Below are 72,089 nucleotides of genomic sequence, written 5' to 3'. Positions count from 1 at the left end.
TCCTTGCTTTACGGAACTTCCTTGCTTCTCTATCCATCCTTTATGGATGTTTATCACACACTTTATTACCGTGATTTGAAATCTGATGTTGCTCAGTTTTATTGTAAGCTAACCAAGGTAGACAGTTTTATTACTGTTTTTCCCTCTATTTTATGCTTTCAAAGAGGCTTTTGTTTTTTCCTCTGTTTTATGCTTTCACAGAGGCTCTATATACTTTGTAATTTTTTCATCAATTAATCAATGAAACAGTTTTGTTCTCATTCTACTCTCAAATTATCTCTTCTCTCTATTTTGCAAGTTTTGTTCTTACTTTCCTAGCTAGATTCTTATTGTGCAAGTTTAGATAAAATTTTACATGGTATCAGAGCACACAGGTGCTGGAAAGAAGAAGCACAACAATCTTTTGCAGTTTTTGAAGATTAGAGTTGTTTTAGAATGAAAATTTTCATTGTCTTGAAGGTCATTTGTTAATTTCATTTATGTATCCATGAACTGAAATAAAGTTCCAAAAGGGGGTAATCTAAGTTTAGAATGGGAATTAAATATTATCCATCTATCATCACTTTGGAAGAAGAAAACTACAAATCCTAGCATGATGGAAATTTAAAGTATTGTCAATGGATTCATCTATTGCCACATTTGTATGGGCTTATTCCAGAACCAAGTATTTGTTGGCAGAAATGTGCATGGGAAAGTAGAAATGATCATGTCTTAGGATTAATTGGTTTAAGTGTTGGGGACCACACATCATGAGCTCTATCACACATTGAGTGCCCTCACACTCTTTGGACCACTTTATGGGAAATGTATGGAGATCCCACTGAACCTCCATTCCCACATGATCCAACTATAGACCTCTCCCTTGATAATGATGATGATCCTATGTATGACGATGACCCTGAAGAGGAAATTGCTTATTGGAAAAGTCTTGATTGTCTTGATTACACAAAGACATCTCCTCCTAATTCTTTTCTTTCTACACCTCTAGTATTGGCAGCTATTCAATCACCTCCACCTACCAGTTTGACAGAGATTTTGGCTTCTCCAAATGCTACCTCACATTCTTTTTAGCAGGTTCATTTTTGTCCTCTTAATGAGAGAGATATCATCCTATCAGACATTTATCATTTGTTTGTTGAATCTCTTCTTGACCATGATGACAACATTGATGACACATGCCATCTCTCCGATGTCAACTCACATCAAGATGCATATTCTTTTGGTTTGGATTCTCTTCTTTGTGGAGGCACAAATGGGTTCTATCTTTTCATTTTCACTTTCTCCAAGACCTTCTTGGGTGAAGGATACTGCAACATAAAAGCTGCTATGCAAAGTTAGTGTTTATTTTGAGGGGTGGTTTTGTTCCTATTGGATTTTCCCTCTTTCCTTCCCTTAGGCTTTAATCTCCTCAATTAGACTTAAGGGAGGGTGTTAGTGCAATCTACAAATGCCAATTCTTCCTTGCTTTACGGAACTTCTCTATCCATCCTTTATGGATGTTTATCACACGTTTTATTCTCGTGATTTGAAATCTGCTGTTGCTCAGTTTTATTATAAGCTAACCAAGGTAGACAGTTTTATTACTGTTTTTCACTTTGTTTTATGCTTTCACAAAGGCTTTTGTTTTTTCCTTTGTTCTATGCTTTCGCAGAGGTTCAATATATTTTGTAATTCTTTCATCAATTAATCAATGAAACAGTTTTGTTCTCATTCTGCTCTCAAATTTTCTCTTCTCTCTATTCTGCAGGTTGTGTTCTTACTTTCCTAGCTAGATTCTTACTGTACAGATTTGATAAAATTTTACACAAACTCTATGCTGTTAAACAAAAAACAATAAAAATCATTCAATTTAAATTTAAAATATAAATCGCAAACATGGAACTATCTTTATTACCATCTTGATTATCATTCACATTTTTGAAACAGATACGTTCACAAGACTGTATTTTACTTACTCTTACAGAACTTTACAAGCACCCAACGAGTCTCCTGGTTCCAAGTACGAGCGGGCCAAAATGAGACCTTCCGTCTCATTTAGCCAGACTCCGTGAGCCTGGCCCTCAATATTTTTTATTGTTTGTATAATAATAATATCTAATTATCATGCTTTTCTGGAATTGTCAATTGCCAAAATGTGCCGAGTTTTGTCGCCCAAGTCTAACTCCAAGTCCAAAAAACACATGCCCTAATGAGTCTAAATTTAATAAAAATGCTTTTTAATCACTCAGAATAGTGGTCATCTCAGAAACCCAATTATTTGTATTTTGATTATCTAATGCCCTCCCTTAGCCACTTCTAAAGTGATAATTAATTATAAGCTTGCCAAATGAAAATCAGGCTGAGCACTTTAAAAATTGGCTTTCCTAATTCCCTTCTCTCATATTTCCTGCTACCTGAACAGCTTTCCATTTCCTTCTAGCATTCACTTTCCTTTGAATTTCCCATTCTTTCACCACTTCCTTATTTTCACTTCAGCCACACAGGCTTCCCCAAGAACAGTTCATTGGCATTACTGCTCTGTGCTAATAAAGCAAGGCTTTCAACTCCATCATTATATCCAGGAAGACATGCATACCATACAATATGGTTTGATATATTTAACAGCACGTTCCATCTCTTCAAACATTTAAGAAAAAAAAAATTTAAAAACCGAAAATAGATCAGTTTCCTTCTTACCACTTCATGTCTCACACAGCACATCTTGGTATAATGCGAGCCTGATTTGTAGTCTGATTCACTCAGCATCACCAGTAATCTCCACAAGAACATAGTCCATCTTTGAAATGATGGAATCGGTTTGCATCTCTCACAATAATTTCTCTTGCAATAATCTTTGAGATAAATTTGGTTGCAGTGTGGCAGTTATGACATACTCGAAGGTTTTTAACAACTCTAATAGTTGTTCCAGGGGATGTGTATAACAAACCGAAGGCCATTGCCAGTCTTTCACTATGGTAGCAAAGCAATAATTCTTTCTCCTCCACCTCCACATCATTCAATACAAGTCTTGTATCAGGAACATACCCTACCGCTTTCATCTCCCAAGACAATTCCTCCAATTTTGAATAGATTTCATGTGTTTGTGGGTGCGATCTGTCCCCTGCACAAAAGACGTGTAGACTTTTGTGGACTTCTATCCAACTACATCCAGGATTCTTTCTAATTCCATTATCTTTCATTAATTTCCTCACCTTTTGAATGCTACCCCACCTGCCCACATCTGCATAAATGTTGGATAGAAGAACATATGGTGCAGCATTTTTATAGTCCATCTCAAAAAGAAGTGTTGCCACAAATTCTCCTAACCCTAAATTCCTATATGATCTACAAGCACCAAGAAAACAAATCCACACAGTCACAGCAGGTTTTACTTGCATTTTGATAATAAAGTTTAGGGTTTCTTGAAGAAAGCCAGCACGACCAAGGAGGTCAACCATACATACAAAATGATCCATTGCAGGCGTAATGCAATAGCAATCACTCATGCGGTTGAAGTATTTACAACCATCATCTACTAGACCTGCATGACTGCATGCAAATAAAACAGAAACCATGCTTACATGGTTAGGGTTGATTCCAGAGTGATTCATTTGTTCAAAAAGTTTTAGGGCATCCTTGCTGTAGCCATGCATTGCATATCCTGCAATCAACGTTGTCCATGAGACCACATTTGGATACTGCATTTTATCAAACACTTTGTGTGCCTTTTCTATACTTCCACATTTTGCATACATGTCTATTAGTGCATTTGTGACAACGCCATCTGACATAACTTTGCTTTCCATTATTTTTTTATGGACCTCCATACCCTGTTCCAAAACTCCTAATTTGGCACAAGCTGGGAGGATGCTGGTAAAGGTGGATATGTCTGCCTCTACACCTGCTACTTGCATTTCCTTGAACATCTCCAACGCTTTTTCAACAAGGCCATTTTGTGCATATCCAGCAATGATTACCGACCATGTGACAACATTTTGTTGAGGTAGCTTGTCAAACAATTGATGTGCCTTATCTATCTTTCCACATTTTGTATACATGTCTAGAAGGGTTGTCACAGCTATATCATCTGATAAAAATCCATGTTCGATTAGTTGATGATGAACTTCCATACCTTGATCAGGAGCTCCCATTTTAGAACATGCTACGAGAATGCTGGCAAAGGTTACAGAATCTGGCTCTACATCTTCCGAATGAATTTGCTTGAAAACCTCCAACGCCTTTCCAACAAATCCATTATGCGCATAACCAGCAATGATTACATTCCATGAAACGATATCTCGATGAGGCATTTTGTCAAACAAATTGTGAGCCTTTTGTACGCTTCCGCATTTAGCATACATATCTATGAGGGAAGTCACAACCATAACATCTAAAAAGAATCCACTCTCTATCACTTTTTGATGAATTTCAATGCCCGTTTCTAAAGTTCTCAATTTAGCACATACTGGGAGGATGTTGGAAAAGGTTACTGAACCTGGCTTTACACTAGTGAATTGCATTTGCCTAAAAATTTCCAAGGCTTCTTCAACAAGACCACTTTGTGCACAAACGGCAATGGTTGCAGTCCAAGAGACCACATTTTGTTGAGGCATATCTTTCAAAAGCCTTAAGGCCTCATCAAGAGCTGCATTTTGTGCATATCCTAAAATCATTGTATTCCATGATCCCATACTTTGCCGAGCACATCTGTCAAACAATTTTTGGGCTTTTTGTATGCTTCCACAATTTGCATACATGCCTATCAGAGCATTCACAACTATAACATTTGAATTATATCCACTTTCAATAATTTTTTGATGGATTTCTTTACCGAATCCCAAATCTTCCATTTTTGTACAGGCTGGAAGCGTACTGGCGAAGGTTGCTGAGTTTGGTTTTACACAAGCCGATTGCATTAACTTGAAAATTTCTACAGCTTTTTCCACAAACCCATTTTGTGCACATCCAGCAATCATTGCAGTCCATGAGACTACGCTTCTTTGAGGCATTTCTTTGAACAGCCTCAAAGCCTCATTCAGATCACCATTTTGTGCATATCCTGCAATCATCGCAGTCCATGAGAACACGTTTGCATGACACGTTTTGTCAAACACTTCACGCGCCTTTTGTATACTTCCACATTTTCCATACATATGTATCAGGGCAGTCACAAGTACATCACCTGACAAAAATCCACTTTCAATTATATTTCGATGGATCTCTAGCCCCTGTTTCAAAACTCCAAGCTTTGCGCAAGCCGAGAGAACGCTGGCAAATGTTGATGAGTCAGCAATCACACCTTCCAGTTGCATTTGCCTAAAAACTTCCAAAGCCTTCTCATCAAAACCATTTCGAGCATATCCAGCAATTACTGTAGTCCATGAGATCACATCCGCTTGACGCATTTTGTCAAACACCTGGTGTGCCTTCTCTACTTCTCCACATTTTGCATACATGTCTATCAGGCCAGTCATAACTACATCATCTGACAAAAAACCTCCTTCAATTATTCTTCCATGGATTTGCATACCCTGTTCCAAAGCTCTCATTTTGGCGCATGCTGGAAGCACACTGGCAAATGTGAATTGATCGGGCTTCACGCCTATTAACTGCATTTGGCGAAACAGTGTAAATGACTTTTGAGGAATCCCATGCCCTCTGTAAGCTGCAATCATTGTATTCCATGATAAAATATCTCGTTCCGTCATATTGTTGAAAACTTTCCGAGCATCCACCAAACATCCGCACCTATCATACATGTGAATAAGTTTACTTTCTAAAAGCCTGTCTGTTACAAATGTATGTCCCTTGTCATTAAAGTGAGAGTACAATTGTTTACCTTCACAAAACGAATTCTTCGCAATGCAGGACTGCAACAGCTGAATATATGTAGCAGAGTTCACAGGAGGGTTGTGTGTGGTAAGGAGAATGTGTAGCGCCTCTTTCAAGTGACCCTCTTTAGAGAGTGCTCTGATACTGAAATTGGGATGGGTTAATGATGGCATTATAAGTTCTATCGCAATTTAAAAAAACAAATATTTCTTAAACTTGTTATTTATCTTGCATCCAGATTACAAGAGTATTTCAGTTTGCAATGGTCAATGCCATCTGCACAGTCTGCTCTGTTACTTTGAGGTTTACAGGTTACTTCTTCCATTAAAACTCCCTTACTGATTGATGTCTTGGGATTTTTATTGGGTGAGAACCTAATTAAACCTATTTATTTTCCTTCAGGAATCCCAAATATGTTTGGGGTGAGCTCACTTTTCTCAGATGAGATAACCTGGTAACTTGTATTAATGATCACTCTACCTTATAAGGATAACAGAAAGCTCGGGATCTTTAGGAGAGGAAGGGAAGATAATGAACTTCAATCTGCTTCTTATTGCAGTGGCTTTCATTACTTTAAAACCTGTATTATTTTGATTTTATTATAATTTTAATACTTGAAACTATTTTGGTAGTTTTTTTTTTTTTTTGATATTATAAAATTAAAACATTTAATATTAATTATTGAAAGCAAATATGAAGAAGGTTGATGTTATTTAGTTTTAGATACAATATTGATACATGGATTTATTGTGCCATTGAAATCTATCAATTTGGGGATTGATGAATGATCTTCTCTATTTGTGTTTTGTCTCAAAATCAGAATATTCTAATAACTTTGTGGAGGGTCAAGTTTACAAGTCTAGGACATTTCCATAGGCGTGGATACGATTTTGGCCTCATTCTTGATCTAGTACAATGTGTAATTCTATTTCCTAATTTGACTAGTTCATTGTTATTTGCTCTACTTTTAGGATTATCAATAAGTAACAATACATTTAGAGGTTATTAGATCACTAGGGTATATTTTCTCCTTGATCAACCCCTAGAAAAGAACAACTTTATAGTTGTGTGAATAATTAAGGACATATATCTTCTAATATGTGGATGCTTCTAGGATGATTGTGTGGATCTAGATTTGTTTTAGGTTCTCAATGCAATTGTTCTTAGCACATTCCTTCTTAAATGTGAATGATGTTTCTTCATTATTCAATGGTGATAAAAAAATGCAATTAAATTCCTCTAAATTGAGGTATATAGTAATTAATTACACAAATGAGTATTTAGTCAGCTCATGGTGGGAAAACAATAGGTGGTAGTTAGTTAGGTAGCATTTGAATTTAAAATTTGAAAAATAAAAGGTTATATATGGGGGTGTGAATTGGTTACATGCTTGCAAAAATGACTTGAGACATGGGAATGGAAAAATCAAGGTGGATCATGAATGTATGTGGATGGGTGCATGATAGGCACACTAAATGTATAATCTAGATGAATGTAATATATTGTATGTGTATATAAAAGGTGGGACACGTGTGTAACTGATTGAGTAATGACATGGGGGAAGAAACCTTATTCCACACAAGAATATTTTATTTGTCAATATATAAATGTATCAAAACTATTCTCTCAAAATGTGTATAAAACTAAATGGGAATTGTCATTGTATGCAAATTTTATCATATCATTTTATCCCCACTTTGAGGTGCATGTTAATCCTCTAATGATCATGTATCTCAAATTGTGTAGAAATCATTAACATGCATACAAATAAATATTTAGTCATAAAAGAGTAACAATATTTTTATAAAGTAATCAACTTCCCTAGTTTCTCATCACGTAAATCTATTCTTTGGTCTACATGCTCTATGAGAACCTACAAAAAAATAAAATCATGCTATGCATAGCTTCTATCATGCAAGTAAAGATATATACAAATGCAACTTGAATACTATCATCAATCATGAAAAAGAGAAGAGAGAGTAGGGTTAGAAAGTTTTTGCTTGTATGGAAATTGGTATGCTTCACCTAGCTTGGTAATCATGGTATTATAAAATGCATTGAGTGGTGTCATATCATATGGCAATTATTTGTCTTCACAATAATAATGATGGGTTTCTATGTAGCCACTTGTATCTATATACAATCTCAACTTGGGAGTTTTTGTAATGCCCCAAGCCACACACCCAAAACATTAGCCAAGTGAATATTATTTGGAAAGAACCATACAAGAACAATATCATTCATGATATGACACTAACATGGCACACTAAACACTAATGCACAAAAAAGTGTCATATCAAGCACAATTACATAAGGAGATTAACAACATGAATGACCTCACCATTGCTCCAAGAAATGTGATACCAATAAACACTTACCAATCATGTGATTAAGTCACCACAACAATGATTGGAGTCGAACCCATGATCACATTCTATCACAAAAACAACACAAGGATAGGATGAGGGAACTACCTACCTCAAATCAATCCCCTACATACACTTGATGGCATTCACAATATTAAGGGAAGCCTAAGAAAGAGGTGGGTCAACTAGGAGTTACCATATCTTGAGTAGAAAGGATGACCACCATTTATTTAAACAACTGGCATGCCTACCAATAAAAATGTGGTAAATATCACTGTAAGGGAACCTAAAGATAAGGGGAAAACCTCCACAAGAGGTTGCACCACTAGGAAGTACAATGTTTCCAACATAAAAATGAAAAAATATCCATTTTGATGTGATGATATGCTTCCCAATACAAAATATGAAATAACTATTAGATTATGACACTTTGATGAAGCAACAACATATGAAGACTCGACGAGCCAAAGGGAGCAACTTTTATTTATGAATTTTCCTTAGAAAATGGTTGAAAGTACCTTTTACTCAAAGAAACATAGGACTACAACACACTAGAGGATCGTAGTGTGTTAGAAGGATATTAACATGTTGAGACACTAGCACACTAGTACTTGGGTGTCCTAAAAATGTTTTGGCATCTAAACTCTATGTGAAATTCCAAAAAATGTGATGTCTTGTTTTGTGCTATAGTCCAAAAAACATAGTTATCTTAGCTAGAGACTAAATGAATGACCATTTCTATACTTCATATTTTACAGGATTTTTATGCATAATTAATTAAAATATATGAATTAACCACTAGAATTCAATTCTAATTAAGAAAACCCAATAAATAACAATGAAATAGAATCAAAATCAATAGAATGAATAACAACCTAATGAAAAATCCCTCTATTGATTTGAATCATAGCTTCCATTGATATTCTTCATCATTCTTTTGGTATGGCTCTCAGTGCTGGGCTTGAGTACCTACAAAAGTAAGACACAATAATTCCGAAGATAGTGGTTCTATGATTCTCTGATTCTAGGAAAATTAATGTGAAACGAGGTTGAATTTATAGATTTTTGAAATAGATTGGGTGAGCAATTGAACTGGAGTGTTGATTGATAGTTCAATGATTTTGATTGATCACTTAAGTGAATTGATTGATTTGTTAACAAGATTGATTGGATAGTTGACTCAATTGATTAGGGAGATGTTTGAATAGATTAGTCAGTTGATTGAATTGATTGAGGAGACAACTGAATTTATTGATTAGTCAGAAAAGGTGATTTGGAGTGAAAAGGGGAGATTGGAGAGTTAACTGATTAGTTAACTGATTTGATCAATCAGTCATGATTTTCAACATGTGTTGTAGGAGATTAAATTGAAATTACTTTTCATTTTTATTTGAATTTGAATTTTGATTTTCGAATGATGAAATGCACATGAGATTTATTGAAATTTATTGAAATTCAAATTTGGTGAAATGTGAATTTGAGAGAAATGAAATTAGATGGAATTATTTGAAATTTGAATTTGAGGAATTGGAGGAATAAGTTAATTAATTAAATAATTTAAATGAAATTATTTAATCATTAAAAATAGGATTACTTTAATAATAAAGATTATTTAATTAAGGGAATTAATCGTAATTAATTAAATAATTAATATTTAGTTAATATTTAAGAAAGGGTTAAATGATGAAATGATTAAGAAATGATAGAAATTGGATAAGTAGTAAGAAAAATGAATAATGATGATTAGGTCAGTTGAGAAGAATTAATTAGCTTAATTAAATAATTGAAGAAAATTATTCAATTAATAAGATGAATAATTAGTAATGATCAGTGAGACATTTTTAGATGTCTACACTTCAAACCCAAGGAGAATGCCTAGGATTCACATAAATAAAAATTCGACCCAAAATAAACTCCAAAATATTGACAATTGATTAGGAGATGAAGGGAAACAACCACACTTAATCTCTGGCATGCAACAATGATTGGGACGCTTCCCAAGAACTACAAGGTCTACAAGGGATTCCAAAACAATTCCAAGAGAATGAGAAATGAAGGGGGGTCTTTCCAACATATATCACTCACCCATTGACCACTACAAGAACCAAAATGAAAAATTCTCGAGGTAGTTCTCACACTTAAACACAAGACTAATAAAATGGATATAATATAAATTCTAGTGATATCAAAATTGAAGATTTTCTATCATACAGTGTTCATTTTAAGCCAAAATCCAAAGGTTCTTTAAGCTCATTTTAACCAACATAGTGTTAGTGATGAAAAGAACATAAACTGATATGTGCATTCAACAACAATGTCAAAACATTGTAAAAGAAATAATCACGCCATCACCACCTATGTGGGTGGTTTATGATCCATCCTATAAGGAAGTTTTAAAAATAATATTATAATTACATTAAAGGACTCAATGGTCTTAAATAATATATTTTACATATTATAATAATGAGAAAAGTGAAGGCAAGGAGTGGAGAACTCCCATTTGTACACATCCAAAGCTTCTTCAAGATTTTACAAGTCCATAATGGTAATTCTATGCCATCCAACCATATGGCATTTAGGAAGTCCACCCCACCATGCTAGGATATTGTCACTTGGGAAAAAGCACACACACTCACACAAAACAAGAGAGTATGGATCATATAGATGCTAATGAATATGAACAACCATCATTTCATACATGTAATAATAAGTATGATAAAACATCAAGGAATACATGTCAAAAAAGTATGATCAACCAATCATAACATAACATACTTAAGGGGAAAATATTGCTAACAATAATTGTAAGAGATAATCCACATCATATAGAATATGCATGCCAAATAGTAAGCATACAACACAAGTATGGATATGAATATCATCAAGGTATCATCCAATCACATACATGGATTGAGATAGTTCTTGTATTATGTGCAAAGTCCAATGACAAAAAATACAAGGATCTTAGAGGTAAGATAGGGAGTTTCATCACTACCCACACTTTAGACCTCAATCCTAGGCTTTTCAAGCACCAAATTACTATTTAGATGTGACATAAAAATCAATGCACAGAAGTGACAAAATCCCAAAATAATTTAAATGAAAAAATAAGAGAGGGTCATACTTCCCCATTCCAATTCCTCATAAATCACTTCCAATTTACAAAATTCAAATATTATTTTCAAATGTGAAACCATAAAAATTTCCAAACCACGATTGATGAATGCTCAAAATTCTTTTCTTTTTTTTTCTAACTATTATTTTTTAAATCTAAAGACACCATTTTGGTTCCAAGAAGAAGAACTACACTCTTTTCTAATCAAATTCACATTTCTTAATTTGTATTAAATTTTTTGCCATAGCCATGGATTATTTTTAGAATTTCAAACAACAATTTAATTCAATAAAATTGTAAGGAACTCACTTTACAATGGAGGTCATATGCTACTATAAGGGTGAGCATGGAAGACATGAATGAAGAGAGCTTAAGAACAAGAAAAATGAAGGAAAATACCTTACATTTTAATCTTACGAAATTATCAATTCTATTCAATTTAGTCCAATTTGAGAATGCAAACACACATACCCATCCACTACACCTTGAATGTCTTTCTTTACAATCCATTTCCAAGCTCAAGCAACATAAACTTTAATCAAATCCAACCATTTCAAATTTTGAGGAGAGGATTTGAGAGCTTTCCTTATAAAAATACAAGAATGAACATTTTTCTCTCTTTTTCCCTTTATGAACTTTTTTTAAATTTTAACTATTTTTATTTTCACAAATATATATTTTACAAATAACTTAGAATACCAAAAGTTATTTTCCACTTTCTAAAGGAAATTGAAGTAATTCAAATTAACCCTTTTTCTAGACAATTTAAACACTTCAATTTAAATTTTGTAAATAATGAATCTTTTCCAATCACAACTATACTAATTGTAATAAAATTAAATAATTTCTAATGCATTTAACTTAGCATTTTCCTTTTTCAAATTTTTAATTTTAGAAATGTAGATCCCATGCCATTAAAATGTAAGGATTTGACCTTTGAACTATAACTAAATTCAAATGAGAAAGAAAACAATCACAATTCAATCACACATTTACAAGTTTTCCACAAGACGTGAAATCTTGAATCACCACCTATTTGGATCCGAATTTGTAAGAAAAATAAAGTTCATCTCGCACTCAAACTGAGTGCAATAGAGGTTACCAAGCACATTGATCCAAAGTGGCATCTCTGATACAACCACTATTAGAGAAATAATCTAATCGTGCATATTTAGGTGAGGAAATAAGCCTATACCTACACACTCAATTCACATGTCAAGAATACTTGCATAATTTATATCAATTTGAAGTAATGTAAAATCATCCAACATGGTACAACATCTCATAAATAATACTATCATCCTATCAAAATAACTCAATGATAATGTACACCATCTAATTATAAAAATACTCTAGTTAATTAAAATACAGAGTATTGAGATCATTTAATAGTTAGATCTATAATCCTAATACATATAAGGGTAGAAATAAAATAAAATACTATAATACTCCAATCATAGAAAGCATAACATATGCATCTCTTAATAAACAACATGATTATAATGTCAAACAAGACATCCACAAATAAGGGCTCTTTCACCTGTAATGCAAATTACAAATTGAAAAATACATTGAGTCCTCATAGGGAATGATAGTGAAAATTGTATAACAAGGTTTTCAAATGTATCTTTATTAGCTATGGTTTCAGAGTGAAAGCATGCAAGCTTTGGGATCTTGTGAAGAGAGAGTTTTCTACAGTATGTGGTGTAGGAAAAGAGATCTTAGACTAACTTGTGCATTAACCTAAGTAAAATCCTTATCCCATAAAAAATTAGAGATGTGAGTGGTCCTAGCTTGCTATCCGCAAGGAAGAGTCACATTGTCTTAGATTCACACTTGTGTTGAGTGCATGCGATTGGGATTGGTTGTGGGTGCGTGACAAATGAACTAAGTAAAAGAAGTCTAAATTGAGGAAGATTGACATTACGTGAGAAATACATAACATAAATGCATGAGAGAGATTATAGATTTAGAAATGGGATATTTACAACCAATAAACATCTAGAAGCAATGATGACAATTATATGGTGGTTATATGAGTTTTATAATATAAACCAAATGAGGGATTTGGTCACCTTTGAAAAATTCAAATCTCTTAAGAGAGATTAACTTTTACATAGTAGTTTTTTTTAATACAAAAAATTTGAAAGGTTTCATTAACATTTTAAAACAACAATATTCATTGTAGATTGTGTTGAGTGGTTGTACCCTTAACCCTACCTTTAGGTGATCCCAATCTCTCTAGCCTTTATGGTTGCATAAGCACTAACAATGTGAGCTTTTGTTGTAGAGGAAAAATTGTAAGTGAATATTTTTAGGGTCCTTTTTAGGGAGCGTTTGATTCTCACCCTCAATAGTTTACCTACTTTGTGGTCATATGCCTCTCGGCTTGGGGCTTCTCAACTATTTCACGATGTGACCTTGAACCTTGTCTTCATGAGATTCCAATCTCTTTAACCTCTACAACGACACACTAACAATTCAAACTTTTGGTTTAGCAACAAAATTGTAGTTTATTAATAGGTTGTTTTGAAATAGAGAAGATGTATATTGAACAAAGTAATAAAATGAACACGAGAAGTGAATAATTTTTTTATGACTAAACTACTCTAAATTACAAAATCTTATTCTAAGACAATCAACACTGAAACTCTAACTAGACAAATATACAATATCTAAACTAGTTATTGGAAAGGAAAATCTACATTATTAAACAAGAAAATAATCACAATAAAAATCCACACCTAGAGCAATATGTTGCAAATATACAGAAAATTTGGTAAAAATGGTTATTATACCCTTATCAAGGAATTCCTTATCTCCTTGTGTGTGATTGTCCATGGGTGCATCCACAAGGTAAGTTTGAGGTAGAGAAACTACCGAGGATTGGATAAAAACATTGGTATCTAAGAATTCCTAGATTGGTTGGCAAGAAATGATTGAAAGGTGTTCTTTGTAAGCTTTTTGTAGAGTTTGGCCACAATTGTAAAAAATCTCAAATCCTTCAAAATGAGGATTCTCAAATTTTTGTACAAAAAGGTTGTCTAGATTGGTACACATAATAGAAAGATCTTAATTGGATAAGAAACTAAGAAGAAATTCACATTTTTCAAGAAGCATATGTATGCTATTGAAAAGATGAATTTGTCACTTTCACATTAAATTATCATGTTTATAGTTGTAAACCTCTAGCAATGACATTATGAATGCTACAACAAATTCATTAAATACCACAATGGATGGTTCAATACCACAATGAAAGCATAATTGTTGTGACAAAATTGCTAAATATTAGAACAAATTTGCTAAGGTGGAATAATGAAAAATACAAGAAATTACAATAAACAAATGAAATAGAAGACACTTGGAGAGTCCCAGGAAGTCAGAAAAATAGGGTCTTACCTTGGAGACACATGTTGGCTACAACATATTCGTTTTTGTTATGTCATATTGGCTTATTTCAAGTTTGTGTCATAATGTGACATGTCATTGTTATTTGTTCGATTTTGAGCACTTATAATGAAACCATCCAAGGTATCATATTTATACATGTCTTTTTCTCACAAAGAAAATGTTAGAGGTGTCAAAAAATTTGTTGATCTTCATCATTTTTTTATCCTAAGTTCCTTGGGTTAAGATTTTTTCATAGTTTTGGTGAGATCTAGGGTTCTTTGTGTCTTAGTGCGGGGTGCCCTTCCTATTTTCTAATTCTTTGTTGACCGATTGCAATAGGTTAAAAATCTTTGAGTTTTCCGTAAGAGGGTTTCTAATAATTTTTTGACCGACCTTGCGTGCTAGATTCCTTGTGTTGGGTCAGTTGCCTTTTTATGTAGAAAGTCGAATTTTATTTTGCCTATATTCCTAAGTCTCTAAGTCCTAGGTCCCTAGCGCTTCTAAGTCTCACGACCCCTTTACCCTTCGTATTGACCAAATGCTAAATTGATCACTTAAGTGGCAACTTAGAGAAATTTAAGTTCAGTGGTGTAGTGGGGTCCGAGTTTTGTGTCTTTTCTTTTTACTCCACAGGTTCCATCTTACACTTACTAAAGTGTTGCGGGGTAGTGGGATGTATATTAGTAAGGAAGATGTTTTAGCTCACATGACCCTTCTGACATGAAGATTCGTCTAGCGGGGTAGCAGGATATGTATTGGCAAGGAGAAAACCTTACCCCGCATGGCCTTTCTGCAAGGCACTTTTATTCCACGAGACAACGAGATACACACAAGGCACAATGAAATTAGTTACCCCGCATTCCGTGTGGTTAAAATGGCAATATAGATATGATCGCAGGCCAGCGGGATGAGGTCGATAAAAGAAAAGGTGAGTTCCCCCACGAACTCATAATGGCAATGAAGATGTGAAGAAAAGATCATCTAGCAGGATAGCGTGAGAAACTAAAAAGATAGAACAGCTTTACCCCATGGAGGTGAAAGGACTTAAGAAAATGTGATGCGGGCAGGTAGGACAAGTCTAAGGTGACTACACCGCCACCCCGTAAGCCAGAAATAAGGAGATCTATCATGGTGTGGGCCAGTGGAATGAAGATTAATAACAAAGAAGAGGTAGCCTTGCTACCCTGCGAACCGAATACATAGGGGAGTTGTTCCATGGGGTAACGGGATGAAAAAGACAATGAAGGAGATTGTGACCTCGCTGCCCCACAGCATGGAGAATGATGGAAAATTGACTATGTGGGGTAGGCAAATGGTAGAAATATGAGGCTCCTTTATCCTGCAGGAGGAAAATAACACGTGAAGGTGGCAAATTTTTTATCAAAGGCAGGACTTCAAAGTATAATGAAAAATTAAAGGTGGCGAAGGAGGAATTTTGGTAATAAGAGTCAATGATGTAATACCAGTCGTCAATTCCCAGATCAACAGTGGAGTTTGAATTTCAATGCCACCAACTCGTTGAGCTTGCACATAGGAATTAATGGCAGCATTCTTGCGATTAATAAAAAAGCAATTTCTGAAGCATAATCGCACACGTCCCTGCATTCAAAGAGCAACCGAAGAGTGACTTAAGGTGATCCAGAGAAACCAATAGAGCTTCACGTGTGTCCAAACAATCTTGAAAAGGAAAGTAAGTAATCATAAAGCCTATATTTTTGTGTAATTAGGAAGAGTTAGGAGGTTGTGTAGGGTTTATTTTCTGAATAGAAGCACAATTTGGAACCCTAGAAGTATAGTAATGGCTTCTCCGGTCAAAATACCTCTTCCTCCTTTGAGAAAACCCTTGAGAAAGGAGGGGCCTCCACCACCCTTGAAATCACCCATGCCACTCCACTCACCGTAATTCATCTAGCTCATGTCATCTCAAATGAACCAACCACTGAGCCAAACCCTTCGCATGTTGAACAAACCCCTCCTAGTGCAAAATTAAGCTAGCCCTCCTAGGAACAATCCTCTAGGCCAAAGAGGAAAAGGGCACCAAAGAAAGCCACTACTACACCTTTTGAATAGGAATTGTCAACTAAAGAACCAAGCCCCTCTACTCAATCTAATGCCTTGCATCTAAAGAAAAGAAGGGCTCCCGCTAAGAAGACTAAATCCACATCATCTGGGAAAGCCCCGCCACTGCAGAAAATCCACCAATTATTAAATTGTACCTCCAAGAGGAAACCCCAAAGCTGAAGAAAAGAAGGGCCCCTACTAAAAAAGCCACATCCTCATCCATTGAGAAAGCCCCAATTGTAGGAGAAAATCCTCCTTTTATTGAAAATCATCCACCTGCCCAACAAGAACAACTTGCACAATCCATTATTGATCAAATCCCAACCAAGAATGTTGAAGAACTAGCCAAGGAGGTTGAGGAGAAGTTAGAAGAACTCGAAAATAAGAAAAGGAGAGATGCAAGGGGCTTGCATTAGGACCTCCAACTAGAACTGTTTAAGGGGAATGCCTTCTCAGATAGGAGTTATAAATGTAGAGATGCCATAACCACAGATAGGGGGTGGAACATCTTCTACTATTTCTATGGAAATAGAGATAAGAGAACACCAATGTCTAATCCCTGGAATCTTGATCTAGCTAGGTTGGTTGTCCCAAATGTATTTGTAGAGCCATTGTTGATTAGGGCGCTTGGCAGTCATTGCCATATTGAAAGCATGGCAGTGAGGATGGTGGATGGGCATGTTTTGGTTGATGTGGTAAGGGATACCATAATTCAATTTTTTTATTTGAACAAGAGTGCTCTCAAGCCAATTGACTTAAAAAGGCTAGAGATAGAATATGGCCTGAGCAAATATTTCTATAGAGATCAAGAGATCCCCCACTATAGAAAGAAGATGTATCAAATGGGGAAAAACTATATTTTGAATACTAAAAAGGAGCCTTTTGACTTGGTAACTTTTGAGTTTTATTTTGTAAAAAATATATTATGCTCATTTTCAAGTTTTGGGAGAAGATTGTGGGAGGTCCAAGATGTCAGTGCATTTAATGATGATGGCACTAAAGATTCAACACCCCCAATCCAATGATTTGTATGATTTTGCTACAAATATTCAAGATAAGCTACACAAAGGATTGATAAGTGCAAAAGATGAGAAAGCCGAATTGGACTTTAAATATTATTCTTTTATGTGTCATTTAATTCTTTTCCAAAACATGACAGATTGGGATAGAGCTCTAAAGGTGACCAAGTTTGACCCCAATATAGGTAGTAGATGGTTAGTCCAAAGATGGACTCAAACATGGAATAAGAGCTCCCGATATGTAGATTATAGGGCATTCTTTGACCATTTTGTTGTTAAGGTCCTAGAAATGTGTGGGGTTCATCTTCCAAGGCTCCCAAAAGGAATCATAAAGGTTCTAAGGGTAAGGGATGCGAAGCCCAAAAATGTTCAGTTTCTAGAGGGTGCATTCACCCACAATTTTGGTGATTTCTTCTTCTATTTTGATTGTAAAATAATTAGAGTTTATGGTTGTAATCAATTACCCCAAATTTGCCACTAACTACCTCTCCAAGGCTTCCTTTCATTGAATTCATGTGGCAACTTATGTGGATGGAGAAAAATTTGATTCAAACAAAAAAGAAAGGGACACACCTCCCTCGGCTCACAGTACATGAAGATTTTAGTGTGGGGAGTGAGACACTAGAAAAGGTGCAAGACTTCATGGTGAGCACCTATTGCCTCCAAGTAGAAAAAGCTCAGGATTATGATCTAGAAGGATACATTAATGAGCTAAGAACACAAAAAATAAAGGTAAAGAGAATCTTCCACCAGCATGATGAATATGAAGAACTAATAAGAAACTACAGTCCTAGTGATGTTGTCCAGAGAAGAAAGAAATGGGAGTACCTTAAAAAACTAGAGAGGGAAATAAGAGAAAGGGACCCTGATTTTCAGAGATTTTGTTCAAATATTAAAAAATTATTTTGCAAGAATGCTCAATAAAATGAGAAATTTTGGGGCCATTGTCACCAATGAATTAGCACAAGCTGAGGTAGAACAACTAGCAGGAAGAGTTGAAGAAAGACCTGTAGATGTTTCCCCAACTATCTACAAAATAAAGGGAAAAGCAATTTTGGTAGAGGGATCTTCTCAAGATGCTCCTTCTCAGCAAATTTCATATAAAGCTCAACCAATTGCAAGGGTAGTTAGAAAAATTGAAAAGGTGAATGCAAGCATATCAAATTTTGTTGAGATTATATATGATGAAGTGGATGTAAACATTCCACCACCATCCCCTCCAAGAGAAACTTTCAGAGATGATGATTCAACAAGTATCCCAAATGATGAAGATACAACAATTATTTTTAATTTTATTCTAGAGGAGCAGGCTCAAGATGAAAGGATAATTGATGCCCATCAATTTTTGTCAGATGGCAATTATATTAAGACCTCGGTGATGCAGAGCCCCAAGGAACAAAGGCTTTTCACAAAAAACTTACTCTACAAGACCCCCCAATTAAGGTCTCAACATTCCTGTTAACAACATGCCAGGACAATCCTGTCAACAGCCCACAAGGACACTTCTACACTCCCCTTTGTTCAATGGAGCCCCTTTTGATCCCTAAACAATTCATTGAGATACAACTTCCCACATCAAGTCTCTCCTTGATTTCAACTCTCCTATAGTCACCTATGACCAAGTCGGATTATAACACATCCACCATTGTAGAGCAGGTATGGACCCTATAGAACCTCTTTTCCAACCCTAGAGACAATGACCACAACCAATTCAACACTCTTTTGTTTGTACAAGTTCAATCAAGGTGACTTGCCCTCTACAAAACACTTATTCCTAATAGCCATGGTTTGAGCCTTTAAGGGAAAAAGTTTAAAATTATCCTAATGACACTCTAAAATCTTGAAACTTTTAGATTCCCCCATTGATGATACAAAATACCTCCAAAACTCAGACCCCAACTCTTGCATTCACTGGGTCAAACACTGCTGCTATAGGATGCCTAAGAGGGCTTTTAGGCCACTTTTACAAAGCAACCACACACCAATGGCTTGATATAATGACACCAATGGATAGGAAATGTCTGCACACATCCCAAAACACCAAATCCACCATTATATAGCGTCCACCATTCTTGTTTCTAATTCTACACAACTATTAGCAGTCAAAACCAGCTAGTCACATGAGGATGCCTAGCCTAGGGCTTGATCCCAAAATCTACCAGTTCAATGGCCCACTCAGAAACTTTGGAAATATTAAAATACATTGTCTCCCCTACCACTCCCTTTAATTTTATCCAATTTGACCTGAGGAATGTGGGGTTAAGAAAACATTTCCTCAAAAACCCTGGTTTTGGAGGGTTTTCAGACCACCTTTCACAAAAGTGCATATATCTCACTTATTTCTCAGTCTTTTCCTACCAAATCAAAGCCAAATGAACATCAACACAGAGGCCTATTCAAATCAATGATTCGTCCTACACACGGATTCTGTACAATGATCGTGCAGGGCACTGTTAGAGTAAATTTGTGTAAATTTATAAGTGTTTATTGAATTTGATCATTGTCTTACATCCAAAGCTTCATCAAAACTTCATCAATCCTCCCTTCTCAACCTAAAAGTAATTAATAAAGGTCTCTTCAACCTCCTCAGCTGACTCCAACTGAAATTAGAACTAAGTAGTTGTTGGAGGGAGATTAGTTACAAGTTGACAACAAAAGTTGTCATCCAAACTTGACAACTTTGCACAAAACTTGACAATCTATGACATTTGCCTATGTAACCTATTAGAAAACACCATAAACCTTACAAATAGGCCACATAAGAGCCAAAATACAATTCTTTCCTCATTTAGGCATTTTGGATGTCATTTGACCATGGTTGACCAAATAGGTCCTAAGAAGTTCATACTACAAAATGACATCAAGGCCTTACATGGCTAATCAAAACAAAATGAATGGTCTTGAAAGACCTTATTACAACTCAAAAACATTCAAGGAACCTATAGATGCCTTTAAGAGCCTTTATTGCACAAATGGTCTTCAAAGTCTGCAAGATGCTCCTACACCACTCGAAGTTTAAGGCTTTTTAGCTAAAAGAGAAATTGAAAAATATATCAAATGAAGATATCTCCAATTTTGATAAGGACAATATAGAATGTACACCACGGGAGGCTAGATAAATGATTACAAACAATGGCATGATGCTAATTCTTGGGTGGGATTTAGATAATTTTTGTATTAGATCAAGTAATGAGGCAAAAAGACCCCACATATGCCAAGGAGTTTGGAAAGAAAGGGTCAGGGTTTAATCCTAGCATCAAGGTATTTGCACTCTGGGTAAAGGCCCCCAATATGGATAAGCCCATTTTATTACGTGGGATAGAGCATAGAGTAGGAGATTCCATCATTAGGACCCTTGCTGACACCACAATTGTGGAGGATACCATGTCATTGGCATTTCACGCCTCACATTTTGCAAAGGTGGTTATTGAGGAGGAAGAGAAGAAACATGAAGTGATTAAGAAAAAACATGTTTCTCTCAACGCTAGTCACAATGAATTGTATATATAAAATGTTAAATTAAAGAAAGAGCTAGTAGCAAGAGATTCCACCTCCATGATAGGACCAAGACTTGAGGATTTGCAAAAGATGAAAGAAGAAGTGCAAAAGATATAGGAGGATGTAGAGAACATGTACTTAGAGATTAGGTTGTCAACAATTTTGTAAATTGCCAATAAAATGTTGAATAAATTGAATGAGGTGCATGCCTCATATTCTTTTGTATTCCAAGTGTGCACCCAATTGGGTGATATTCTTTCATTCTTCCAGCCACTAAGGACCACGTGGTTCTCAAAGGCCAACATATTGAAATAAATTCTTTTGGCAGTAAAAAAAGTACCTTTTGTACCCAAAATTGTGGGGGTGACATGGAAGAATTATAATACATTGATAAAAGAGCTCCCCCACATGGAAGATGAAGACAAATTGTTGAAGGAAAAGATGACATCTTTTAGGGGTCTGTAGAAGTGGGATACCCCCAATATTTTGACCGAGGACAACCAAATCAAATATTTAGACAAGTGGAAGGCAGAATTTGAAGAATCAATTAATTCAACCTTGATTTCATTAGTGAAAGGGGACCCTACCCAAAAAGATATTTATCATTTGATTATTAACAGAATTCTTGAAATTGATTCTTTATACCATACATTCATTGTAGAGTTTGCAGCTGTACCTGCAAACAAAACAAAAGAAGTTATGGGTAGGTTGCAAGGTCTGAAAGCTTTTGATTGGCCTACTACATAGTAGTTGGATAGCTAGCACAAACAATATTGCTCTCTTGAGGAGGAGCAACCAGAAGAAGAGGAATAGTCTACATCTTTTCCATTTTTTGCGTCTTCCTCATTCTTTCGCAAGGTTTCTATTTTTGTAGGTGTCTTAATGATTGTTCAAGCAACACGTACCCGACCCATTCTAGCACTGCCTTCGAAACCAACTTTTGAATTTCGGATAGCGACAAGAGATGAAAAGTGAAGACATGTTAGCCCACTCCTTCCAAGCTTGCTGCACTATTTCCAAGAAGTTGTTACTACATCCACCTTCTAGCCCTTCTTACCAAGGGGATTTTTTGAATGTACTTGTAAAAGATACCTTTTGGCATATTCTATTGTAACTAGCAATCATTTTTTGACAAGTGTCTTACTCGGCCTAAAGCTTGTTTTTCTCCCTTGTCTTATAAAAGGGAAATCAAGGCCAATAAGAAAGGATCCTAAAATTTTGAGAAGCAGAATGTATTATGAGACAGTCTAAAAGTAATGGAAGTAGAACATTTCCTTTATATAGATGTTATACACTTTCTGTTATATTGTATCAATCTTTTGAAAATCAATGAAAGAGAATCATTTTCAAACTGTTCAATTCCCTATGTACATGTTGTATGAATTTTTGTGTTAATGGCACATTGATTTGTCTTCTTCAATGAGGAATGTGTTGTCTTGGTAATGGGTCTCTTTTAAGAAAAGAGTTAAATTCTATATCAAGATTACTATAGTGTGTGCATGGTGGGATGTGATTTAGTTTGTTCTAGTTTCTTACAGGCATTCACATGTAAGACATGAAATGTTTGATTGTATTAAATGATGATACATTGCAATAGTTTATGATTTGTTTGTAGATTGACTATGTTTACCCTAGGATAAGCACTAGTCTCTACCTCTTGAACTATTTTAGGATCATCCTCATCAATTATCATCTCATTTCTATTATTAGGAGTAGGAGTAGGATTAGTAATACTTCAAAATTCAATCCCAATAGCTGAGTGAAGGTGTAAAACCAAGATTGCAACCAATGTCTAGAGTTTATAAGCTTTCCTTGGTATATTTTCATTGGGAAATCTGTGTAAATAATGGTGTCCATGTATGTAAATGAATAGTTTGTTAAGACATTGTTGAGGTACACCTGCCTTAGTCCTACAAAGCCAAAAGTGTAGAAGATTTCAATCCTAAGACTGAATCTTGTTCATTGGACAAATTAAATCTTAGACCCGTTGATGAGAAATTGGCTAATCCTCTAGGGTTTAGGATCTATTGATTTGGGAACCAACAAAGAATATTTGTGATCACGTTTCATAACCATCACTACCAGTGCAACCTATACAATCTTAAGGGATACTCCCATGAGAGGGGCCTTGAAATATCCAAATACTTATTTTTGGCCCATTTTGAACTAAAATATTTGATTATTCTAAATGTTTATCATTGTTTTATAATATGTTTTTCTATCCTACTTCCTTTCACTTGACCTTTCCACTTGGGGAGGAAGTTGTTGTGTTATGTTTTTAGATCTCAAAATTTACAAATTGATATCGTTTTTTACAATATTGTTACTTTTCCTATGTATTTAATCTTTGGCATGTATGCTCACATAGTTTTTCATCCATACTGAAGTGGACACAAAAGGTAGAACAAAAAAGTGCACAATCCCATGCTTCTGCACTCTAGTTTTATACCACTTTTGTTCAATTTCTTGGATGCATGTTTCTAACGGATGATTTGACCATTTTGGTGTATTTATTGATCAAATACCTAATCCATCACTTAGATATGCTATTCTACCTTACCTAAAACCCCTCCAATATATTTACCAACATTTCACTCATCTTGGGCTTGGACATTGGTTAGATTCCATCCTCTATTTTTTAAATTCCAGTTCCTACATTTTAAGGCTGACATTTCTAGAATTTGATCATTATCTATTAGTGTGGGTGCCAAAATTTCAAATTCAGGCATCTAAGGATATTTATTTAAAAACACCATCTAGGATCATTTACACATGATAAAATGAATCAGAAAATAGGTTTTGGCAAATTATTAGAGGTCTTTCTCTCCTTTTGTGTACATTAAATGCATCATTATATGTTATACATTAGTGAATTCTCAACTTCTCTATAGAAAGTGACATCCATTATCAAGCCACGCATTCAAAGGATACTCTGTAGGACAAACATGCATTAACTTGCATCAAGAAAATTACTATCAGATATCTACACATAAGGGTTGATTGCCACCCAATTATCTCTTTACTCTTATTGTAAATTCGGTCATGGAACTTGATTAAGGTGCAAGCAAGCTTTAAATTTCAATCCTTACATAGAAATCTCCACAATACTCCTTAGCACCATCCCCTATTTCCTTACTTCACATACCACAAAGAAAACACTTCTCACAAGCATTGAAGACTCGGTTTTGTGGAAGACAGGACTTTGAACTTGCAGGAGAGGATCATAAATTTTAGACAAGATAGCAGTGTGAAAGTCATCATCATTTCTTTGAGTTTGTCTAGAAGTTCTAAATATTTGGCTTAGTCAATTGGAGCCTTCTGTACATCCTTCAAGTTCCAAATCTATCAACTCTTTGCCAAGTGTATGATCAAGTTCACATCTCCATCACATTTCTATTTTAGTACATGTTTTCATTGTCTTAGTTAGCATACTTAAATTGCTTTACAAACTTGGCTACATATATGAATGGTTTTCATTTAAAATTAATTTATTAATATAATGCCCCGCTAAGGAACCCCAGAGGACAACAACTAACTAACCAATTAAACAAAGCAATAAACTTTTTTTTAAACTAACCACATTACATTACTAACCCATTGTGCAATTAAATATAACAATGCACATGCAGAAGATAATCATTAACATAAACTACGTTCTCTTGCAAGCTCCCTAAAGTCGCTACTTAGGCAACACTCGTAAATGAAATCTAATAAGCTTAACCATAATGAAATGTCATAACATTACATAATGCAAAAATATACATATCTATCACTATGTTCATTTTAGACACCAAACTAAGTGTTCCTATGATAATCTTTGTGCATAAGAAATGATAATACATTCATCCATAAGAGTAGCCAGTACCAACACCAAACTACTTAACACTACTCTAGGATTACATAGCCTTTAGATTACATCAATTAACATTACATCAATCTCCCCAAGGAAGTGCCCAAAATACAAGGATAATGAAACAATTACAATAACAATGATAATAGAATACATAACATCTCCTAATACGTCAGTGATTCATTTGCATCAAGAAATCAAAATCACTAAACCCTAAGATATCATTGTTGTAACCTCATCATATTAAAAACACTAGGAAATCATAATTGTGACCATAAACCCTAATACCACCAAAAGGTCCTTAAAAATATAGATCTTCATAACATAGTCATGTCTTAAACCATAGATCCATTATACACCAACAACCTACAATAAATCAACTGAGTATGCCTACCCCTAACAGACAACATGTCACAAAAACCAACATAAATCCATTAGAACATAATCAGGAAAACAAACGTAGAAGGCATTACCCTAGATCATAACTCATTTCTCAAAAGGAGATCATATAATAAACAAGGTTAGAACAATCCACTTGCTAATAACACATTCCATCAATATTAAATAACCACCTCCTAATTAGCACCATCAAGAATTTTCATATTATAACTAGGCATCTTCATATGCATGCAAACAACCTAAATAATAAATTCATTGGAAAGGGATTCTAACATCACATGAATTCTTATCTTTTTAGAAGATGTGATGTCATCCCTTTCCATTCATCATCCATAAAATATAATCAAGCTACCTTCATGAGTTAACTATACTAGTGGAAACATTATTATTATGACGACCACTAGATCTAACCTACATCTTTATCTACATTGATTACCAATTCAATACTTGCATTCTCTACATTTAAGTGTAGGTTCATTTTCATAATACCTTCTTTATCGTGTGAAGGTTAGAGAGGTATTACATCCTCCCCCCTTAGACCCGACTTACTCCTAGAAGTCACAAATACTAAGATGAAAACATCGCACACATTAGTCATGAAACTTCTTTAACCAATCTCAAATATGTGTCTTTTTCTTGAATATATAGAACAACATAGCTAAATTTCTCATAAAAAAATGTTTAGCTAATATGTAGAAGCATCTAGATTCATTTATTAAACACTCAAAATCCATACAATACTCATAAATAACGTCATTCTTCACCCATTTAAATATAGTAACACACCAATTCACTCCATCTCATTCAATATATTATCTCTTGTAATACATTCTATCATGATATAACTTCATATTTTAGAATTTTCATAACAATATTGGCATTCATAAGACACAGTAACACAATAACCTTACGCCCTTCATACAAGAAAATACATTTCTAGCATATATATGCACCAATAAAATGAATAGATATGCATTATACACATACATACTCATCCACATTGCTAGGAATTACACATCACAAGGCTACATAAGTGAGCACGTCTTTCCGAACAAGTACCCATGCCAGGTCGCAAAGAGCATCCAACAACCATCACTTATAGTTTGAGATCCATAACCCATAGCTCTCACCCAATGACTTGATGGTGTTAGGCCACACACACATACAATGAGACCATCCATAGAAGACCATAATGCCTATCCCTTGTTTAAGGTGGTTAGCCTCCGAGAGATAGTCACCACACTTAGGTGGGCAGTGGGTCCCAACTGCATAACATCCTCACGTACCCCCATCCCCAAGGTTCCCTACGTCTGCTTTCTCGTAACACTCAACCAGGTTTGCCTTATACGTTCTTGAAGAGGAGTCACATTACAATACCAGACCAATATTCAAAAATAGTAAAGATCCACTAATTTAGCCACCAAAGTTCATAAATGAAAGAGAAAAGAAAAGAAATTATCAATTTCACCAATAAAATAAGGAAAATCCCAAGAATTGACAACATTAAATCAAATGTAAGCACAAAAGATATGTACAAAAGATTCACAAACTATGGCTAAACCATCATGAATAAAGATAAATAAATTTGCTTGCCCTCACAAGAAATATAAAATAAATCATAATAAATTGCACATTACATCACTACATGACTAAAACTAGCCACCAAACGAGGAAGAAAGGAACAACGTCTCCAAAATATTGTACAACGAGAAGAAATACTCAATACAACTATATGTACATGAATCCTCAATAAAATAGAGACCCACTAACACCACACTCAAGAATTGAGGGAATAGGCTAAGAACACATGAACATCACAAAGGGGTTCAACATGAAGGGTAAGTAATGAGTACTTTCCTCAAGATGTGGAAGCTAAGGACACTTCACACCGCCATTACTCATACTTCATTCCATGCATCCCAAGGAGCTTGTTACTACTACTATCCCTTCAAAAGGTGACCTGACAACAACCTGTGGGTTGACACTTAGGGGGTAACAATCAAGCAAACAACACATAGACAATATGGTATTCCCATACCTATAAGCAAATTATAACCTCCATGGATGATTGCATACTTCACCATCCCATGGTACACAAAGCAAGTACTAGTAATTCACAACACCCAACAAGTGCACTAGTACTAGATATTTGCATTAACAAGGAGTGCTCTACCAACCACAATATCACTGCTTAAGAGAGAAACTTGTTACTTTTCCCATGAACAACAAAATTAATCACTTTTCTAATTACAAATACTCTAAGCATCCAAGTTAATTTTCTTTCCAAAATAACAGTTCTTAAAACTCACTTCGCTATACATAATATATAAATAAACACCCAAGGCATACCTATTAGCAATACATTCTCATTTCACAAGACATCACACTAAACAATAAGATACAAAATAGCATATCCATGTCACATTTTATCTCTTTTCCAATACATAACATTTCATTAACATCATAAAATCAGCAACTTATAAGGAAATTCATCATTTAATAATATGTTATACTATCATCCATTTTACTAAAATTCATACAATAAGTATACCTTTCCAAGATCCAATTACGAGAAGGTAATAACATCATTGCTATACATTTTTACTTGATCAAACACAACATTCATATCTCTTAAAAAGCATGTAGATCTCCTACAAGGTTAAAAACATTCATCTTTCCAAAACAACCAAGAACATGCAAGAATGATTTCCTCTTAATAGGCACAACTTTTAACTTGCAATGCATCTTCCTTACTCTATAAACAACATTTATTCTATGCAAGACTTACTAATCAAACCTCTCAAAAGATTTTCTAACATTATCATGCAAAAAGGCATTCCTCTAATTTACTCATTTTATGAGGTCATGAATGTAATAAGGAACTTAGGCCCTCAACCAAAAACTTGCTTAATTCACACATTCCTTTTTATACACACTAGATTATACTCATAAGTAAGCACTCAAAATTTCTAATTGATACAAACTACATCACCAAGTAACATCCCTACTAATCAAATATATATATATATATATATATATAGAGAGAGAGAGAGAGAGAGAGAGAGAGAGAGAGAGAGAGAGAGAGAGCCAATAACATGATCATATAGCAATACTTCATCTTTTATAGCATCATCAATAAGGAGGGGTATATACACTTTCATGCAGATCTATAAACATGATCATCCATATGTCTAATACTATCTTTGCATTCAAGAAGACACTAGAAATCATTGGGGCAACTCAAGACCACTTAATATCAAATCAGCAATCGCTTTCATTATGAGCATACACAAGAGACAGATACATATAATGTTAGTAAACAACTATAATCCAAGAAGAGATAACACCAGTAGACACAATCAGACAAGCTCCAAGGTCTTCATGACCTTTTCCAAAGCATACATCCAAGAGAACAAGCACATAAACAGGAAGCACTGTGTCTAACTTGCCACAACAACACATCACACAAAACTAAGGGCAATAACGTTAACCAAAGATCCCAATGTGGAAACTTACGCTCTCATACCAGTTGTAATGCCTCACTAAGGAACCCCAGAGGACAACTAACTAACCAATTAAAAAAAGCAATAAACTTTTTTTTAAACTAATAACATTGCATTACTAACTCATGATGCAATTAAATATAACAATGCACATGTGGAAGATAATCATTAATATAAACTAAGTCCCCTTCCGGGTTCCCTAACATTGCTACTTAGGCAACACTCCTAAACCAAACCTAATAAACTTAACCATAATAAAATGTCATAACCTTACATTATGCAAAAATATACATATCTTGTTGCAAGGTGTGTGCCCTAGTTGGTCTCCTTGTGTTGTGCAGCATAGCGCTCGGGTTTGTGACATGGCTTAACCGCCTCGTGTGGATTCTATAAGTCTAGTGGTTGTATCGGACATTAACAGGTCGATCTTTTGGTGCAACAACAACCACACTTGTAACAAGTGGTATCAGAGCTTGGTCACAAGTTCAAACCCCTCGCTTGCATTGCAGGGGGGGGGGGGATTGTTGCAAGGTGTGTGCCCTTGGTCTCCTTGTGTTGTGCAGCATAGCGCTCAAGTTTGTGACATGACTTAACCGCCTCCTGTGGATTATATAAGTCTAATGGTTGTATCGAGCATTAACAAGTCGATCTTTTGGTGTAACGACAACCGCACTTGTAACATATTTATCACTATGTTCATTTTAGACACCAAACCAAGTGTTCCTTTGATAACCTTTTTGCATAAGAAATGATAATACATTCATCCATAAGAGTAGCTGGTACCAACACCAAACTACTTATCACTACTCTAGAATTACATAGCCTTTAGATTACATCCATTTATATTACATCAATCTCCCCAAGGGAGTGTCCAAATTGCAACGATAATGAAACAATTATAATAATACAATAACAAAGATAATAGAACACATAACATTTCCTAATACATCATTGAATCATCTGCATCAAGAAATCAAAAGCACTAAACCCTAACATATCATTGTTATATCCTCATCATATTAAAAACACTAGGAAATCATAATTGTGACCATAAACCCTAATACCACTGAAAGGTCCTTAAAATATATATCTTCATAACATAGTCATGTCTTAAAACATAGATCCATTATACACCAACAACCTACAATAAATCAACTGAGTATGCCTACCCTTGACAGGCAACATGCCACAAAAAACGACATAAATCCATAAGAACATAATCAAGAAAACAAACATAGAAGGTATTACCCTTGATCATAACTCATTTCCCAAAAGGAGACATATAATAAATAAGGTTAGAACAATCCAATTGTTAATAACACATTCCATCAATATTAAATAACCACCTTCTAATTAGCGCCATCCAGACATTTTCATATTATAACTAAGCATCCCCATATGCATGTAAGCAACCTAAATATTAAATTCATTGGAAGGGGATTCTAACATCACATGCATTCTCATCTTTTCAGATGATGTGATGTCATCCCTTCCCATCCATCATCCATAAAATATAACCAAGCTATCTTCATGAGTTACCTATATTAGTGGAAACATTATTATCATGACGACCACTAGATCTAACATACATCTTTATCTACATTGATTACCAATTCAATACTTCCATCCTCTACATTTAAGTATAAGTTCCATGTCATAATACCTACTTTATTGTGTGAAGGTTAGAGGGCTATTACAATTAAGACTATATATTTTGTAGGGTGTGTTTTAATTTCTACAAAAATATAAATGCAATATCATGGATTCAAACTAACATTAAAAGAATCCATAAGCTTATAATAAATGAGAGAGATTTCTACAGACAAATGATTTCTGTAGATCAGCTTTTCTTAGATGATGAAATTATTTTGAAGTAACTGAAAAAGGTCTGTAAAATGTAGCATTATAAATAGGCTGTACATTTCACTAACCACAAATTGAATGTGAATGTGAAGACAATATATTTTATTTCTATATGAAGAAGATACCGTTTCCTATTATATAGAAAGAAGCGTAGGTACTCCAAATTTTACAAATTGAAACCGAACCATTGAACTTGTGACCTTAGATCAATTAACACAAATCGTTCTAAACACGTGCTGAAGCCAGAATTATATTAACAGTACAATTACAATAGGGAACAAAGTAAATTTTCATTGCATTAGACATAATCTAATACAAAGTGTTTTTAGTACAAACACCCTCTTTTATTTGAGGTGTAGAAATCTTGACATTCTCTTCTGGCTGGGAATCTGTCCCATGACCTCCCATAGGCTGCGAGGCGAGCAATATGTTCATGCACTACTCCAGCTGCGTGAATTCCCAAAGCAATTAACTATATAGGCATGTTAACAGGATCTGCATGGTGCAAGTTAAGAAGCTGTGGACTGAGGGTTTAACCATGTGCAGACAGCCTATGGTAGGCAAAGCCCCTTCAATAAACGTGTAAACTGAAATTACTGTGTAAATAACCATCCACCAAAGTCAAAACAAGAAGCTACTGAATAATGTGTAAAGTCTTTATGTGTGCCAGTCCTCTTCGCTGAGTTATCGATGAATCAAGCTAGAAATTTCAAGAACAACATACGCAAAAGCAGAAGTATATGGAGAAAAACCTAATTCTTAATGAGAAGTAGAAGGTGCATGATTCAAGTGTCCTAATTAATGTCTTATCATTTTTTTACATAAGAAAACATAAAACTTTGTAGTTGTAATTATGGGCAGAAATGTGGCTATAAAGTAGGTAATGAGACTAAGAATCTATATACAATAATTGGACAATCATCCATGAAGGATCAATATACTATACTTCTGCTAATATAAACCATGCACGTAATGAGACTAAGAATCTATATACAACACTCTTCCGGGCAAAAAGAGCAATGAATATGTACAATAGGAATTCCAAAACTGACAAAGAAATGGTACTGCTGTCATCAAAATTAGGAAACTAATTGTGGCATCAGTCTTGTATACATCCTCTTATATGCCTAATTTGATGCTGGGAAGACTAAGAGTGATGGCTCTTACCGAGGCTTTCCTTGAAGACTGCTGTTAATTGTTGAGTTTGTACTTCACTGGAGACTGAGCAGTTTGAGCAATCATGAGACTCCAGATGAGAATAGATTGATTTTCTCTGAATCTAGCCTTTAAATTTGCCTGAATTTTGTAATGAAAATAATGCTGTTCATATATGCATATTACTTTGAACTTTTTTTCTTTAAACCTTATACTTACATCTTTTCTTCAGCTGTGCGGTATTGTAATAGCTGATTTGAACAGGTTAACTCTATTTCACAGATATTATAGTTGTCAATTCTTCAGAGGGTTAAGAATGAGAAAATTTGACCAAAAAATTCCAATCTTCTTTCATGAATCATAGGCCACTTTAGCTTCACTTGGAGGAGCCCTCTTAATAGGAGATCAACCCACGGCATCATTTATCATGACTTTCATAAAGCACTCCATTTAATTTTGGAATATGAGTTTGTCTGAACCAGAATAAATTACAAGAATAAAGAAAAAGAAAAAAGCTTACCTCTGTAAATTTGTTCAATGACTTGTTGGGTATTGACCTATTTCACCAAAACATAAAATCTATCATCTGAGAATTATGGTAACATAAGGCAGATTGCTCCTAAAAAAATCTTATCTAACCTGCTTGCCAATCTAATCAAGTAGAGAAACTTTTTAGTTTCTCCAGAAAGCAAAAATGTGAAACTTAACCTCATTTCACATCAGTGAACATATAAGTATTTTACCTTCTTATGAACTTATATTTATACCACTATCGATGCATGAAAGCAAATTTATTTTACTTACAATCAATGGAACATGGATTAGTGCTAACAAAGAGCAGTTGCTATGATGTTTAACTGGTTTAGGCTTTACTGTTTCTGCTACCAATGTTAAAATAGCTCTGATAATATGTGTAAATAACAATGCAGTTTCTGGGTGACTTTTGAACGAATGACATCCCATGATCCCAAGATACTGCTTTTAAGCCAAATGCTTGGTAGCATGGCTGTGATAATGTGGACTGAAAAATCGATGAGTTTCTGGATAAATTTGGACTCGATAAATAAAGAATTGATGTGGCTTCCAAAGACAAATGACTATTTTAAATTTAATAGTGCATTGGTATTCCTTTATGTGACGTTCTAGTTCATATAACATGTTTTTCAATTTTGTTTATGAAAGAAATTGCAGTACTTGGTAAAAATCAATATTGGATCATATGTATTTTGTGATAATAATTTCTACTAGCTTCTCCCTTAGTGATCCTAAGGAAGAAACCTTGGGAGCCATCGGCCATCCTGGTGTCCACCTGAATCACCATTGATTAGAAAATGGAAAAATAATCCACTCCTCATAATAGAGACACCTTGTGTGCCTATGATAATATTCTCTAGTAGTAATATACTCAACAAATCCCCCTCTTAAGAGGAGTCTAAGCATGTCAATAGAACCCAGGCTTGAACTCTCATCCAACACAGTTGATGACGTTCTATTTCTCTGTATTTGTTTGAGCCATATCTCTGTCATGCCCCTTGCTGATAACACTACCTCACAAGGAAAATTGCAGCCTTAAATAACAACTAAACCTGATTAGGCTGACTAGTATTAGAAATAAAAATTATAATAATAGCTCTTGTTGGAAGAGGTCCGACTAAGACAGGGAAAAAAATAATTATTAGCGGTTTATTCTAGGAGGCCATCCCAGCTAAGAGAAAATGAATATCAGCAATTCTAGGTAGCCGACTAGGTTAGGGTAAATTATAAGCAACATTCAAATGACAATGATTTCTTTAAGGCCGACTGAGAATTGTTAAAGGCAGCATTCGGCCTTGAAAGGGTGCAACCTTTGCCAAGGGAAAGGGGTTTAACTGAAGAGGTATAACTCTTTCCAAATGGGAGATATAAAAGGAAGGACAAATCAATTGAAAGGGTGCAACCCTTGCCAAGGGAAAGGGGTTTAACTGAAGAGGTATAACTCTTTCCAAATGGGAGATATAAAAGGAAGGACAAATCAATTGGACAAGCATCCATGAAGACTCAAGGTTGAATGAGAAACAAGAAAAACAGTAAATAAGTAATCTGATCTAGATTAAGAGCAGAAATCTGAATTATTATTATCAGCCTAGAATAAGTAAGTAAATCTATGTGCAGAAGTGTGGTATGAATTTATGAATACCATATTTATTCTTTGCTTAAATTATATAGGGACAAATGTAAGTAATTGCATTGTTTCCAATTTGAGTATTGTTTCCCAATTTAAGTAAAATTAATTGTATTTCTAGTTGATAAATATGTGATGACATATTCATATGGTTAATCTGTTTTGAATTGGGTAGAAATGGTTGCAAAACAAGAAGGCCAATCAACCTTTTGAGTTCACAAGAGGTAAAGACCCGACGACAAATGGGTGCTCCCGGGCTTGGTGGAGGGAGGTAGTCTTGACTCTTCATACTCTTATCAAGTATGCCACCCATCAGGGATTAAACCTCATGGGCTGGGAGGCTGATTAGTGCTCCAAGGCTTGATTGAGGAGGATGGAGCACTTCCAGGGTGGACTGAGGGATGGAGTGGATCATTTTCCACCTATGCTCTCACAATACAAGGATAACTATCCTTGAGATTGTCATTTGCAAAGTTTCTATATAATTCCTTGTATGGTTACTATAAGAATATGCTTTGGATGATAATAATGCTATTGATTATACATGAATTTGGATTCCTAACCCATATGAAAATAGTTGGCCTCATGGATTACATTTCAAATGTTGACTAACATGATTGCAGGATCTAAACCAGGATTTATCTTGTTAAAGATATTTCAATTGGTAAATTTAAACTCTTAACTGTATTACATATTTTAATTGAACTTGTGGTTTTAGGTAAAAATATTAGAATATTCCCAAAGGCAACATTACAATCTCCCTGACATATACATACCCTCAATGGAGTTACGGATCATATCCTCTACAAAATCAGGGACCTTGGAGGGTTATCCTGATTTCCATCTGTTGGGGCAAAAGAAACAATATAAACCTGATCCAACTCTCTGATATTTCCCTTCATGGGCCTGTAGATCAGTTTAATGTACTCCTCAGTAGTTATAAGGCTTAAATCCAATGTACCCTAAGCCAATGGGATTGCATAAAACAATTTAGAAGCTTCATTACCTTTTGTAGCCTCAACCAATCTCCCATATGCCAAAACAGTCTCAAAGGCTACAACCGTATTGACAAGGGACAAATTCATGGGCAAAGTCACCCTATTATCTAACCCATATTCATCAAAGGCTTCACTCTAGCAAAACATTCTTTACTTATCATTTCAATTATATTTATGAATGCAGAGAGATCCATCTCAAAATGCCTGGTTCTCTTGTAGTCAAAATTGCATATACCCACTGCAATATAGGGCTTCCTGGCAATGCAGACAAGGCCATCTTTTGAAGGGCTCTGTACTTAAGGCACATTTTACCTTTCTTTAGATTTTAATTATGTTCTTTCTGTCTCCTCTTGAAGGACTTGATCTCAGACCACATATCCCCCAAGCAGATCAGGAAATAGAATGTGAAAGAAAGAGGAAGCACCACAAATATGACTACGAACCAACTCAGGGTCACAAGTACATGCAGATTACCTTCCTCTTGGGTTTGCCCAATATTGGCCGGTATAGATCGAAAAGAACTTTTACCCCTTTACAAATATACATGTGCAACAATGCCTGTCATTAAAAGAGGCATGGACTTGGGACAGGAAGTAAGAGGCATTTAAAACTTTATCAAAGGAAAGCATAGTGATACCTGACAAACAAACCCCCCATACACAACCACAACATAACTATCCAACTAGCATCCTTAACAATATTCATTTATTAACTTACTAACAAACTAACATTTATTTATTTCCTAACAAACATTGGAATGATGTAATATTCCAACATTCCCCCCTCTCCCGCCCCGAACCTTATTATATCATTCTGAACAAAGGTAAGAACATTGGTATCTGGATTAGGACACAACAACCCACATATCACACACAAACAAGAACATATCTAAGTGAACATATAAAGAGAATGACCTTACTATCCATCAATACCTGTTAATTGAGACATACTCGTATACATTACTATAACTCTTTGCAAGTGAACCGAGACATACTTCACACTCACAATACTTTACCTGTGAACCAAGACATCCTTGATATATACAACTCCAGAGAACATATCTGCAAGCCCCCGTTCCTCCAAAGGGGATACAATATAAAGATCTGGTGCCTTTCAAACAATGTATCTGATCTTTGAGCAAAAAGCTAACTTGAAATGGGAATGTGCCTCCATTCTCTTGGGGAGTCTTTCAACCTCTTCTATAACGTCCTTAGATTCTATCCACCAAATGTATCATGAATGGATCTGACAACTATGTGATATTCGATAACACTATCTCTCTGAGCACAAGCATGAGAACTGCCAACCATATTCAGAGGGAGAGGGGTGTTGACTTCAGCTGAAAATGCACCCATTACAATGAAATCGTCCAAAAATGTAATAAGATGTCTTGAACACTGAAAATATCACCAATGGAATTAGAAGGTGTCAAAACCTCCAAAAAAATTGATCATAAGCTTATGTTTGCTTTTAAAATAATTTCAGTGCTCCTATTTCACAAGGCATATATGCATAGACAATATGATGTGAACTAAATATCTATGTTATCAAGAGTTTCCAGGATGGGGACGGCAGGGGACGGCGGGACGAGTTTCCGGGATGACAGTTTTTTTTACCAATATTAAATATAGGGAAAATTTTAAATATATAGGGAAATTTTAAATATTCATATGAAAAATAGATAAAGCATGTATATATACATTATATTTATATGAAAACATGGATAAAGCAGGTATATGTACATTATAGAACCTTAACATACCACATTTGTGTTCAGAATTCATTGTCAATACTCAATATGCATTCATAATTGAAACTCATTGTCAATATGCAGGCACTTGTTTGCATGTAGTTCATTGTTTCTATCTGGTTGGAGGATATTTTTATGATCTTCCTGTAGCGTCCTAAAATTGCGACACTTGCAATTTCGACTGCATTTGGGTCTTCACGATGGCGATGCAACACGGAACCTGAATGGAGACCTCGAAACTTGTTCATGACATCAAAAACTGCATTTTTCAGCACCCTGGCCTGATCCTCCTTGCACCCTGCTGTCCCTGGAGGTGGGACCATGGCGCCCAGCGCCCTGGTCCCTGGCCCTATTTTTGGGCCCGGTCTCTTTTGGGTCTCGGGTCTTTATGTTTGCAAATTGGAAAATAATATTTCCTGGTCGGCCTAAGGTCGGAAAAATCAGTCTATCAGCCCTAATTGACAAGTATATAAACTACATTTCCTCTCCCATTTTGAGGAGGAAGGACACATGTGAGCAAAAAGGCGGAAACGATATTCAAGCATTCAAGCATTCAAGCATTCCTTCAAGCAATTGAGCATTCTAAGTCTCCATTCAAGGCTAGGTGTTGCATTCAAGACAAGGATTCAACCATTGAAGAGGAGATCACATACCACATACAACATACAACATACAACAACATTTACACCTTCGCATGTAAGAATACAAACATTCTTACAACAAGGTATCAGTACTTGTTTATATTACAAACATTTACATTTACAGCATTCTCATTTCTTGGTTAATTCCAAAACCGGGGTTTGACCTAAAGGCAAACCCCTCATCCCTAACCCCCCAATCGTCCTCTCTTTTCTGTGTGTAGGTTGCAGGTACGCGGCTGTAATTGAAGATCTGGAATCCTTGTGCAGAGACGAACAGATCCCCCTTCGTTTCGCGGATTTTTCGGAGGACCGTGTGCACGCCGGGCGCCATCGTCCCGTCAACTTTCGCTCAAATTTGCAGAACAGCACCGTCTCGGCATTTTACTACTAATTCCAGGTCCGCAACTTCATCCCATATCCCTATCTCTGTTTATAAGCGAATCTTTCCTACTTTACATGAATTCCTAGGTCAATCTTTCTATCTACATTTCTTTACAAAAGAGGGTATCCTTGATGTCTTAACCCTTGAAACTCATATAGAATCCAATCTTGCATTGTGTGGGATTGGATCTTGTGGGTTTCAACCCCTCTTTTGAATGTAAAGTCTCCCCTAAGTGAAAACCATCAACTCTAGTGACTCTCCCTTCTCTCTCCTTGGAGTTGGAGAGGGGAGAACAACTAGGGTTCGATTTTTCCACTTTACACTTCCATTACTATTATGACCTACAACCACTTCTTTATGCACTACAAAGTTTTGGGTATTTGTGAAATTCATTACCAAGCTGTTATCCATATTTTTGAGTGCTTTTGGCTATGATTCAGACCTGTTACCTTTCATATCAGTGAAAAGTCCAATATTGCAGATCTGCAACCACTTTTTTACGCACTACCGAGTTCTAAGTGTTTGTGAAATTTATTACCAGGCTGCTGCTCATTATTTCTAAGTGCTTTTGGAAGTGATTCAAACATGCTTACCCGCCATATTAGTGAAAATTCAGTTTTACAAACCTATAATAAAATTAAAAAATGTTTTTTTTGAGAATTTGAGTCTTTTTTACTTTTTTAAATGTGCTAGGAAGGGGGACGGCTAGGGGACGTCACAGAACCATATTGGGGAGAGGGGGATGTCCCCTTTGAGAATCACCGTCATCCCCAAGTTTCCAGGACGTTTCCCACAGATTTTGCAATTTTGGGGATAGCGGGGGAACATCCCCTGACCGTCCCCAAGTCCTTGAAATGTCCCCGATACGGCGATGAGGGATTTTAGCCCCGAGTAACGTAGCTAAATATCTTTGTACGTTTTGACCTGCTGACCTTCCTATTGTGACGTTTTCACACATCGCCCCATTGCAAATGGGGACCCCCTACTTTTTAAGCCCTCTTGATCTTTTGGTTTTGGTTTGTTGGGTCTTTTCATGGCAGTCTCGTCAATCTCCTCGCTTTGCAAGTGTTTGGGGGTCATTTTGATCAAATCTGCAGCTCGTTTGAGCAAATTTGACTAAGTTTGGAGCCTATTTTGTCCGTTTTAGGGTTTCATCCTTCGGACTTTGATTTGAAGCCTTTCCTTTAGGGTTTTGGAAAAACTAAACATTGCATTGGAATCGAGGCCCTTTAAGGAACCTGCATATGAAATTTGAGCGAATTTTGAGCAACTTTCTATTTTGAGAAAGTTCCAATTTTTTATGGATTTCACTGCCTCCTAGATTGGTCTAATTTTGCCAAAAATCAAACTTATTAATTTTAGCAGTTTCTATTTTTATTAAGTGTCTCTGCGTCCTATTTTGCCATAATCCTAACATTTTGAAAAAAATACTATTTTGGGAAAGTCTATTTTTGGCAAGTTCTTCACTGGCAGGGGTCCTAACAATGAAGACTAAACAATCCTAAAGAATTGTCTAAATCCGGAAAATTAAAAAAAACAGGCTAGGTGATCAAAAAGTGGCTAAGTATGGACGCCCATTCTAGAAGTGGAAAGCATCAAAAATCTTCTAAGTCTGGCAGAAAATCTCTTCAATTCTAGATATGGCATCCTGATATGGAAAATGGTCGAAAATTGACTAAGTATGGATGAGGAATCAAGAAGAAATCCTTGCCAAGGAAGAAGTGTGCGAGTATGGTCGAGAAAATTCAAAATTCCCTGGCATGATGGATTTGGCGCTCTAGTACGGAGTTGGGCGCTAGAATGAGGATGCCAAGGAAAGTTGGCAAAGTTAAAAATTCCATCAGCATAGTGTTTTAGCACCCAAAGGAAAAGAAGAGCGCTCAAGTGAGGGATTTTTCCTCCTCCACGCCTAATTAGCGCCCAGGTCAGGAGTCAGGCGCTAGGTTGGAGGTGCCAAGGAAAAGATGGAAACTTCAAAATTCATCCCTTACATGGAATAAGCGCCCAAGACAACTGTAGAGCACTAAATGGAGATGAGCAAGGAAAATTGCCTAAGACACGAAAACCCTTCACAAAGTGTGTTTGGCGCCCAAGGTCAAAAAAGGATGCCAATTCCAAGGTACCAAAAAAAGTGAAATTTCCTCCTCATCATGGAATCCATGCCCAAGATTGAAAAGATAAATTCCAAGGGAAAGAAAATAGGAATCAAGGATGAACTAAACAGGAAAATTCCCCCCGAGAAAAATTTTGAAAAATCCATTTTTGAGCAGCAAAATTCATCCAAATTTTAAAAAAATTCAGATTTGGATTCGTGAGAGAATTTTCTCTCCTGGACCCTGGAACCCTAATTTGAAAAAATTCCTAAAAAATAGGAAATGTTGAAAATTGATGAAAAATATCCCTCATAGGAAATGTTGAAAATTGATGAAAAATATCCCTCAGGACATGACATTCAAAAACTTCAAGATCTCAAAAAATTTCTTTCCAACGAGAAAATTACACCCAAGATGAAATTCTAGAAATTGTGAAAAATTGATTGAGTGTTGGAAATTCCTTCCTTGAGGACAAAATTCTTCGAAAAAGGTGAAGGCCAGTTTGTTATTCAAAATGGGTATGACCGCTCCATCCCCCCACCATACACCATGGTGAGTTTTCATGTCATGAAATATTTCACTTTAGAAGGTCGGTATACCACTATTCATGGATACCCTTTCCTCATTCTCAATCACATTAGACATGGTGAGAAAATTGATATGCCCTATTTTTTGTTTTCTTCTCTCTGTGCAAATATAGATAAGGGTGCCTCCCCTCCTCTGCACCAGGGCCTGATTTTTGCCCCTTACCAATATGAGTTTGACCACTCCCCTCATCATAGCAAACTCCTTACTCACCCTAGGAACCTTAGTGAGAACCTTGTTACGCTTGCGAGCTCCATCTATATTGAGTTGATTGAGAGCAAGCCTCACTCCCCAGATAGGCAAACCATCTCAAGTAAAAAGAAAAATAAAACCAAGAAAGACCTAGTTGAGAAGGAGCCCCTTGAAGTGGCACTAGTAAAAGTCACACCTAATAAAAGAAAAGCCCCAACGATAAAGCAAGGAACTGACAAAGTTAGAAAAACTGATAATAAAATGCTAAAAAGAGCATTACTATCAACTTGGAAGTGTCTAGGTCAGGAAGGGAAGAGGATGTTAAGCAAGAGCAAGGGAAACAGGACAATAGCCCTAGAGGTTGTCGATTAGCCCGCTTAATTGAAAAAGACTCTAAGGGAAAAGCTATTCAAAAAGAGGCAAAAATAAGTGACACTGTGATTGATGAAGAGTATGCCCCAAAGGATGTCTCGAGTGAAAACTCTACGGATGAAGATAACAGTGCAAAGGATGATGACATTGAGGTTTGCAGCAAGGACAAAACTGTTTTAAATAATGAGTTTGAGGAAGGGGTGGATATAATGGATCTGAGATCAGGGTCTCCTACCAAATCTGAGGGGATTAAAGGAAAAATAGATGCCACTAATCAGAAGTTTTCCCAAGACAATGATAATGATAGGGTGTCTAGCATGAAGATTCAAACTGCTGATATGCAGGATGGGCTGAAAGATCTTGAGTCAAGAGAGGAAGAGTTTCAAAAATGCAAGACCCAGCTGAGAAGGGCAGTTAGCACTTTGTATTATTACCAACAACATTATGAGGAAGGCTACCATGGGGTTTGTTTCTGGCCAGAGCAAGCTAAGGAGAAAAATCAAGAAGCAGCAGGGGAAAGGTCAGCAAGAGATGGAGAACAATTCGGATTAGGATCTGGACCAAGATGATTGGAAAGACCACCTTCGGAAGCTTTCAAGGAACTGGGGGCTGCTCGGTGGCCCCAATTAGTTGCTACTACTCCTGCGGGTTTGTTGAGCTATGTGCCATTTTGTTTTTGAAATGATCTTTATGGTTACTGTATTGTCTAAGACTTATAGGCCTTGGTGCCTTTTAATGATGCTCTTATCTAAGACTAGTTTTATTCTGGTTTTTTGGTATACTGGTTTAAATGTTTTGGCCTACGTGCCTACTATGGTTATCTATACTGATTTAGTCTTAGTGATAGGTAAATTTCATGGTTTGGGTTAATTAAGACTTTAAATGATGTTTTTATCAGGTCTTTGTTTCTCTTAGTGATAGCTGCTATGTGATTTTGGAGTAAACTTGGATCCTTTTGATTCAGCTAAGATGTTTTTGATTGTATTCTGGGCTGCTATTTAGTGAGTTAGGGATTTTGTGCTTCTGGTTGTGCTGATGTTGGTTGTTTCTTCCTGATATGTTTGTTGAACTGCCTTTGTGAGGGATCAGGGCCCTTTCCCTACTAATATAATCAAAAGCATTTATTTATTTCCTATATACATTCTAATGATGTGATATTCCAACATACCATACCTCATCCACCACCTATATTGACAAAAGGAACCCTGGTTTTCAAGAATTTTGACGGTTCAAAAGTCGAACAAAAGAGATAAGCTACAGAAGCAAATATCTCACCGACACATGTCACAATCTAAACAATGCAATGGCAGTCCTGAACTTCACCATCCATTGTCCACTATAGTTGTACCTAGCGATGGTTTGCCCACAATGGAAATGCCTACCAACATAACAAGAATTCTAACTTTTCACTTTTCTTTTCATTTATATTTATTCTCTCTTAATTTTAGGTATCAACTGTCGACACACCTTACAAGCCAAAGCAATAGTTCAAGGGGAATTAGGAAATTCCAGCCTATATGCAAAAGAGCTCCCTAGCTTAACAAGGCACAAAATTACTTTGAGGTTAATTTACTTATAATTCTGTTGGACAGAAACTTCCTAAACATTCTCAAGCTCGGCTTCAACAGAGCTTTTTTTCAAATATACTATCTCTGTTTCATTATGACATTCTTTTAAATCCAACCTTCATAGACTTTTGATCATCAATATGTTGTTTTTCTTGAGCTCACTAACATAGTCGCATGATACAACCCCTATTTCTTCTTTTTAGTAGTGTGCAATCTTCACCATAGTAAAATACTAAATCTAAACATCTCTAAGTAGGACATCTGAATCTCCTAATCACAAGCACAACACTATGAAAGTAAAAAGATCTCTCTGCAAATGTGCAGGGATTTTCAGTTCAGTAGTTGCAAGAATATTGAGATGATTATTTAATTTCTTATCAATGATAATAAAACAATCGCAATCACTTGAGAAGCATGTGGAGTCACTGGATGAAGTGTGAGTCTTATCTACTCTCCTGAATTTGTGCTCATCACATCCAATCTCAAGAATCATGTTCACATCCTTTTTCTTTTATCTAACGCACTCTCTATAATCTTCCCCATTCCCCAAGTTTTTGAATGGGGTATTCACAGCATTTAAAAAAAAATTAAGGCTGCTATTCATAAATAAAAAATGTAGGGTATTAGATTCTCAAACCTAGAAGTGATACCAATGTCAGTATAACATAGTTTGTTAAACAAAAAAATGGGTATCATGTAACTGCAAAGCATCGCCAATTTCCCCTGCTGTATATGTTGAGTTTAAAGAGCAGATTGAACATAAAAAATAACACAAAACAGCAAAATGAAAACAGAGACAATCAAAAGATAGACACAACACAGTAAATTACATGGTTCACCATTAAAGGCTACATCTACGGGAAAGCAGGGCATTATCTTCTATTCACTGTTACAGCTAATATAGAGTCTCTTCATTTTATAAGTGTTTTAACTCTCCAAATATGAAGAGACAACAAGCAAATGAAGACACGGGGAGAAGAGGAATGGTCAGATGACCTTTGGACTTCACACATTTAACAGTATATACTCAGAATAACTCTCTAATACACAATCAAACATTAAATATTCCTTTCTGTATTTAACCTTATGAAGGATAAGTTTGATACAGTAGGGAAATTTCAAGTTTGAATACAGATCAGACATCTGTTTCTTACATAGAGATTTGATTGAAACATTATGGATCATAGAAGGTCCCTTGGAAAAATGAGGATGCTAAGTTGTTCAAAAGCTTTGTTGAGAGGCAATCTAGAAAACCACTGAAAATGTTGTGTGACAATGGAGTAGACTATGTCCAAGGCGTTTAAAACTTTTCTCCTTGAGGTCAATCCCAAGAGGTCCTTAGGGGAATCCGAAGTATTTAAGAATTTTCTCCTTAAGGATCTGTCATTTGCAATTGGTTTCGTGGGAATTCCCACCAGTCTACCCATTTTCACAATGTGACAATCCTTCGCATTATGTTTGTTATCCATAAAGATACGGGAAAACATTGGTGTATAAAACTCTCCATGTAAGGGACAAGTGTTTGTATTAAGGCCATACTACTAAATACAAACACTTCTTTAAAATATTGAAGGACCAATAAGTTGATGGATGTACGCATAAAAGTTGGATTGTCAGGAGGTGATGTTGTAAGACCTGGAAGAAACAAGCACTCATTCTTGTAATGAATATCCCTGCTATGTAAAATAAATTAAAAAACCAATTCAAACACACATATTGGTATAAGGTACCAATATGTCAGGTTGAGCGACTGACAATTCAGCTAGTCTGGACTAGCTTCTGCGGTGGAGTCACCATCTCCATTTTTCCCAACAGAAATACCCTTTTATATGAAGCCTCTTGATTTTAGAAGAGTGCAGTGGTTGATAAAACTGTAAATACTCTCTTGTTTAATAGAATTAATCCAGATAATATAATTATATAATGGCAAATGTAGGAGGAAAGAATAACCACGAGATGCTCTCATCATCATATCCAAGCAATGCATTGATTGTAAGCCCTTTTCTCATATTTCCTGCTGTCTGGACTCTGAGCATATTTCCATTTCCTTCAAGTATTCCTTTCCTCGACATCTCCCATGCTTCAGCCTCCTCCTCCAGACTTACACTCCAGAGCTACACACCCTTTATGAAAAACATTTGAACATCATGATTCCTCCAAGGTATTATAAAACGGGGCCTTAACTAATACCCTATCAGTCCATCTAAGTAGCAATGGATAGCACACAATATGAATTGAGCAAGTAGACAGCATGGTCTGGTTGGAAACAAGATTTTTTCATAAACTGAAAATGAAACTTGATACCTGGCCATTGTATCTGACACATGCACACTGTTACCGTGTAAGACTTTGTTCATAGCTTGCTTAAATTAATATTACCAATAATCTCCACAAGAACACTGTCCATGTTTGAAATGATGAAACCGGTTTGCATCTCTCACAACAATTTCTCTTGCAACAATCTTGGAGATAAACTTTGATGCAGTGTGACAGTCACGACATACTCGAAGGTTCTTGACAACTCTAATAGTTGTTCCAGCAGCCATGTTTAACAACCCAAAAGTGATTGCCAACTTTTCACTATGGTGACATAGGAGGAATTCCTTATCCTCCTCCTCCACATCATTCAATACAAACCGTGTATCTGGAATATACCCTGCTGCCTTCATCTCCCAAGACAGTATCTCCAACTTTGCATAGATCTCCTGCGTTTGTGGGTGTGATCTGTCTCCTATACAAAAAGCATGTACCATTTTATCCACTTCAATCCAACTGCATCCAGGAATTTTTTTAACTCCTCTGTCTTTCATCAATTTCCTCACCTTTTTAACATCAGCCCACCTGCCCGCTTCTGCATAAATGTTTGACAGAAGAACATAAGGAGCATTATGTCCATATTCCAACTCAAAAAGGAGTGTTGCCACGAATTCTCCTAGTCTTATGTTCTTTTCTGATCGACAAGCAGAGAGCAAGCACAACCACACAAACACATCAAGTTTTACTGGCATTTTGACAACAAAATTTAGAGCTTCTTGAAGATAACCAGCACGACCAAGAAGGTCAACCATGCATACATAATGATCCAATGTAGGTGTAATGCAATAAGAGTCACTCATGCAACTGAAGTATTTACAGCCTTCATCTACTAGACCTGCATGGCTGCACGCAAATAGAACACAAACTAAGCTTATATGGTCAGGGTTGTGTCCATAGAACTTCATTTGTTCGAACAATTCGAGAGCATCCTTGCTACAGCCATGCATTGCATATCCTGCAATCATTGCAGTCCATGAGACCAAGTTTGCATTACGCATCTTATCAAACAATCTTCGTGCCTTCGATATAATTCCACATTTTGCATACATGTTGACCAAGGCATTTGCAATTACAACTTCTGACAGAAATCCGCTTTTTGTTATTCTTTGATGGATTTCCATACCTTGTTCGACAGCTCCAAACTTGGCACAAGCTGGGAGGATGCTAACGAAGGTTGCAGAGTTTGGATTCAAATTCGTCAATCGCATTTGCTTAAAAATCTTCAAAGCCTTCTCGGCGAGCCAATTTTGTGCGTATCCAGAAATGATTGTATTCCACGAGACGAGATCCCGACGAGGCATTTTGTCAAACAAACTTTGTGCCTTTTTTATGTTTCCACATTTCGCATACATGTCCATCAGGGCATTTGCCACTGAAATATGTGAGAAAAACCCGCTTTTTAAGATTCTTTGCTGGACCTCCATGCCCTGTTCTAAAGCTCCTAGTTTGGCACAAGCTGAGATGACACTGGCAAAGGTTGCTGAGTTTGGCTTGACACCTCCCAACTGCATTTGTTTGAAAGCATCTACAGCCTTTCGACCGAGACCATTTTGTACATATCCAGCAACCATGGTAGTCCATGAAATCACATTTGGATGGAGCATTTTGTCAAACAAGTCGCATGCCTTGTGTATTTTTCCACATTTTACGTACATATCTATGAGGGCATTGGTAACTACAACATCTGACAAAATCCCACTTTCAATTATTCTTTGATGCATATCAGTAGCCAGTTCCAAAACTCCCATTTTTGCACACACTGGAAGGATGGTGGCAAAAGTGAACCCATCTGGTTGTACACCTGTTGATAGCATTTTATGAAACAGTGCTAACGCCTCATGAGTAAAACCATGGCTTTTGTAAGCTGCAATTATCATATTCCATGAGAAGACATCTGGTTCAGTCATATGGTCAAAAACATGGCGTGCATCTACCAAACTGCCGCATTTATCATACAGGTTGATAACTTTATTCTGCAAAAATGTGTCTGCTGTGAATGTAACTCCACTTTCATTGATGTGAGAGTGGATTCGTTTACCCTCTGAAAGCGCATCCTTTGCAACGCAGGTGTTTAAAAGATGAAGATATGTGGAAGAATCTACAGGAGGCTTTTGTGTAGTAAATAGAACGTGCAGCGCCTCCTTCAACCGACCCTCTTTACAGAGTGCTCTGATATTAAGATTGAAATGGGAAATCGATGACATTGTATGATTATGTCATTCGTTCTGCTACACTAGAAGCGTTCCTGGCTTTGAAACACACAAAATTCATCAATTTAGTTATTAGCATAGATGGATTTGTTTGTCCAATAAAACGGCTCAGTATTTATCAAATTTTCAGAGTCCATGCTATTGAGTGTGAAGTGTAAGAATTTTTGAATCTATGTTTCTGTTCAGTATTTGTCTGACTTGGTGAAAGATGTTTAAGGCTGTTGGAGAAGGTTTAAGAGGGGTTTTAATTTTTAAATTATTTAATAAATATAGTCAAAGATGTATTTTTTTTTGTTGGATAGATAATTTGGTTGAAAAAATTGATGATCATATATTTGTTATTATTTTGAATATATTTTTAATTCTTTTATCTTAAATTTTATTAATATGAAATAAATTATTTCATTTATGATTTTATTGCATGATAAGTATAAATAATATTATTTAATATTATGGAGAGAAATAAGTTTTGAAGAGGTTCTTAAATTTTTTTAAAAAAATTGTCAACAATTATTTTATTTTTTTAAATGATCAACAATTTTGTTTTAAAAAATGATGAAGAAATAAAGAATCAATAACAAACATAGCAACCACTAAACTATATAGGTTTTGAAGGGGTCCTACAACTCCATTTACAAAAAGTTAAATAGAGATGAACAATAAGAGACTCTAGGCTACACACAACCCACAACCAAAAAATTGCAACGTAGTAGTCCCATGTCAAAGGGGCAACAATAGAGCACTAAGCGAATTAAGCGAAAGAACAAAGTTATATATAATGTTGTTAGTATGATGTAAATTATTGGATTCATTATAGATTTATTATTGATGAAATATTTTTATTATTTATTTTGATTATACAATAGATAATAATGAAATCAATTGTTTTGATTTTCTTTTTATGATACTAGTTAAAATGATTTTGTTTTGTTTAGTTAGTATAAATAAACTAATGATATATTAGAATTAAAATAAGTTGATTAGGTGTTTAATGTATTTCTTTTGTTAAATTTATTTTTGAATAAGATGATCTATGATTTGATATGATTATATAGATACATAGATACATACATATATGCACGTTGAAATATGAATTTAATGAGATAACTACAATGTCGATTTCATTGTCTATGTGCTCATTGTCTCTACTTTGATATAGAAAAACATTAAAGGAGACTTAATGTTGCATTTGGATTTAGAATAGATTTGTTATATTATATTCATTTTGGCTATTGGAAAGAGCTATAGTATCAAGATTGAAGTGAAATCACAAAACATCATGATTTATGAATTTTGATTTGATATTAAAAAAAAAATGAGATTATTTAAAAATTGATGTTTGTGTATATCATTGTTGTGATTAATTAAAACTAAAAGGTTATTTAGTAGCACTGTTTCTAATTGATGTTTTCAAAATAGTGAGTTTTAGCATGAAAGTAATACAAAATTATTTATTTCCAAAGGTGCATATATTTTTTTATGTATCATTTGTTGAAGCACCACAAAGAATGTTTGACACAACATAAATATTTCATTGTATTCTTTAGAATCTATGTTAGAATGATAACATGCCGAAATAATTAATGATACAACTAAGTTTTTTTTTTTAATTTGTTGTATTGATTAGATCTTAAGAAAGATATTGTCATAGAAAAAAAGTGGTCTTTATCCTTTCTTTATTAGACCATTTTTGTCTGCTTTTTTCAAACATGTATTTTTTTTAAAACTTCTTAATGATTTTTTTATGAGAGGATGATGTATCACAATTTTCTTTGCACCCAAAATTGAGTTTTAACTTTATGCATTCTACCACCTAGTTAGAGTAGTAGTGATTCTTTTTATCAATTTTTTTATTAAGTTCATTACAAATAATCTTATGTGTATGGGTTACTAATGGGTAAAGTTTTGCAAAGCTTGCATGATCTAAAACAAAGTTTACATTCTATGCTTTTTCTTTTTTTTTAAATTGTATTATGGTTCAAGTTTTCCCCACTATTTTATGGCTTTTACAAATTATTTATTCAATCTTCTTTGTTTGGACATTATGTGTTCTATTACTTTTAATATAAATTCTATTTTTTGTTTTTATAATTAATGTTTGGCATTCAATTTGACAACCATTTGTCTTTTAATTTCTTTAAGCCTAACAAAAATTTTAGGTTAATGTTGTAGCAAGGTTTGATTACCATTACCTAAGGTTTGATTACTTTACCTGAGTTACAACCTTGTTTTATTTTTAAATAATAAGTCTCATTTTGAGTTTCCATCTAATCATATTACTCTAGTTGAGCATAATTTGATCAAAATTTTGTTCCTCATTCCTGTTACTCTAAGATAGGTCATAATTCATATTTAGTTTTCCCATCATGACTATATTTTTTGAAGTTCCCTTACATGAAAAAATCTCCCACATGATACATGGAGCATGTAGGCATTCGGAAACAATGTTCTTATATTCTTTCCCTTGGGGTTTTTGTAACACCCCACCAAGGAACCCTAGAGGATAAGAGAAAAATGTATAATAAAATCATGGATTTTATTTTTTTAAGTAATAAAGCATCATCATGCATTGCATATACAAGTATAATGCTCAACCTCAAGATTAAGTCAGCTAATCATTTACCAACTAGGCACATTCAAAAGACTAAACTCTTGGAACACTAACCAAGATAACTCAAGTCACCTCTAAGGGTTCCCTGACATCACTACCTTAGCAACACATCCATGACAAGGTTAATCACACATGAACTACTAGGAGATGACTGAATCAACCTTCAACACAAAACCAATATATCTATTTTTATTTTAAGACACCACTAGAAATGTTCCTATGATAACATCATGATACATCAAGGTTAAAGGAGCATTAGAGACCATACATCGTGTATGATTCCAACATTGGTGCGGGTAAGGAAATATCAATACATATCCAATATCAATTATACATCCATCTCCAATCGAAATATCCATTACATACATGATCATTGATACATCACATGATACAATATACAAATGATTACATCATATATCAAAGAGAAGAACCCAACATTGAGGAAGGAGGTAACATCCATCGAGCTAGTCACAAATCAAGTCCTTTGATCCCCAATGGTGGTTGGTAATGCCACCCAACCATGTGGTACCCTCAGGTCCACCCCTCATGCTCAGTGGAGATAGTCACATGGCCCAAATAGTCATATAAGAATACAAGAAAAGGGTAATAGGTTTACATAACAGCCAACAAGGAGAAAATGTCCAACATAAATACAACACCCAATAAGAGTCATAAAACCACATCAATATGATAATGCCAACATTGCATCACTCTCATCAAAGAGAAACAATCAAGTAAGAGAAGGTGCTAGAGCACTCAACAAGTAAATACCAAAAGAACAAGGAAGTATCATTAGATGACAAGAATAAGAACAAGGAGGCACCCACAAGGGAAGTACTAAATTTTTATATGGCATATACCATAATAAGATAACCAAAAGATCAAGAAACGGTAAATCCATAGGGTGCTACTCAACTATTAAGACCTAGATACTAGAGTACTAGTGTATGGAGTGTCATCATGTGTTCTCGTGAGGACGCACCACGAGAAATTGAAACATTCTCTCATATGGACGAGAATGACAGTCATTCAAGAACCAGTGCCACATGTACGAGCAAACCACTCCAGGTAAGAACCAATTCCTACATGTGCAAGCATGCCTTCCCAAGTCATCCTTAGCCTCATGTACTAATGTTCAAGGAATGCTTAGGGAACCACTTTATCTCCTATTGATGTTTTATCACATCCCAAGTTTATTATTAGGTTATCACTTGATTAAGAAACTCCCCAATGTGATTGTGTGCATACCACTTTGGATTGGGTGCATGTTGGGAGCCACTCCCTAAACCCACTTTAGTACCTAGTCCTAGTCTCATCCCATTCAACTAAATAGGTATAGAAAATAAACCATAATGCAATGATTCACTTTCCATAATCTCGGTTTCATCAATAATCTTCTCGCAATGCCATATCAACCATGACAAGGCATACTCACTTGTCATGCTACCAAGAGAACAAATCCACTTGATCTCATAATATAACTCAATCATAGATAAGGCACAAATAATCTATTCAATATATCCATAAGTACTTAATCATTCATTACATGTTTTCGATAAGCATTCAAGTATTTTTTCCACTTGCTCATAATAGAGCTATCACATCAATGCACCTGGGAAGGCACAAGTCAAACAAATAAGTCAATATCCAAGGCAACTCAACATACCAACATCAATTAAATCAACTCAAGCATGAACACATATTCTCAACATCATAACAATATCCCAATAGGTCCTTATCACAATGCCTAACAAGGCATTTCAGTTGCACTACTCAAGAAGTGATCAAAAGGCCACACGAGTAAGGAGATGGATCCGAATGGATCCCAAATCAAACATACAAGCACAATTATTCATTCTACAACATAGTAGCATGCAAAAATATCATAATGGATTCCCCTTGGGGTCATTGAGGTCCTAAAACTCAACTTATAGGCCAGACAAGTCTATATAGGGATGACATACTGAAATTGATTAGAAGTGCTACACTACTAATCAGTTTCGTCAAAAAGTTCCAATCTACACATTAGATGCATCAATTTGGACACCAATAGAACCACATCTTGGCAAATGTGCCAAACTGCCTCAAGTGCACACACAAGTTACAGGGAACTACCTAGGGCATCAAATTGGACCAAAATGAAACATGGGAGGCCAAAATGGTGATCAACCCATTTTAGAACTACCTTAGGATGACCTAAGAACACAATAAGATCACCCATAAAAGAGTCCCAAATAAATTTAAGCAACAATTCACCATTAACACCCCATTCCAACATCAAAACCCCAACACTCATTCAAATCAACAATCAAACGCACACGAGATCAAATTACTAATATAACATGCCCTCAAATCATCTCATAATGAATCATAAACATTCAAGTAAGTTCAAATTGAAGAGAACATAAATAAATGGAGAGAGCCTACCTCAAGGTTGAAGAATCATTTAAAAAAAAAACTATCAATTGCACACTCCACCAATGTCCACATGAATTGGACGTCAACAAGACTCCACCAATACAAATCAATGCATTCACCCACAAAATCTCCCTTCAAGGACCTCAAGATCTCAACATCTCCCAAATGCCCATGAAGAAGGTTTGGAGGAGAGAAAAAGAAAAATACACTAAGTGTTGAAAAATGACGCTCAATTACCCACTATAAATTCACTTTGAAGTGGGATGTAAAATAATAATAAAATCAAATTAAAATCCCATAATCAAATAAACCCTATGATAAATCATTTAATTTATATTATTGCTAACACAAATAACACATATTGTGCATTTAAATATAGAATTACTATTACATGTGCACATTAAATAACAAAAATACACAAATGACTAACCATGCTCATACAATCATTATTGGCTGACTCAACATGGTAAATAGATATAAAAAAGCTACCAACTACAATAGTCGAGACAAATCATAAAATAATTAGATCAAGGGAATTGCCCTAATCAAGGGGCATGGGTTTAGGCTCAAGTATTCGGCCAATGAGTTATCTCCCGTTAACCACCATTGGGGAATGTAGGCACACTCAGACCTATGAAGCCAAGTGGAGTCAATGCCATGTACCTATTATCACTGAAACATTCACACATCAAGTGTACTTGCTCATGCATATATATACACACACACTCACACTCAAATAAACTCAAATCATTGAATGGGAAACTTATCGTATGCCTCTCGTAAACGAGTGATAAAATATCGCCCCTTTCACACATAATTATCAATTAACACCATAATAATAATAATTTAACCTAATTAACTGCATTAAATAACATCATCAATATTTTACCTTTGCAACACTAAGCATATAACTATATTCCCCAAACAAGGTCAACATCCTCACATCGTTAGTAACATGATATCTCTCACCAAATCAAAATAACATAAACATGATTCATTACTTTTAAATCAATTGATTTAGTAAACATCATTTATTCCATTCTAATCATTACTCAAATCAACATTTCACATATGATAATACCAAATCATGAAATAGGTCCATCTTGATCATCAAAATACATTAGGTCTAGCTCATGCCATATTAACCACCCAATGAATCAAGTATCCAACAATCAAGAAATGGTCCTCACAACCAAGCCCAAGAAGAAAGCACACATCTCAATGCATCAATATAATCAAATCACCGTGAAATAGTCAAACACATCACCGGTCTCAGGATAGTCACAAACATATCAAAACTAAGCATAAGATAGCACTCAAAATCACATACACTGCAATAATGAAAAATCCAAAGAAAGATCAAAGCACTAAAAAAAGGTCCACATCTAAACATCAAAAGATACAATCCATGGCCATTAAGCCAAGTCCACAAAAGAAAGTATGAAATTTAGAAAGCAGATAGGAGGGCATTACAGTTTTATTAATGAGATGAATGTTGGTTGAAAGTATATTGTACCTAATGTTGTACCTAGCAAGTTTGACTCTGTAGGCGCTTCTCTCAGGCCGTCCATGCTTATTTATGGCAGATTGAAGACTTTTTGGGCCTGACAGAGGACAATTAGATGCTATTCTTGCAGGGATTATCCCTTTTTAAGGGATTGTTGCTTTTCCTAGTTTTGAGTGGCATTTTCAGACATGTAACCATTTGATCAATCCATCAGATTTGATACTCTCTTTTTTGTAACCTAACCCTAGCTGGTTAGAGTTTCTAAACCTAGTGTTCCATCTAAGTTACGCCTAATCTATAAAGGCAAATTTTGTATCTCTTTCTAAGGGTTCTTCTCCCTTTGCTCTTGTAGTTTTTTGTGTTTTCTACAACTGTAAATCACCTTGCCTTCATGTTAATAGATCATTTGTTCTTACCTTATCTCTATTGTTGAATACAATGTGTGTTGTGCACCTCTTATTCTACAATCTTTCTTCATTTTGTCTTCTAATTTCATCTGTGTTAATTTTCCTATATGTGTTGTTTGTGGATATCTCTCAATCCCTCTCAACATCTAGCTAGGTTCTAATGTCTCTTCTTTTCTTTGGAGATAGTTGTTGGACTGAGATTTGTGTATATCTTTGGGTGGTTTATTGACGTCTTATGCATTCACAAGCAGGGGAAGAAACATAATTCAATCTAGGTACATCACCTCTTTTCCCTTTCAACATTTCCTTCTCCCCTTTTCCCCTGTAAGTTGTTAGGATAGGTTTAGAAGTAGCATTTGGAGTGATGGGTTGATCCAACCCTGCATCCTGATTGATATGGAAGTCAACCTTCTCCAGAGACACAACCTCACATGTGTAAGGTCCCACACTTGGAGGTTGTTTCCATGTTTCACAAGGTTGTGGAGCACTAGTGTTCAACAAGGGTTGTGCAAAATTTTGTGACAACAATTATCACTTTGACTCAAGCCATAAGATTAAAACACATGTCATAATATTATGTCATCCTATGTTCACCTTGGCCTATATAACAAAGGGGTACCCTTTGTAATCTCATATCATATAATTAATTATGTCTAAGTATCATTTGCATCCTTTATAGAATAGCACCAATCTCTGATCATTGATCTCTCTTGTACTTTAATGAAGTGCCTAGATCTTAGATGTGTATAATCTTCAACCAGTTTTGCTTGGTATAGAGCTTCTACACCAAATCTTGCATGGTTTTAGAGCTTGTAAGATTGCTTATCGTTAATCTTATTTGAGAGATCTAGATTTCAAATAATGGTCGATATTAAAAATTTGAATATTCTCTTCTCTTGCACCAAATGGTGGCTTGGAAAATTAGAAAAAAATGATAGAAATATTAGATTTGTGGATTTTCCTCTTTGTGGCTTTATATTGTAGGTCAAAATTAGAGCTTGATAGTGCAAAACTGAGCTCATCGTTATGTTTAGAGGTTTGAGAAAGTTATGTTTACCTTTTGTTTCATATAAATTGGACATCGGAGGCCAAATTTATGAGGGTGTGAAGCTGGGAGGTTGCTAGATCCAAAAGGTAGTAGCCATTTTCAAGCATTTTGGGTCAAAACCAACCTTTTCATCACACTCAAAAAGTCTAAGAACTCGAGGATCAATTTCCAAGTCATCAAAATTGGGGCACTTTTCTTGGGGCCCTAAAAAAATTCCCCTCCCCAACCATATGGATCATTTTGGATAATATTTTATAAAATATTTTAGATTTTGCTAGCACAAGCATTGGTGACAATGCAAGTATTGTTTGAGTGCAAAATTTTATATTTTAAAATATGTTTTTTTAAATCTTAATTAAATAAAAATTAAGTGCATGTTGCAAGTATAGCTCTGCAAAGCACATACCATGCACTAGCACCAACAAGCCAATTGACACTTCTCTACTCGCTAGCAAGTGCAACAAAAACCCATATACAGACCCCATTATTGACATTGCACTTTAAAATTGTGGCTAGGAATATTCCTTGATGACCACAAGATTTCGCCTACATTAACCATTCAAAGAATTGTTGGCAACAACAATGAAGGGAAACTGAGAGGGGGGCTGAATTAGTTTTCACCAGATTAAACAATTTAAACACACTATTTACATAGTTCATTTTCAACTCAATTCAAGGAGTACTGAATTCACCTTGTTCTTAGTTCTTTTCAATTAGATTTGAGATTGAGCCAACTGGATCCATTCTCCTTTCAAATATAATCATTGGCGATACACTTATTTCCTAGTTTGCATGCATAAACTTCTAAACCCTATTTTCAATCATTACATTTTTGTGAACTCGACATATCTTATGCTTACTCTAATTTCCATCCTCATATCTACTTTGTATGCATTTCATTTATTCATATTTGCAATCATTTTAAAAATATATCATTTATGTACTCACATTACATAAATTTAGAGATCTAAATAAAAAAAAACCTTAATATTTTGATGAAATTGACTTGTGGGTTGCATTATTTTTTTATTTATATGCTTTTTTTAAGGGGTAAACATAAATAAACATAAATATGATGCATACCACAACATGGTGATTTACGTAGGGAAAACCTTTTTGGGAGAAAAATGCCACACTCCAAAAGCTGCCCAATACATTATTCAAAAAACAACAATAGATTACAATATACTTGCAGAACAAGCTTCTCACGAGAGTATTACCAACAGAGATCTAGAGGCAACTCAACAACTATCAGAATCAGATAATACATCACAATTACCTTGCTGTAATACAATGCCCTTATAATATAGGGTTGCCTTCTAGAGAAAATAAAGCCATAAAATATCCACCGTTAGATTTATGACCTAATGATAAATTGTCAAGATTTACAATGATAAGTTACACATAAAATGTGGCTTTATCAACTATCAATAATTCTATAAGCACTTCCACTGTACACAAAATGCACTAGTAGGAAAAATCAAATATTCCTTATCTATCATACAAAATGCACTTCAATACTTGTGTGTGTTTTAGCATTCTAAATGCACTAGAAGAGAGTGTCGTTAGCTTATGTTCATTGGGTAAGGAACCTCCCTTCTCAAATAGAAAGAAGAACAAAAATAGTAAGTAAATTGAGGCAAATGTGAGTACTTCCAAGGCTAATACTAGGAATAAAGTTAAGCCTAAGGTTGAGACCTTTTCTAGGAGCAAGGCTTCAACTTCTAAAGGGGATAAGATCTATTGTGAGAAGATCTACAAGAAAGTGAAGTTGTGTAAGAGCTCGAGGTTGGTTGTGAATAATGTTGGATCTAAACCTATTAAGATTAGTGAAAGCATCAATTGCTTTGAGGTGATGAATGAGCCTTATTCAATGGACATAGAAACCATGGATAATTTGTTTGTAGATTTGTTTAACGATGATAAAGTCATTAGTCATATGATTTTTGTTCTCATTATGAAAACGATATCGAACTTTTGGCTACATATAGGATAAGGTGGACACTTTGGAGACTAAGGTCAACAAGGTTCTTTTGTTCGATAACAAGGTAATGCATATATTTGCTACCACTCTCATGTTTCTACTAATTGTTATTAGTGAGAAAAGGAAAATAATTGTTATGTTTTTTCTAATAGCCTTGATTAGAAAAAGATGAAGAAGAATAATGATTTTAAATAAGATCTATTTAGTTTCTTTTTTGAGGATTATGTGAATGTCTCTACCCCCCAAGGATTGTCTTAAATCTATGTTGTTTGTTTGGTTGTTTGAGTGTTGTTTATGTCAACACTATACTTGTTTGTCTTTTTCTTAATTTTTCCTTTCTAGTATATTTCTTTGTTGCTGCCTCTAAGCTTGCTTTGTAATAGTGTTCGAAGCCTAATTTCCACTTTATCTAATAAAGAACATAACATGCACTAAGTTGGCTCACAAGGGCTAACAACGTGTTCAATAAGGTAGGAATTCAAATTTGATATTTTAAAAGTTCAAAGATTAGATCTACAACAACAAAAGTAACTTAGGTTAGGTTCATGCTTTTGAATCTAATATAGTGTGACAAGTGATAAATCTAAAAATTTAGAGTAAATCTTTAGAGGTTGGTTATAAAGAGGTACAAAATATATATCATCATAAGCTAAATTTATATTAAAAATAACACTTGTAATATTAAATATAAAACACTAATCAGAATGGATCTAAAATATAAAAGAAAGAAGCACAAGCATACAATTTTTATCATAACAGACCCTATAAATAACCATAACTTTCTGATTTATTTTTGAATAGTTTCACTTCTAAAAATAACCTACTAGTTTTATTTGATATTTATCTCCAATATAGCTTTTCTATTTTAAAACTTGTATTTTTACTACTTGTAGACACCTAAAATTGTCATGTCTAATTAAATAAATATATCTATTTATTTAATTATTTGAGCCTAATTCTTCTATTAATTGAATAAATCTTTATTTATTTAATTAATTCATTTATCCTCTTCTAGCCTTATTTCTCATTTAAATAAATACTTTTATTTATTTAAATTATCATTTTCTAAATTAAATAAATATCTTATTTATTTAATTGATCCCACTTCTTCTATTAATTAAATAAATTTTTATTTATTTAATTAATTCATTAACCTTTTCTACCTATGACACATGTCATTCATCTCTTAATTCCTACACTACCTACCCTCTCATTATTTTCTTATTTTCTCTACCTACCCTCTAATCCTAGCCGACCATTTATCTTTTACACCTCTTAATCTTATCCCTCCATTTCTTATAGTGTCTTCTATATAAGGAGATGCTTCCTTCATTATCAACCCTATGCATTCTAATCAAGCATCCTAACATTCGAACTTTCATATGCGATCCTACTTGCAACCGCATTTCCGTTCTTTGTTGAGCTCTTGTGCACACATAAAATCTGAGAGCAAATATATCAAGCAAGATCAATGGAGATAGGAAGAATGGAGATCCAAACCCTATTGGACATGTGATAGTATAATCATTGTGATTTCATTTGATTTGCATTGTCTTAGGTAATCTTCATATGTTATGGTGGATCTTTGTTGTTGTTAGGCTAGGGTTTTGTGGTTAAATTCATTTAGTCTTTCAATTTTGTTTTATCCACTTTTCACCATAAACATTTTGGCACGCCCAATGGGACTCTTGTCCCTTTTGCATTTAACATCTTTGTTGCAGATTTTGTGTTTTTTGAAGTTGCAGATTTGACATTTTTGACAACATTTCAACAATTTCCGCGTTTGCACATTTTGAGATCGTGTTTTTTAATTTTCTACCACGTCTGTGAACCTCTGAATCGCGTCTGTGTTTTCGAAAGTATTTTCATTTTCTGGATTGTAGGTTTTAATTATAGGCGCGTCTGTGGGCGATTTAATCGCGTATGCGAGATTTAGCTGCGTCTGTGATCATTTTAATCACGTTTGTGTTTTGCAGATTTTACTATTTTGCATTTTTTGTAGAAACGCGTCTGTGAGGTGTTGAAATGCGTCTATGTTGCAAAATCGCGTCTGTGTAGGGTAAAATCGCGTCTGTGTTTCAGCTTTTGCATTTCGGTCTTTTATCCAATTTTAAGGTTTTATTTCGTTATTCGGACTTCAGATCTGGTTTATTTTGAGCTAACATCTTCTGATCTAGCTAACGAAATTGGTGCAGCTTGTCTTGAAAGCAAAATCATTTTGTTGAAGGCCCCTATTTCACAAAGTCTTCTGGATCTAAAAATTTACCTAACTTGTGTGCTTGCAGGAAGGGGTGATCATTTGAAACAATTCAAACTACTAACAAATCTTTGTTGCAGGACCTTGACAAGGATTTTTCTTTTGATCTTTATTGTGTGCCTTGTTTTCATAGACTAGCAAACACTTCAATTGGTGCACTAAAATTGAACTAGTATCTTTTGTGTCTTGAGCAATAGGCTCTTTTTGTTTAATCTTTAGAGGGCCTGTCTCTCCGTCTGGTCATTAGGACTACTAGTGAGGAGAGAACGACCCAAGTGGTAGCGAGGAAAACCCACCTCTTCCAAACCATTATAAACAACTATATTCATGGTGAAAGCTATGGATAACATGTGTTGATTAGTTCATACCGACATTATGTCTCCCCATAAACCCGCTTGATCAAATTTATTTGATCATTTGTAGGGCGTAACCCCTACCGGTTGGGAGCCTTCTGTATTTACAGAGCTGAAAGTGCCGCATGTATGGCCACACGAGTGGATGCCCTTACTAGCACCTTTTTGTTTTAGAAGACAAAATCCTTCTAGTTGTTGGGACAGGAGGTCGGACCTCTGGAGCGGCCCACACACATACGGTTCTTAGTAGAGATACAAAGTTCACCATGGGGAGTTTTCGTGGGGAATGATGTTTGGCTGTCCCAAGAAGTGAGTGTCGAGGGTGGAGCCAACGGGGTCAAGCATCTAAGTATCCACTCTGAATAGTGTAGCCTCATGTGGGATCAACAACTATGTCCTGGCCAACCATAAGAATTGTGCTTGTCTTATTTTGAACATTCAAACATTCAAGATCAAACATCAAAACATTGTGTCTTTTGTGTCTTCAAGTGTATGTGTAAAGCGGAAAAATCGAACCCTAGTCGTTCTCCTCTCCCCAACTCCAAGGAGAGAGAAGGGAGAGTCACTAGGGTTGATGTTTTTCACTTAGGAGAGACTTTACCTTCAAAAGAGGGGTTGAAACCCACAAGATCCAATCCCACGCAATACAAGATTGGATTCTATATGAGTTTCAAGGGTTAAGACATCAAGGATACCCTCTTTTGTAAAGAATGTAGATAGAAAGATTGAACTAGGAATGCATGTAGAAGCAAGAAAGATTCACTTATAAACAGAGATAGGGATATGGGATGAAGTTGCGGACCTGGAATTAGCAGTAAAATGTCGAGACGGTGCTATTCTGCAAATTTGAGCAAAAGTTGACGGGATGATGGCGCCCGGCGTGCACACGGTCCTCCAAAAAATCCGCGAAACGAAGGTGGATCTGTTCGTCTCTGCACAAGGATTCCAGATCTTCAATTACAACCGCGTACCTGCAACCTACACATAGAAAAGAGAGGACGATTGGGGGGTTAGGGATGAGGGGTTTGCCTTTAGGTCAAACCCCGGTTTTGGAATTAACCAAGAAATGAGAATGCTGTAAATGTAAATGTTTGTAATGTAAACAAGTACTGATACCTTGTTGTAAGAATGTTTGTATTCTTACATGCGAAGGTGTAATGTATGTAGTATGTTGTATGTTGTATGTGATCTCCTCTTCAATGGTTGAATCCTTGTCTTGAATGCAACACTTAGCCTTGAATGGAGACTTAGAATGCTCAATTGCTTGAATGCTTGAATGCTTGAATGCTTGAATATCGTTTCCGCCTTTTTCCCATCTACCAAAATGGGAGAGGAAATGTAGTTTATATACTTGTCAATTAGGGTTGATAGACTGATTTTCCCGACCTTAGGCCGACCAGGAAATATTATTTTCCAATTTGCAAACTTAAAGACCCGAAGCCCCATAAGAGACCGGGCCCAAAATAGGGCCAGGGACCAGGGCGCTGGGCACCATAGTCCTAAAGGACCAGGGCGCTGGGCACCATAGTCCTAAAGGACCAGGGCGCTGGGCACCATGGTCCCACCTCCCGGGACAGTAGGGTGCAAGGAGGATCAGGCCAGGGTGCTGAAAAATGCAGTTTTTGATGTCATGAACAAGTTTCGGGGTCTCCATTCAGGTTCAGTGTTGCGCCGCCATCGTGAAGACCCAAATGCGGTCGAAATTGCAAGTGTCGCAATTTTAGGACGCTACAGTATGCAAAACATTTTTACATCAAACAACACACTTTTCTTTGAGTCATTTTGAGTCTAAACACTTGCAAACATTGAGTCTTCATCAACATTGTGTCCTCTTGTCACGAAAAAAATAGTCAAAAAATTCAGATTGGGTCACAACAAAACAACTTCACTAATTGGAAAAATTGCACTCAGTTTTCAGAAATGCGTATGTGTCTGACATAATAGCGTCTGTGTCATCTATTCGCGTCTGTGGAGGGTAGAAATGTGTATGTGTTCTTTTGAGAAACTTTCATTTATAAAATCCCAGAAACGCGTCTGTGTTTGACAGAACCACGTCTGTATCATTTAAGTGCATCTGTGAAGTATATAGGCATGTGTGTGTTCAGAATTGAAAAACTTTTACAGTCCAACAAACAAGAACAGACAGTTTCAGACTTATTGAGCTTCCTAGGTTATCTCTCTAGGTTTTCATCTAGCATTCAACCTATTTCTGTGTCTCACAAAGTTCATCATTGCTTTGCATCTTGCATTACATTCACATTTGTCTAAACTTGAGTCAAAAGGTCACTTGCTTGTCCTCATCATACTTTGTCAACACACTACATACAACAACATTTTGCTAAGTGGTCCCTCATCAAGGTCTATCACCTTTGGGTCTCATTTGGTCTTACTTAGAGTCAAGGTCAACTTACCTCATTAAGAGAAACTATCATCTCTTTGGAAGTCACACCTACTCTACTACATACATACTTGGTCTTACACTTTGAACATTGCAAGTACACTTCAGATTCATTTACATTCCATCCAACTCTTGGTCTTCCATACTCTTTTTCATTTTCATCTAGTCTCAAACATCTTGGTCAATACCTAGTTCATGGTTGAAACCCATTCCCAAAAATCTAGGAGAGAAGCTAAAGAGGCTCAAGAGTTCGCAAACATGAGTACTTATGAGTATGATAATGATGTCTTTTTCAATTCTGATCATACTACATTACTTGACATGGATGCCTATAGAAACATTCCAAATGTTGAGAACATGGACAATACAAATAACAATGACACACACAATGACAATATGGACAATATTTCAGTACATTTAGCAGAAGTGGAAGACTCCATTATGGATCCCCATTTCAATTGATTGGTTGAGGAAATAATGAGGAGAGATAGACAATACTTCTTACAAGTGATGGCACAAAGTGGAGCCAAGATCCCTCGTGATTTTGACATGTCTCAAATAATGGAAAATCGACCTTTGCAACAATCTCACCTCAACATGGATCAAAGGAGGCCTAATAGTGGAGGCAATAGAGGACCACATATGGTGCCTGAATCACCATTATCTTTATTTCAAAAACCCGAGGTCCCATACACACATGGTCAAGCATATGATACTCACCTTCGTAGACCATTATGGAAGTCTTATGCAGAAAAATATACTCAATCACATGCCAATGCTAAGGACCAACCACCAAAGCAATTGGATATCCAAAGGCATGTTCAAAATTTGGACACAAGGAAACCCCGTGTCAAATTCGGGGGCAACACATTAGAACAAACTCATGACATTCCTGTAGAGTATGGTATACATGGACAAAGAAGATATTCCATTCCTCATCATGACTCTATACCAAGTGGTCCATATATGTAGCATCATTATAGACCTCCTCCATATGAACATGTGTATGATCAATATCATCCATATATGCAACATGTTCCTCCTCCACCCGGTGCCTTAGGTATGGAAAATGGTTCAAGAAGTTGATCTCCACCTAAGAATAATTTGGAACAACAAATCAAGGACTTACAAAAGAAAATGGAGGACATAAATACTCCAAAGCCAACTTACACAATGAGAGACATATGTCCCTATCCATTTGACAAAAGCATTCCAATGCCTCCATTTCCTACACACTTTGTGACACCTAAGTTTGATAAGTACGGAGGAGAAGGGGATCCTAAGGCACATATAAGACAATTTTTTACAACTTGCATTGAGGTAGCAGCAGAAAAGACATATTTGATGAGATTATTCCCACAAAGCTTAGGTGATCAAGCTATGGAATGGTTCTCCCAACTTCCACTTGGAATTAAGTCATGGGGTGACTTAGCAGAGGCATTTATCCAACATTTCTCATAAAACATAGAGACAGACATATCAATCACTACTTTGTGCAATACCAAGCAAAAGGATGGAGAATCTTTTTCATCATTTTTACAAAGATGGAGAAATCTAGCCAGCAGATGCTCTTGTGAAATTCCACAAAAACAAATGGTAGAAATGTTCACCCAGAATGTCAACAAAGACATTGGTTATGATCTAAGGAAAGCTTGTTTGTCCACCTTCAAGGATGTCATTGAAAAAGGCTTAGCAACAAAGAAGGTCCTAATTGAACAAGGAGTCATTAAGATATTCAAAGAAAACAAAGAGGAGTTTAAAGGAAAAGACAAGCCAAGATTTTGGAACAAAAACAAGAACACAGTCAATGATGGTGTTGTGGATGCCAATACAATGCGACCTAAAATCATTTTTTTCGGGATCAAGCTCTACAAACAATCAAGTGAATACTCAAACAACTTCAAAGTCATGAAGGAAGTACACCCCATTGGGAGAACCACTAGAATTAGTTTTCAAAAAGCTAGTGACAAATAAAATAATAACAATTCCAGATTTGCCTCCATATGAGCCAAAGGTTAAACCAAATTGGTGGAATGATGATGAGTATTGTGAATTTCATAAGAGAAAAGGTTATAAAACAAGAAATTGTCATCGACTAAAGAACATTATACAAGATCTTATTGATAGAGGTGACATTGAGATTGAAGGACATTCATCCAATCAAGAACATGAAATGTTTAAAGAACCATTCCCAAAACATGACAAGGGAAAAGCTAAAGCCACAGATGAGCAAACCAACTATACAAGAGCATCCTATAACTATGATTCAACTATCAATCACATTTCAATGGATAATTATGTCTCTACCATTATCATCAAGGACAAAACGCTGAGAATTCTACCCAAAGACACAAGATTGTCTTAAAAGGCATCAGATCTTCTTCTGAACCAACCTCTGAATGTAATGTTACAACTTGTCGAGGTAAATTCACTTTGCAAGGTGCTCCAACTAAAAACACCGCTTCCTCATCAACCAAGCCTGAGTATGACTTTGTAGAATAGTTAGGGAAGACACTCGCACTCATCTCCATCCTTGAGCTCTTACGCATATCCCCCACACATAAAGCTATTCTTGACAAAATCTTGAGAGACACTTCTGTCCCCACTGATCTGAATGTGGACCAGTTTCAAGCCATGGTGGGATATCTTTCCATTCCACACTCCCTTACATTCACAGAAGCCGATGACGCCTCCGTAAGTCAACCACATAATGCACCTTTACACATTGAAGCCTTCCTACACAAACATCAAATAAAACGAGTCTTGATAGATGGAGGAGCAGGTCTAAACATTTGTACATTGAGCACTATTAAACAATTGGGATATTCAGACAAAGCTGTGAATTCTACAAACAAAATTACCATCAAGGCATATGATGATGAAGAATGTTCATCCAAAGGCACAGTCAGCTTGCCTCTCAGAGTTGGGCCAGTTACAAAGGATGTGGTTTGTCAAGTCCTAGACCTGGATCTCACATACAATATATTACTAGGATGTCCTTGGATTCATGAAGAAATGAGGGTAGTCCCATCTACATACCACCAATGCATTAAGTTTCCTCACAACGGAGTTGAAATAACAGTTAATGGTGATCCTAATCCATTTATATACTGCAATAACTTGAGACCAAAAACTGAGACGATCATTCCAAGTAATAGGGAAGTTGTCCCTTCTTCTACATACATTGATCCTAAATCATTAAAACCTTCGACATCAAAACAAGGTGAGCTTAAAGGGAAATTTTAGGACAAGGGCATGGGTGAATACACTTTGAATCAAACCATGTGCTTACAACAAGTTATGAGTTCACCAAAAGAATATGGACGACCACATCCTATAAGCAGGTATCTATCATTATACTCAAATAGGATCCTACTATCTTCCAAAGATGGGGTGAACTGGAAGAAGAAGACTTATACAAAATGCTTTACAAAGACCCTAAAAATGATACACAAGATCACATCAACATACCATGTGAAAAGTATGGCAAAGGATTCAAGATCCTACAAAAATTTGGGTATGATGGCAAAAGTCCTCTTGGCCTAAGAAAGGAAGGCATTATTGAACCTTTACAACCTGAATTGACATTCAAAAAGGAACGCTCGAAAGGACTTGGTTTCATGTCTTCCAAGATCAATACTCAAAAGACAGGAGAAGCATTACAAATCAAAGCTGCCAAAATTCAACAAGAGAATCACTATTCCACAGACTCCAATGAATGGGAATGGGATTCAGATAAATCATCCAGTGACTATGAACTCACTGAGACATTCAGAGAACCAGGGGAACCCACAAAAGAAGAGGAATTTTATAGAAAATTCAAAGTTGGTCAAGAGGTAACTGCTGAGGATCCCACATAGTCCTTGTCTCTAGGTTCTAGGTTGAAATCGCGAAGAATGAGAACACTTGTCTCGGAATGCGCTACTAGTGATGACAATTTGGATTCATTCACGATAGAGACAGATGAGGAGAGTGCCAACGATGACCCTGATAACTACCTCGACATACCTGAGTATAACTGCATCTTCACCCTTAGTCCCGCTAACTTTGAAGACATCAAAGGCCTTCCCCTTGTGCACCACCAACTTATTGATTGGGACCATGAAGGACCCGTACAATTCGACACATTCCAACATGATGAAGCCTTTATTGACTATCTAGGCATACGAGATGATCTTCCCCCTGGGGAGCATAAGGCGGGATACACTATAGAGCTCAATAGCGTAGCATATTTTGGTGAGGGTGTTGGGCCTTCCAGCTGCAAAAATATAAAAATAAAAACAAATCATGGGTCTTATGGTGAAAACTACGTTGTGGTGCTACCTAACCCCAAAAAAGTAAAAAGAAAGAACGTATTTGAGGGCGAAAACCTCTCTGAGGCACCCGAGGATGGAAGGCTCGACATTCTCCCGGTATTATATGAAGAAAAATCATCTATGTTGGTAGAGGAGACCATCAAAACAAACATTGGTACATAAGAAACTCCACATAACATATTCCTGGCTCAATCCCTAACAGAGACAGAAAGGCTAAAGTTCATAAGTTTCTTCACAGAGCGACAAATCAACTTTGCATGGTCATATGCTGATATGCCTGGATTAGATCCAGATTTGGTAATGCATCATTTGACAGTCAAACTGAGGGCAAAACCAGTGAAACAAAAATTAAGAAAGATGCATCCACAAGTGGCATTATTAGTCAAAGCAAAGCTTGAAAAATTATTGGATGTCGGATTCATATGCCCAATTGACTATCCTGAGTGGATTTCCAACTTAGTACCTATCAGCAAACCAGATCGTAGCATCAGAATATGTATAGATTTCAGAGACATCAACAAAGCTTGTCCTAAGGATGATTTTCCATTACCAAATATTGACCTGATCGTAGATCTCATAGCAGGGCATGTGATGTTATCTTTGATGGATGGATTCTCTGGCTATAATCAAATAAAAATCGCATCTGAGGATCAACACAAAACAACATTTACTTGTCCTTGGGGAACTTTCTGCTGGAATGTCATGCCCTTTAGGCTCAAGAATGCAGGCACTACATATCAAAGAGCCATGACTACTATCTTTCATGATCTCATGCACGTTACTATGGAAGATTATGTTGATGACCTTTTGGGCAAATCAATAGACAGAGATACACATTTGGACATACTTTCAGTCATTTTTGATCGGTTGGAAAAATACAAAGTAAGATTAAACCCCAAGAAATGTGTCTTTGGAGTAACCTTCGGGAAGCTTCTGGTATTCATTGTCTCAAAAAGAGGAATTGAAGCCGATCCAACAAAAGTCAAGGCCATCCTAGAGATGCAACCACCAAGAAATATCAGTTAACTTTGATCTTTGCAAGGGAGACTCCAGTCCATATGAAGATTCATAGCACAACTTGCGGATAAATGTCATCCTTTTCAACATTTGCTACACAAAAACATCAAATTCAAATGGGATGATAACTGTCAATAGGCTTTCCAAATACTCAAAGATTATCTTCTAAATTCGCCAATCTTGATGCCACCGGTTTTGGATCAACCCCTATTACTCTACATATCCGCTACTTCAACAGCACTAGGGGCACTCTTAGCTCAACAAAACGCTGAGGGAAAAGAAAAGGCAGTCTACTACATCAGTCGCACTTTGGTGGGATATGAGCTAAACTACACACCCATTGAGCATGCATGCCTCGTTGTGGTCTTTGCTTCGTAGAAATTACGACATTACATGCTAACTCATAAAACTAAGTTGGTCGCAAGGATTGATCCATTGAAATATCTTCTCAACAAAGCAACGCTTACTGGTTGACTAGCCAAATGGGTGATGCCCCTGAGTGAATACAACATTGAGTATGTGGACAAAAAAGCAATAAAAGGACAAGCTATCGCAGATCAATTAGCAGATGCTCCCATTATAGATGATGCTCCTCTAACTTCCGAATTTCTAGATGAATTCATCTTGACAATATCACACACAAAGCCTTGACAACTATACTTTGATGACTCATACACACAACATGGTGCAGGAGCTGGCATCCTCTTCATCACACCTCAAGGGGATTCCATACCAAAATCATATCGATTATCATTTCCTTGCACTAATAACATAGCAGAATACGAGGCATTAACAACTGGATTACGGATTGCAGTTTAGTGGAAGATCCAAGAACTTCATGTTTTTGGGGACTCTCAACTTGTAATTCGTCAAGCAACTGATGACTACCAAACTAAAGATGAAAAATTAATGCCTTACAAAAGAATGGTGGATGACCTGAAACAACATTTCGCGAAGTTAGATTTTGAGCAAATACCAAGAGAGCAGAATCGAGCCACAGATGCCATGGCTACAATTGCTTCACTGATCGATCTACCACAGAATGAAACTTGCTATGAGTTCTTGACCTTTTGGTTCCCTCGTATGAGATCACTCCTACTGAGATGATATGTGTCATTGGTCTTGATTCCCATTTATATGGTTCCATTTTCACATACCTACACAATAATACTCTTCCTTCTGACTTATCCAACAACCAACGTCGCACTTTCATTCGCCAATCTTCTCGATACGTCATTTTAGCTGATATCCTATACCGTCGAGGTCTAGATGGCACTCTTCTTAGATGTTTAGAAAGGGACGAAGCTTAGATTGCATTACGCGAAGTTCATGAAGGGATATGTGGTCCACATTCTAGTGGTCCTACCTTAGCCAAGAAACTCATCAGGACTGGATATTACTGGCCCAATATGGAAAAAGACTCATATCAGTTTGTCAAAAAATGTAAGCAATGTCAACTTCACGGAGACCTCATTCATGCGCTAGCACAAGAACTTCAACCAATTGCGACTCCTTGGCCCTTTTGCCAATGGGGACTCGATCTCATAGGCAAGATTCACCCTCCTTCTTCCAATGGCCACAAATTTATAATCACTACCACAGAGTATTTCACAAAATGGATTGAAGCTGTGCCTCTTACACAAGTCACTGAGAAACAGATTGCTACATTCATTCTCAATTACATCATTTGTCGATACGGTATTCCTATCTCCATCATTACCGATAACGAGTGTCCCTTAAAAAATCAGGATGTTCGTGAACTTTGTGATTGCTTTCATATTACCCATTGTTTCTTCACACCTTATTACCCCCAAGGTAACGGCCAAGATGAGACGTCAAATAAAACCATTCTTAAAATCCTAAAAAAGATAGTTGATGATGTTGGCCACAATTGGTATATCCAACTTAATCCTGCACTTTGGGCTTACCGCACAAGTGTCCGCACACCTACAGGAGCCACACCTTATTCATTTGTATACGTCGCTGAAGCTATCTTGCCTATTGAGGTCGAGTTACCCTCTTTACGAGTCTCTTTGCAAAACATTATCAGTGATGAAAACTACAGGGTCTCTCGCTTACAGGAACTTGAACTATTGGATGAACGAAGACAAACTGCTTTTAATCATCTTAAGGCTTATCAACAACGAATGAGTCGCAACTACAATCATAAAGTCAAGCCTCGCACATTTGAGGTAGGTGACTTAGTTCTCAGAGAAAATCCTAAAAATCAGCAAGACAAAGAGAAGAAGGGCAAGTTCGAACCAAACTGGCTTGGTCCTTACATCATCACAGCAGCATATGGATCTGGTGCATGTCAGCTTTCAACTCCAGAGGGCGAACCTTTGGAGGATCCTATCAACAACATGCACCTTCGCAGGTTTTACACATAGCTCTTCAGAGTATCCTAATTCAAAAATACAAAAAAAATTAAAAAAATTCAAAAATACAAAAAAAATCATAAACATAAAAAATCGTTACTTGGTGAAAACTTGGCAAACAGGCACCTTGTGACACAAAGAAAAAATGAAAAATAGAAAAGTAAAGAGAAAAAAATTTCGTCCAACAGTAAAAACCACTTCGGTGGTGCCTTGGGCAAGTACCACGGTGAAAACCGGGTTAGCGGTGCCATGTGTAGAGACATTGGTCCTCCCTCCTTCAAGATTCACTTTCATCCTTTCACTTTGCACACACTCACAGCCTATCCATCCCAAAAAAAAATTACCCATTTCCATCATGGCTTGTTATTGATCTACCTAAGATTGGTTAGCCATTCATAATAAACATTTCTTTTCACCCCTTTCCATCCATAATAAATCAGCTCTTATCTGTGGCTACGACAAATCCTACGTCTCGTGACGGGTGTGGAACTGAGAGCATCGCCTGTTCTGAGAAGTACAGTTTCTTCCAGTTTTCTTCAATCTATCTGCGCACAATCCACAATAAAACAACATTTGCATCACAATCTGCAATAAAGTTCCATCTTCTCTGCAATAAAGTATCAGTTTCATGGATTTGGTCAGTTTTAGATGAGACACAACAACAACAATGGGCTTCAACAAATCAAATCTTTCAACAGACTCAGACAACATTATGGTTAAGTGCTATCTATCCTTTTGTGAAAGTAAACATTGTGACCACAATCAACTGGACTTATACAAGTGACAAGAGACACTAAACCCGAGGACTACAGTGGATGTTGGTGTTGAGTCTTGGTTTTCTTTTGATTTTATCTTTCTGGTGACATGTCTTTTAGCTTTTTCGGGATGTCTTTGACTAGAGATTCTATCTCCAGGATGTCTTTGACTAGAAAGGCGAGGATGGGGTATCGTCACCTGTTTTTCTTTGCTGTCTGTGGATTGCCACTTAGTAATGCTATGACTTGTCCAAGGATATGAGGACACTGTGAGTCTAGATGAACTGGGGCATTCCTTGTTTGCAACTGTCTTATCTCCATGCAAATAGGTACAATGACTTTCTGGCTCGAACATATATCTGGATTGTCATAACCTATTTTGCCATAATAAAGCTCAATGATGATAACACACAAGAAGCTCTTTCACTTTCATATCTTCTATCTTCCATCCCCCTTTCTTGATTGACTTCCATCATCCTTCTTGAGTCTGTGTAGCCCACTATCACATGACTGAATATAATGACACGCCAAAAATATATGCATTTCATGTAGTTGCACCTGTATTACCATATATAAGCATTTCATACATACATATAGATATCACAATCGCATCACATTCTACACACAACACATGTTAGCACATTTTACATTTGCATTATCATATTCATCTACATTTCATACATTCACATTTGCATTGGCATAACATATAAAAACATAAAAGAACAAAAATATTGCATTTCATCATGTACATATTTGCATCCATATCATAAGCATCACATAAAAACATGCATCACATAGAAATATCACATAGGTACACATGCATATAGCTGGCGCAAAGATGAATCATCTCATATATATAACCATAAGTGTCATGACACAATGATGTCAAAATCATATGGCTACAATCATCTGAAGGTGTCATCATACAAAATGGTACAAAACTAATACATAGGGAGCCCTCTAGGCTATGATGAACTCCCTCCCTCGGAGCCGCTTGGCCTTGACAGAGTCTGAGCCCTGGAAGGACCCACCCCAGGATCATCTCTCATGTCCCCTTTGTTTGGTGGTGGTGGAGGACCCATGACCCCACCGCTCGATGCCTGTCGCTTGTCCCTCCCTCCAGCGGTTGTCGCTGTCCGCGATGGTCTACAGAAGCTCCTAGCCCGCTGCTCTGGTGGCACCGCTCCATAGTATAGGTCTCTCCAGTAACCTATCTCCTCCCCGACCATCAGAACATAGACGTATCCAACTCCTGTGTCCTATGCTATCTGTCTCCCTGCCCTTAGTGCTGTCTCAGCCTCTGTATAACGCTGGATGACCTGATCCCTCTCCCGCTCCG

At 36.0% G+C, this 72,089-nt stretch overlaps 2 protein-coding genes and 1 pseudogene across 3 annotated transcripts; all 3 read right to left on the bottom strand.

The window, feature by feature from the left end:
• Window positions 1-2,526: 2,526 nt before the first annotated feature.
• LOC131057918 (pentatricopeptide repeat-containing protein At2g03880, mitochondrial) lies at window positions 2,527-6,332 on the bottom strand. 2 transcript variants are annotated; one of them, XM_057992040.2, is made up of 2 exons: window positions 5,819-5,955; window positions 2,527-5,727 (listed from the first exon to the last, which is right to left on the bottom strand). In XM_057992040.2, exon 2 carries the CDS (start codon window positions 5,685-5,687, stop codon window positions 2,745-2,747), a length of 2,943 nt encoding a protein of 980 aa, XP_057848023.2. In that variant the 5' UTR covers window positions 5,688-5,727; window positions 5,819-5,955; the 3' UTR covers window positions 2,527-2,744. The 2 variants fall into 2 exon arrangements, with proteins under 2 accessions (XP_057848023.2, XP_057848022.2); XM_057992039.2 differs by having other exon boundaries at window positions 2,527-6,332.
• A 24,782-nt stretch (window positions 6,333-31,114) lies between these two features.
• Window positions 31,115-35,849, bottom strand: LOC131058165 (delta(24)-sterol reductase-like; annotated as a pseudogene).
• A 7,781-nt stretch (window positions 35,850-43,630) lies between these two features.
• Window positions 43,631-47,481, bottom strand: LOC131057945 (pentatricopeptide repeat-containing protein At3g26782, mitochondrial-like). Its single transcript, XM_057992042.2, has 2 exons — window positions 45,080-47,481; window positions 43,631-44,898 (listed from the first exon to the last, which is right to left on the bottom strand). Exon 1 carries the CDS (start codon window positions 47,293-47,295, stop codon window positions 45,151-45,153), a length of 2,145 nt encoding a protein of 714 aa, XP_057848025.2. The 5' UTR covers window positions 47,296-47,481; the 3' UTR covers window positions 43,631-44,898; window positions 45,080-45,150.
• Window positions 47,482-72,089: the final 24,608 nt, after the last annotated feature.

Source organism: Cryptomeria japonica, chromosome 9 (genome assembly GCF_030272615.1).
Source record: "Cryptomeria japonica chromosome 9, Sugi_1.0, whole genome shotgun sequence".
Taxonomy (NCBI): Eukaryota; Viridiplantae; Streptophyta; class Pinopsida; order Cupressales; family Cupressaceae; genus Cryptomeria; species Cryptomeria japonica.
The sequence above is the reverse complement of the archived record's forward strand: the minus strand, read 5'-3'. Positions and strand labels throughout refer to the sequence as shown.

Coding starts and splice junctions, on each gene's coding strand:
- LOC131057918 (XM_057992039.2), bottom strand. CDS start 5,984: ATGCCATCATTAACCCATCCCAATTTCAGTATCAGAGCACTCTCTAAA.
- LOC131057945 (XM_057992042.2), bottom strand. CDS start 47,295: ATGTCATCGATTTCCCATTTCAATCTTAATATCAGAGCACTCTGTAAA.